Source organism: Microtus oregoni, unplaced genomic scaffold, assembly GCF_018167655.1.
Source record: "Microtus oregoni isolate MIOR12 unplaced genomic scaffold, Mior012 000012F_ref0000307, whole genome shotgun sequence".
NCBI lineage: Eukaryota > Metazoa > Chordata > Mammalia > Rodentia > Cricetidae > Microtus > Microtus oregoni.
The window spans coordinates 40,037,135-40,109,223 of record NW_024543071.1 but is presented as its reverse complement, the minus strand read 5'-3'; the positions used below and the strand labels follow the sequence as shown (position 1 = coordinate 40,109,223).

Sequence of the window (72,089 nt, the reverse complement as noted above, 5' to 3'; positions counted from 1 at the left end):
ATCAAGAAGATTGAAAATGGAAATTAATATCTGTCAGTTTATTAGGCTTTAATAGACATAAACTGTGCTTGAAAAAAAATAATAAGAGGAGAGTTATGTTGTGTGTTGAGGGTCCTGGGTTTGTGGGCAACTTCTTAAGGAAATATCTTTCCCTACCTTGTATTCTTCCCTTAACTAAACATATTCCAAAAACAAATTCATTTACAGTACCAATTCATATAAAAAAGACTTAGCTGTCTTTTAACAGTGTGTTTGTGATATAATCACTGTCTTTTTCCATGTGGCTGAACCTTTCACAGAGACATCCTGACAAGCATATGGACTCTAATCCTCTGAGGGCAAGTGGCTATGAGACTTGGAGAGCTTATATTCTTGCAGAAAAGTTCCTGCAGCCCTCAGTGGGACTTATTACCAAAGGGAAGTTGGATTGTAATGTTTTCAAACCTAGGAGAAATGTGTGCTCAGGCAATGTGGGGACAACGTCTTCTCTTTCTCAGTGACTCGGCATTCAATTAGTCCCCAGAACCTAGCAACAGTCCAAGGAACAGGAATGAGATAAAATTTTTTCCACTAGCTTGCTTGACAGAGGCCTTTAAATAGATTATATGCCAATATGAACTATTAGTATCTTTTCTACATAATAATATATGGTCAAAGTATATTTTCTTGATAAGAGATATACTACCTTCACACAGAGAGCTTATGTTCTACAGTGTTTTAACTTAAAGAACTTTAGGAGAGTGTCACGTAACTCCGTAAGACTAAAGAGAAGAAAAGGCAACTTCTAATGTCTCCCTTGGAACTTTCAGCACAGGGATGCATCTGCACCACCAGTTCAGAAACACTGACTTTTTTTTTTTTTTTTGGCAGAGAAGAGTCCGAGTTAAATGCTCACACTTGATTTCAACAGAAGGATACTCCAGCTTCAGATGCACTCAAATGTGGACCTTTTGATCCTTTGATGGTATAAATACATACTAGGCACTTGGGAGCTAATTAACCTAAAATCTGGTTCTGCTGTTCAGCAGGCAGGGCTTGGGTTCAGCTTTGCTGTAGAATAAAGCAAGGTGATATCTCAATTATCAGATCACTCAGGAATATTGCTTTGAGTGCACACCCAGCTCTTGCTTAATGACTTGAACTCTTCTCTGGAAAACCCACCAGTACATAAAACACTGTTAATTAAAAAATAATGTCTTATTAGCTTTCACAGAACAATATGTGAGAAATTGATGCCCAAATCATAGACAGAGACCAATAAGCCAACGTCAGAAGATTAGATTTCGAAAGCGAATAAATGAAGTTCCTACTTAAAGTGCAAAATAGTAGCTCACAAAAAACAGCGGACTCTCCAGGAGCTGGTGGTTGGTGTGAAGTGGGAGAGAGGGGAGAATCATTCTTTGACAAGATGAAGTACTCTCTTTAATGGTTTACCCATGAAATTTTCAATCTATGTGCTGCTGCTGATCAGTCCATGCCCAACCTGCTCCCAAAATACCTCTAGAGGGCTTGAAATAGGATTCAGTAGATGAAGTACTTGCCATGCAAGTGTGAGGCCATGAGTTTGAATTCCTAGAACCTACATAAAGTCATAGGTGCTCATACACATATCTGTAGTAGTAGCTCTCCTATTGGGAAATAGGGGTCAGAGATAAGAGAGGAGAATCCTTGGGAAATTAGTGAGACAACTACCCAGTTGTATGATGTGTAAAAACAAGAAACCCTGTCTCAAACATGGTGGAATGCAAAGACCAACACTCAAGGTTGTCCTCTGACCTACAAAATCTTGTCCACATTCACACACACACACACACACATGCACGCACATCATATTAATCCTCATATTTCCATTTAGAGATGGTGGTAGAACCCAAAAGGATTCTGAAATTTTAGAACTTTGGGCAGTATTCAGTAGTTAATAAGTGCTTATGAATAATTTAGAACTACATATTTACTATATAGAATGCTATTTATTCTCTATTTTATATAGAATTCTATATGTTATTATATTATATATTTTATATGTTTTCTTAGCCTCTGTGATAGTTAATCTTGGTTGTCAACTTGGATGGATCTGGAATCAACTAAAACTAAAGCCTTTGGGCATCCCTGTGAAGGCCTTTCTTGATCACAATATCTAAATAGGGAAGACTCAACCTAAATGGAAGCAACATTTCTGGTGGCATCCCAGATGAAAGGTCAAGGAAGAAGGAAATGTTAGTATTTGCTTGCTTGCCTATACTCTTGAGAAGATCAACTCCTGCTGCTGAAACATTTCCTCACCAATAAAACCCAGCTCCTTCAGGATGCTATTGTAGACCGAAGGCACACACCTCTCCAGGAAGCTCCCCTACCTTCAGTGCCAGACTGGTACTGCTGAGATTTGTAGGCTAAACAAATATTTCATCCTTAGCCTTTCCAGTGTGAGAGATCCACCGCTGGACGACCTGAACCATTTCATGTAAATCTCTTTTTAATATAGATTACAAGGATTGCATGAAACAATCATCCACACATGGATGCTCTGAATCTAGTCATTATAAGGTATACTGCATTCAGGTGAGAGGCAGCATGCCAATCACTTATATTTTATGAGCGAGCACACGGTTTTATGAATAAAGAGAGAAAAGAAAAGACCGTAACAACCGTGTATGTGATTTCAAAGTTGTCCAATAAAATCACGACTTGGGTACCTGAAGGGAGGAGAGATGCTATACAGACATGGTATAGAGCACAGGCTGGTGAAGTCTGGATCCCTGGATCCCTGCAAGGACTGATAGAGTTAAGCAAGTGGTGCTTTGTTTATTGTGTCCTATTCTTGAGCATTTGCATTTCAAAAGCCAGAAAAATCAAATTTGCCTTTAAAAGAAGCATTCAAGATCACTAGTTTTGATGACAGTGCCTCTTTTCATAGGCAGTCTCAGCCAAAACAATTCTGCCTGAGAAGCTGAGAACTTTACAAATGCTCCAGGCTCCACCAATTGTCTCTGTGCTCTGTGTTGGTGACATCCATTTCTCAGAAGCAAGCAGAGTATTCTATGCACAACCACTTGAACTCTAGTTCTCCAACTGGCAGAACCTGTCTGGCCTGTCTGCCTGCCTGTTAGGACAATATTCACCCCCCCCCCCTTTTTTTGCAGCTTCCTATTCTAACAGACTATCTTCAGTTCTGAAGCTTAGTGTGTAGAATTTCCTTGTGTTTTTGTAAAACAAACAAGCAAGCAAGCAAACAAACAAAAAACCAGTTATTATTCTTCATGGCTTTGCTTGAATTCTTCAGCTTCATCAAAAATTATTGTGTAGTTTAGAGCTAAAGCAACAGAAAAACACTTGTGTCTGTCTTCGTTTTTTTTTTTTTTCCCAATCAACTTACTCAGACATTGATGGAAAGCATTCATAAACTGGGATTTTTTTTCCCCCTTCATGGAAGAAAAGATTTTAGTGTGCCAGAAACTTTCCTTTAGCATATTATCGTTTGAGTTTTCCATCATCATTCCTGGTTCATCTTCACTTTCTTTTTCTATTTCAATCATACAACTGAAGTGATTTTGTGGGATTATTTCTGTGTTAAATATAGCACCCCCTTTTTTCTAAATTCATTGCAATTGAGCATGTCATTTATCCTCCTGCCCATTTTTCTTATATTAAAAGGTCTCCTGCTGGAATTTAATTTCAAGTTAAATCTTTACCCCACCCTCAGGCTGTGAGACTGAATTAAATAAATCCCCCTAAAAGTAATAAACCACTCTTAGCTGTGGTCTTGTGATATCAGTTGTCATCCTGTCAGCAAATCTGAGTGTTAAATTCACTGCCTCTGCTAGCAAGGAAGGAATCAGAACACCCAAAGCCCAGGATATCAGAAGGGTGCAGCCTTTTCTGCAAGGAAATATCTTTGAAGATGATTTTTATGATGATCCCCCTTTATATTTTGTATTGATAGTAAAACACCCAGACTCAGCAATAGCTCTTAGAATGTATTTAGTCACACTGCAAACCTGGGTGATCTAGGAAGAGGAGGTAAAATTACTTCCTTTTGGAAATGAAGCACAGAACAGGAGCATTCTGGTGGAGACTGATGGAGTTCAGGTGAGTCAGAATGGTCCACATCCACACCCAAAAGGCAGACGATTTGAGAAAAAGAAAGAGCAATGGATATTATATCATGAATTTATTATAAAATAATTGCAAGGAAATTGATTCACTAAACCAGAGCCAATATAGCCAATGCCTCACACGTGAAAAATAAAACAAATGACCACTTTATAAAGAAGTTACCATCTTCTTGCAATTCTTTGTTCATGATGCAGGGACACTGGGAAAGCATCCCAGGCTGGATTCATGGGTGTGGGAAATAAGAGATGACAATTGATTTCGAATCTATTGGCTTGTCATTTGTTGGACCAATTTAAAAATACTCGTCTATTCTTAAAACACCAAGCTTGTCAAAAAAGGAAAGATCTTTTAAGCAAACAAACAAAAGAATGGGCAAACGAATCAGTACACATTGGTTTCTCCATGTTAAAGTCTGAGGAATTAAGATTGTGTAAACATCCCCAAATCTATGCTGTCAGTGATTTGGTGTTTTTAAAGAGCAGAATACATCCTCAGCTTCACATCGACTTGAGAGGTAGACAATCGAGATATTGCCTTCTGTGGTGATGTAGTTGCAGGAATTCCCAGAGGTGGGGAGTTGAACAGTTCTCTGAACAGGATTTCAGTGGGAAATTCTGGCATATAGAAGACGATAGGCATCTTCCAGTAAAAATTATAGTCACAAGTCTCTGTTTCCTGTGGACATCCTTATCCATTCGAACATCGGGCATATGTGTAGCACTAAAGGTTTCTTGATTCCTCAGTCCCTTCCTCCCACCATTGGAAACACTTTTATTATTTCCCAGTTTGGAAATGCAAAGAGTTCAGGGAGAACATGTCTTCAACTAGCAGGAAATAGATCTCCCAGCTAGTTTGAAGTAAACATTGGCAGTAGAATTATGACACGTGCCTTATAATGTGTGCAAGCCTGATACAAGTTCGTGTGTCCTTTATCCCCATCAAGAGATCAGCTGCAAAACTGAAATGTAGAGAAAACAATTTTGAGATTCTTATCGCAAATCTCCAGGGCATCATTTGTAGCCCTCTATAGGGTGGTGTTTTAAAATAGTGGCAAACTTTTTTATGTTGGCAGTGACATTATTTGTATAGAAAGTAGACCATTTTGTTTTTTAAACCTGGGCCTTATTTTTAAATTTTTGCAATTCATGTTTAATAGATTTTTTTATAAAACTGAATTTAGTATATATTCTTGCTTGAATTTTATTGACTTATTTAAAAAATTATCACTAAAAATGACTTACTAAAAGCTGGGGTTGGGGGTTGAAGTCTAGACCTCAGCCCAGCTTTTCTCCTCTCAGCTTCAGTTTACTTATCTATACAAGGGAGACCCAATTGTTTTCCTCATGGGGCTGCAGGGAAGATGGACCAAAAGCATTGTGATGTCAGCCAGCCAGCCTAAAGCCCTTTCTTTCAGCTGAATCTGCTGTGGGTTTTATCCATGTGGTAACCTTATGGGGTTTCCCTAAAACTCCGGTAGAAAAGATCTAAAAACTAAGTGAATAAGATGTTTGATTTTGGGAACAAAAATGACAGTTTGGATAAGAGGTGACATTGTTAAAATATTGGAGTTTGCTTGTTAAAAAGTGACCTTCGGATCATGAACCTGGAGTTGTGTCTTGATGAATGATTGCAGGGTCAGACAAAGTCACAATTCAGTCTTCAGTCTGCTGGCCTCTGTTTCGTGTTTGCTCAGCAGTGATCTGCTGTTTGCTTGCTAAACCCCAGAATTCCTGTCTCGCCTTAGGGGACTAAGAATGAGTAAAACTATAGTGAAACTGATTGCTAGACAGTAGAGAAGTTGAATAAGCAACTTCGAACAAAAGACAGTAGCATTGCTTAGATATTGTATCAAAGGCACTGTGGAAGTACCAAGCCAGCAAGGCCCATGTAGTGCTCAGGGCATTGTCCAGGCTGAAATCTTGTCCCACAAGTGACTTTTGCGGTTGTCATTTCCATCTTTATATTTGGTTTCTAGTTTGTTTAATATGTAATTTTTCTCTATTGGGGAAAACAGTCTCTCTAAAACAGTTTCCAAAAGTTTGCTTATGGATGGATTGCTCCCTAGTGCAGCAGATCAAGAGGACTCTAATTTTAACGGATCTAATGTTTTATGACTTGGTGAGGTGCAGGTACTGGAAGCTCCAGGAGGTGGATACTAGTCGGAGGAAGTAGATCACTGGGTATGTACCTCTGAATGGTGTATTTGTCTCTTGCCCTACAAGAGGCTACATGGGGTGATGAGTTTCGCTTCATGAACTGCTCTTTTCTGTGGAGTCCTGCTCATCACAGGGCAAGTAATAGTGAATCAAGATGTTAGAGACTGTGGAACTGTGCTTCAAAGATAGATCTTTAAGTTGTTTGGTCACAGTGACAGGAAACTGACCAGCATGGGACATGGAGAAATGAAGGGATATAATGCTCATATGAGATATTTGGTAATTTCACAATGATAGCACTTCAACTGCTTCATAGAAAGCTGCTCATAGTTTGCAGCCCAAATTCCAGAGACAAATGAAAGTACTAGTATAAGTGACTCAACCCATCTTTGCTACCGGTATTTGTTCTGAGATGTCTTCTCTTAAATATTCTCCGATGTTTTGTCCTGTGGACTTGAGGTCTCATACATTTATCTGTAAAATGAAATCTTATTAGAAAATATCAGTTGACAGACCTGGGTGTGTCCTTATATTCAGGCAAAATTATGGTGAGGTTAATGGCCATCGAGTACCAGTCCCTTTTTCTAGAGTGATACTTGCTTACTTAATAGCTTATTGAACCACACCTAAGAGTCACAATTTTGAGGCAGTGTTGTAGAGTGTCACCTTTGTAGTATGAGAGAAGATTTTTGTATGATATCCATTAAATTAGATAATAGTTTCTATATTTGGAGTTTAGACGATCAGTGTGACTTTCTTGAGGGGAATTTTTAAACATAATTTATTTATATATTCCAAGCACAGTTCTTCATTTCACCTCTACTTCTGCTTCCTCTCACCTCTTCTCCAACCCCCCTCCCCCATTCACTCCTCCTAATGGGCAAGGGCTCCAATGGGTCGTCAACAAAGTCTGGCCCATTAAGTTAGGTCAGGACCAAGCTCCTCCCCCTGCATTAAGGCTGAGCATAGTATCCTACCATATGGAATGGGCTCCAATAAGCTAGCTCATGCACCAGGGAGAGATCCTGGTTCTATCGCCAGGGTCCCTCAGATCGTCCAAGATTCACCACTGTCTCCTACTTATGGAGGGCCTAGTTCAGACCCATGGAGGCTCCACAGCTGTTGGTCCACAGTTCAAAAGTTTCTATGAGCTTGGCTCAGCTGTCTCAGTTGATTTCTTCATTATGATTGACCTCCCTTGCTCATATATTCCTTCCTCCCTCTCTTCAACTGGATTCCTGAAGCTCAGCCTGGTGCTTGATAGTAGATCTTTGTACTGATTTTATCAGTTATTGGATGAAGCATCTATAGTGATAGGTGGGATATTCACCAATCTGGTTACAGGGAAAGGCCTCTCCACTGTATCTAGGACTCTCAGCTGAGGTCATCCTTGTGGATTCTTGGGAATTTCCCTAGCACCAGGCTTCTCCCTAATCCCATAATGGCTCCCTCTATTCAGCTATCTCCTTCATTGGTTGAAGGAGCAATGAATGAAGTGGGAGGTAATTCTTAAATCAGAAAAGAAAATACTCTATCATTTTAATTTTAAAATTTATTCTTAATTATGCATGGCTGTGTGATTGTCTGTGCCATTATGATGGATTACATTTTACCTTGCGTGAGCCTCTGGGGTACGATGAGCAACTTTTATTTAAAAAACAAACAATAAAAAAATCCTTTTTTTCCTAAGGCAGTTCTTTTGTAAAGGGGCATGGGTAGGAATTTTTGACAGGTTACAATTTATTTCCTTTATTTTACTTATATTTTAAAGAAAAAAAAAACTATTAATTTTCAAAACTCGTCTGTCAGTTTTCAGGGACTCAGGCACGTCACTGGCTTCGAGGTTAAGGATGCTTTCTGAGTGGATAGGTGGGATGAGGTGCTTCTATGTGGAGCAGGAAACCAGACTGCTAATCCACCTTGCATTCTTAGTGCTGTAGCGTAGAGCCATGCTCAGGTGTTGGTGTCTAGAGGGCATCTGTCAAATGCTTGATGATTAGAATATAGAGAATTCATTCCAGTTAAATGCCAGGGAGATGTCCCGTCCCTGTTCTCCAAACGCTGATTTATGTCTTCTGCAGATCCTAAAGTTTATGCTTTTAAAATAATTTCTCCGTCTAACATTGTGGAACTTTTTCCTTAACGGTTTGACAGATCTGAGCACACATTTCAGTCACTCTAAATTAAACCATCATGGAGTGTGAGAACTGGGGAAAAAAATTTCTGGAGCGTTGTGCCCAGGGATTACAAGTTCAGATGCCTCTGAGGGTCAGAAATAATGTGAGCATGTGTCTCTGCCTAGGCTTAAGATCCTTGGCAGGAGCAGAGACAACCCTGAAGCAAGGGACCGAAAAACGTGCCAAATTCCAGGCCAATTCTGATCATAGAGAAGGAACTCGAGGGCTGCATCCCCTGCACCAGCTACAGTGTATGGAAGCTGGAGTTAATCCTCTGGTCTCCGCTGTGAGTGTGTTTAATCCTGCACTGATCACTTCTTCAGGAAGGTGAAATAGAGAATTGCTTGGTCACAGAAAACAAACAAACAAACAAAAACAAACAAACAAAAAAAAAAACACCACAGAGGAGTCTCAGTGCTTGCATTCAGTCCTCACCACATCCCCGAAGTATTTGCATTTTGTGAATTAGTATCCAAACAAATCTTCAGAGGTGTGGGGAAAGGGACTTTACATCATTTCCGTTTCTGCTTTCTTGTACATGAAAAGGGGGTAAATACACTGCAAAGAATTTCTTCATGCTCCACTCATTGGATTAGAGGTCGTGTGAAGGTTGTTTGCCTTTGATGGGCTCTGTCACTTCAGGTCATTTGCAGAACTTAGTGAGCATCAGGTCTCTGAACACTCTGGACAGTACCTCGGGTTTATTTGCCCTTAAGTTGGTTTTAGGTGTTTTTTTTTTTTTTTAATAGAATTTCTGCAAAGTGCTGAGCACAAAGCTTGTTCATGTTTTGATGATCAGAAAATGTGAGTTTTCTACCTGCTAGGCTCGAAACCTCTTCCCTCCTCCCTTTCTCCTGGATCAGGGCCTGTAACTTTGTAAAACCAGCTGGTAATAAATTGGTCCGCATTCTATCCTTCCACTCCAGCTGGGATCATCAACAGCGTTGTGAGTTTTATTTTGTAATACACTGTCAAATGCATCCTTTTGTATGAAAAAAATGAATGTAAACATTTTCTTTAAGGAGCATCCCAGGAGATTTCTACCTTCTGGTTAAATGACCATTTGTATTCTTCCAAGCACATCATCGTCATTATTACTCTTATTTTTGGTTAATGCATCTTTCTTCTTTGTCTCTTTTCTTTAGAGAAAATAAGATGTGATAGAAGGCTTCCAAATGTTATGGGGTCTTTAGTGCTTTTTGTAGGAAATCTGGGTCTCTAAAACCAGCATTGGAGATTCAGCACTATCTAGGCTGTTTAGCGACCATGTGTCCATGTTTTCAGAATGCTCCAACCCACAGTCCCATTGGATTCTTCGTGGAAAATGCTCAATCAGACTTTTGCTTCAAGAAATCACGACACTTTAGCATTTTTAAAACGTGAACAAATTTGCTCAAAAATTCTGTGCCATTTCAACACCAAAAGATAACAAACAAACAACAGCCATGGAAGAGCTAAAGACACGAGATAAGTGTAGGTAACAGCAGCAGTCAGTTCTTCTGTCAGGCTCACCAAGCAGGTTATCCTTAGACGTGGCTCTCTGGCAGCCAAAAATGCCAGCCTAGTTGCCTATGAAACTCTACTTGGAAGTTAACATGCTGTTTGTTCTGTAATTGTCATATTCCTTAATAGTTAGGAGGTCATTTTTTAAAAAGGTACAAAAAGGCCATCAATAGTGACATATTATCTAATATATCCATGCTAGTTATCAATAACAGTGACTACTGTCATCTAGAGGTAGTCTCTGGTCTCTTATTATTTTTTAATTCATGGTTTGAGAAATATATATATATATATATATATATATATATATATATATATATGCATGCACACATATCTGTAATGTTTTACCTATAGTATTGCCACTCCAACTTTTCCTATATTTTTATCATCACTTTTCTTTCTTAGCTTTACACATTTTTTTTAATACAATGACCCCACATAGTGCTACAAGTATGTAAGACCCTTTACAGGAGCAAGAACAGCCTCTCAGTGGCCATATCCCCGAAGAAAATTGACACATCTCCCACCTACAGTATTAATTGTCAAAAGCTCTTCAACTAGGGATAGGAATTTGTGAGACCCACTTCCCTGATGGGGGAGTGTCATATATCAATCTGTTGATTTTGTTGGTTAAGCAATAAAGAAACTGCTAGGCCCATTTGATAGGCCCACCCTTAGGTGGGTGGAGTAAACAGAACGGAATGCTGGGAGAAAGAAACTGAGTCATGGAGTCGCCATGATTCTCCCAGTCCAGACAGACGCAGGCTAAGATCATTCCTGGTAAGCCAGCTCTTGGGCTACATAGATTATTAGAAATGGGCTAGTCCAGGTGCGAGAGCTAGCCTAGAAGAGGCTAGATAGAAATGGGCCAAGTGGTGTTTAAAAGAATACAGTTTCCTTGTAATTATTTTGGGGCATAAGCCATGTGAGCGGCCGGGGTGCTGGGGACGCAGCCCCGCCGCTCTTATTTCAACACTTCCCATCTATGCTAAGGTTTTGGTTGGCTTGATCCTGTATAGATATTGTGTATGCAGTCACAGCTGCTATGAGTTCGTGTGTGCAATGGCCCTGCCATTTCCCCAAAATACCCTTGCACAGCAGTCCATCCCCTTCACCGGCTGTGCTGGCTAATCTTTGTCAACTTGACACAAACAATACTTGTCTGGGAAAAGGGACCTAAGCTGAGAAAATATTTCCTTCGTATTGGCTGGTAGGCTAGTGTGTATGACTTTTTTTTTTGACTAATAATTGTTTTAGATGATGTTACTTCTGGGCAAATGTGCTGGGTTGAGTAGGAATGAAATATAAGAGAGCCCTCGAAAGCAAACCAGTATGCAGTACTCCTCCAGGACGTCTGCCTCAGTTCCTGCCTCCAGGTTACTACCTTGAATTCTTGTCTCAACTTTTCTCAGGATGAATTGTAAAATGTAAAATAAAGTAAGTCATTCGTTCCTCCAATTGTTTTTGGCCTGTGTTGTATCAAAGCTATAGGAACCAACCTGGCATAAGAACCATTATGGAAAAGGGGGAGAGAATAAGATACTTCTTTTATTCACACCACCATATGTCTTCACACATCGAATCTGAATTTTTCTTGTTGTGAGAGCACAGTGACGTCTGCAATGCCTTGTTTTCCTTGCTGAACATTAATTTCTTTCACTTTTGCTCTACTTTTCAATTGCTTCAAATCACTTTTTCAAATTATGTCAATCCTCTATCATCATGTCATCATATGATTATCTTTGTCTTTCCCTAACTTCTCTGCATCTCATTTTAAATGTTTATAATTTTGACATAAGGATCTGACCCTCTCAATACCCTCAATTCTCCTCCCCCTCCTCTATATTAAGTTTTGTTATTCTCATGTGTCTACTACAGACTTCCACTTAATAAATTGGATTGGAAATCAGCAAGGGACAAATCTGCTAGCTATTACATTATGATTTATAGATGTCGTCAGAACACCTACTATCTAGATTCTCAGTTGGATTCTTCAAGAAGAAAGCCAATCATGAGGCTTTTTTGCTACTTGACTTTTAAAGCCCAACCTTTTATATTATTAGTTGTGAGCCTTTCTTTTAGTGGTTGAGTCATGTCTTCATCCCACATCTCATGTAGTGCAAATAATAAGATGGACAATTAATAAATGAGACTTCATGAAAATGAAAAACTTCTGTAAGGTAAAGGACACTTTCAGTTTGGACACAGCAGCAATTTACAGAGTAAAAAAAGATTTTTTTTTTACCAACTTCACATCTTATGGAGGACTAATATTCAAAATATACAAAGAACTCAAGAAACTAGATATTAAAAATCCCAATAATCTAACTTAAACTGGGGTACAGATCTAAACAGAATTCTCAGTAGAGGACTCCCAAATGCCTGAGAAACATTTAAATAAATGTTCAATACTCTTAACCATAAGGGAAATACAAATCAAAATGACCTTGAGATTCTATCTTAATCCCTGTCAAAATGGCTAAGATCAAAAACGCAAGTGACAACTCATACTGCACAAGACATGAACAAGGCAAACAACCTTCTTTTGCTGGTGGGAAAGTAAACTTGTATAGTCACTATGGCAATAAATAATGTGGTGCCTCAGAAAATTGGGAATCAATCTACCTCAAGACTCAGCAGATACACCACTCTTGCCATATACCCAAAAGACATTCTATCCAAACACAAGTACACTTGCTCAATTATGTTTATTGCAGCTTTACTCATCATAGTCAGAAACTGAAAATAACCTAGATGTCCCTCGATTGAATAATGGATAATGAAAATATGGTACAGATACTAAAAACAATGACATCATAAACTTTGCAGGCAAATAGTTGGAAATGAATCATCATGAGCAAAACAACACAGACTCAGAATGGCAAACATGATATTCACTCACTTTAAAGTGGGTATTAGCTGTTAAGTAACAAACAATCATGTTACGGTCCACAGACTCAGAGAAGTATCAAGGAAGGAGCTGAGAGACTCATGGATCTTCCAGGGAAGGGGAAATAGAATAGATATTGTGGGTGTACTGGGGCAGATGGAATGGGAACAGGAAGGACCAAGTGAGTGAGTGAGGGATGGAGACGGAAAGCATGACTGGAATTTGGGGGGAGTTTTATGTGGAACTTCCTGGAAACTTTGAGGGTGACCCTGGTCAGGACTCCTAATGATAGAGAATAAGGATACTGAACAGAGCATCTTCTGAAACAAGGCAAGGAATCCAGTGGCAGAACTAGGGCACCAACTCAGCCACAAAGCTTTTGACCCACAATATCTCCAGCCTACAAGATGTGCTGGGGTAATGGTTGTTCAGAGCTTGTGGGAATAGCCAGCCAATGACTGGTCTAACTTGAGGCCCACCCATGAAAGGAAACCCATGCCTGACCTTCCTAGATAGCCAGGATCCAAAAGATGAATGGTCGAGAGATCTAGGTAGAGTCAAACATGATGACAAATAGAGTCAATGAAAAGATTCCTATTGATATTCTGCTATACTCATAGATTGGCTCCTAACCCAATTGCCCTCAGAGAGACTTCTTCTGGCAATTGTTGTGAGCAGAGGCAGAGACTCACAGACAAAATTAGACAGAGCTCAGGAACACCATAAAAGAAGGAGAGGAAAGATTATAGAAGCTAGAAGGGTCAAAGACACCATGAGAACACAGCCTACAGAATCAACTGAGGGCTCATAGGGGCTCTCAGAGTGGCAACCATGGAGCCTGCAATAGTTGTAGATGGGCTTGTTTTTTTTTGGGGGGGGGACTCCATACAGTGAGAGTGGGGGTATCTCTGACCATTTTGAGTAATTTTTGTATCTCTTGTCTTCTACTGGGTTTCCCTGTCCAACCTTGATAGGAGGGTTTATGCCTTCTTTATCACATTTTGTTATGCTTTGTTCAGTTGATATCCTTGGGAGATATACTCCTTTCTGAATGGAAATGAAGGAGCAATCAATTTGGGGGAGAGTGGGAGTGCATGGGGAAACTGAGAGTATTAGAGGGAGGGGAGGTTGTGGTCAGCATGTATTGTATGAGAGAAGAACAAATGGAGAAAAAAAGACCAACTTTTTAAAGATATTCAAACACTGTCTCCCAACCCTGAAACAATTCTTACAGGACATCAGTGCTAAAATAAGCTTTTTAAAGATGTTAAAACTCTTTTTTATCAAGAACAGTGAAAAAATCTTTAAGCCCCATATCTTAGGGTTTCGATTGCTGTGAAGATACACCATGACCATGACAACTCTTATAAAGACAAACATTTAACTGATGTGGCTGTATAGAGTTCATATATATTCTCTTCATGGTGGGACATGGAGGCTAGTAATATTGTGACAGTGTAGGCTAACTTGGTGCTGGGGAATTTTACATCTTGATACAAAGGCAACAGGAAGTGAACTATCTCACTGGTAGTAGCTTGAACATAGGAGACCTCAAAATCTACCCCACAGTGACATACTTCCTCCAACAAGGCCACAACTAATCCAATAAGGCCACACCTACTCTAACAAATCTCCTAATAATACTACTCCCTTTGGGAGTCACTTGCTTTCAAACCACCACATTCTACTCCCTGGTTCCCCAAGGAACCTCACATGACTGTCTCCTATTTTTTCATACTTCTATGTTTATAGCAACAAACACAAACATGCACACAGAATAAAATAGAATGTACTTTTTATTGTTTTGTTGAAATTCTTTGCAATATGTTATTTTTTTCCTGAAAAAAGAAATTTTTTTTTATTTTACTTAAGATAATGAAACTAAATGCTATGTTTTAAAACACAGAGGGTCCAAACATGTGAAGCTGATACATACCCACTGATATAGAGTGATCCTAAATCACCAAATCCTAAATAAATCTAGAATGGAGGCTTTCTTGACTAAGGAATAACAAGAATTGTTTAGTTAACTTTGTACAATTCTATGGCTCAATCTATTCTATTTAGTGTTCAATTTTCAGTCCTGATTAGGTTTGACTACCTTGAAATTCATATTTCTAACACTGAGCGAGTCTTGATGCTTCTTCATTAGATGACTGAGTAAATTTTATTGATTGTGAGTGTTCTGCTGCCTGACAAAATAGCCTCACCTTTTTGTAAATTTCTGGCTAAAAATTAAATATCTGACAGTATATGATAGATACATACATACACACTCGTGATTTTCAGAGAGAGATAAAGAAACTGTGTGTGCATGTGTGTGTGTGTATGTGTGTGTGAGTATATGAGTGTGTGCATGTGTGTGTTCTCTTTGGTATTGGTCTTTATCATTTTGCTTCTCACTAGCTACTCAGATTCCTGTATCAATCTGTTTAATACTTTTCCCTACCTTTATTTAAACCCACAGAGATCCTTGTGACACTCTGAATAAAGGATCACAGTAGCCTGTTCCTGAATTCTGCACCTCCAAAAATCTGGGATCATAGCTATTATTTTCTTTTTCTTTTTTTTTTTGTGATATTTGGGGGAATTTTAGCTTGGTGTTGTGGCTCACGTCTTTATTTCCAGGTGGATATCTGTGGGTTTGAGAAAGTCTGGTCCACAAAATGAGTTTCAGGACAGCTATATAGAGATTAAATAAATAAGTAAAGTCAGATGTTATCGTTAAACCCCTAAGTTTTGTGGCAATTTGTTATGCCCAGTATGTAATATAACACAATTTACTTAATAACCCCTTTCATTTACTGTTTCACTATCAGAATCTGTTCAAATTTGTTGCCATAAAGTTTATTTAATTTTTGTAATGGCAACTTAGCATCACTTGATAAGGATGAACACTAATTTATTCAAATATGTGTATACATGTGTATGTGATATGTGTGTGGTTTTTCTTGTGTGTTGAGTTCCTATGCATTTGTATGTAAATGTGTGTAGAGATTAGCCACAGGTTTTGTTCCTCAGGAGCCATCTACCTTGTTTTTGGTGACAGGGTTTCCCACTAGGACTTGGGGACTTGCCAGCTCCCAGGGTCTTCCTGTCTTCTCCTCCCCAGCCCTGGGATTACAAACACATCTCACCATGTTTTGTGTTTTCACAGGGGTCCTAGGAATCTGAACTTAAGTTCTCAAGCTTGAGTGGCAAGTGATTTATCTCTCCAGCTCCTCAAGATTTCTCTGAGTAGCCATTAACTCAATAATAGACTCTAGTGGCAAAAGTAAATTAAGCTATAAATTAAATAAATACTAAATAATGCAATTAATATTTATTTTGTCTTATTTTCTGCATATCATTTGAGATGCTGATTTAGAAATTGGGAAAACCACACATGATAAAATTCTAAGTCATGTTTTCTATTTCACAAGAAACTGTAGATTAAAGTTATGATACAAATATTTTAAAATAACACAATTAATAAATAATTACATTTTTTTATTTTGTAGAAAAATAGATATTTCTAAAGAATAAAAATAAATAATATTTTATTGGATTTATTAGCTATTTAATTATTTGTCTTTTAAATTTCTTTTGGTAATATGAAATATTTATCAAATTGTTTAATTTTTGGACAGAAAATAATTTCCAAATTACACATCCTATAATCACTCATTTCATATTTTAACCCATTAAAATTTTGTGTTTACAATATTTTAAGAGTGGTTTACAATATTTTAAGAGTAGTCTCCAATTTGACAAATAATGAAAGAATTGAAGTAATACATCTTACCTGTATAAAATGTGAGTCTAACATTTGCTGAAAATTTGGATATTTCTTTCTACAGGATAACCATGTATAGTGGTTTGCAAATGAGTACGTGGTACTGTGTATCTTTTGCACATTTTAAGGCCTTGAATTTATGTAGCTATCTATCACACTTATAGATGCTGTAACCTATCTTAACATGTTGCGTGTGCCACTCCCTATTTCTTTATCAAATGACATTTAAAGGAAGCATATTTTATGACTGATGAGTTAGCTGTGGGAATAGATGTGGCAAGCTTATTTTTATTTGTTATTTTAATCCTTATGTTGAGTTAATTTTAATTTTTGTGTTGTTGTTAGGTGGAATCAATGCTGTTTTTACTTTCTGACAGTGTGCTGGCCTCTGTGTTAATGAAATGATGTTTGTAGCAAAGCTGGCAAACATAATTCTTTCCATGTAAAGTGTTTCGAAGAACATTGCACCCAGGGGAATATTTTGAGACCGTGTGAAGTGAAATCCTTGCCTGCAAGCGTTTCTACAGACTATCACTTTTCTAGTCTGAGGGCTAGAGATGTTTTTATCATTCAGTGTCCTAATGCCTTTAAAACATTTTTTTTTCACCCTCAACAGCAAAAACACATTTTAGAAATGCCTGTTACTAGAGCAAACATTTCAACCCAAAACACATTTTAACTGTTAAACTCCTTTTCTGAACCAAATGTTTTGCTTTGCAAATGGCTTTCAGATTTGCCTTAATTCAACTCCATTCTTTTTTTAACACGACTGTGAAGATTTTATAGATTAAGAGCCCCTATTTCACGGATAATCTTCACAATTTAGACTCAGTTGACAGGTACTTATGAGGCATCTTATTTTTGCTGACTTCAGTGTTGGTTCTAATGCAATGATAAATACTATTATCAATGCCTTTAAGGATCATGGCAACAGAAACAAAATTAAGTAATAAATCCAACACAATGCAGCAAGTGACAGTTATTAAGTAATAAATTAGGCAATAAATGAGTTATTTTATGTAGAAACTCTTCAATGGGCCAGACATTATCATAGTTATACCATGTACTTTAATGATGAACGTGATACAGGAGAAAGGGTCCAAATTTTTGCCTATACAACGGAGATCAGGGCAAACTTTTTGAAAATAACTTTTGAACTGGCACAAGATAATTGATATTACACAGAAGAAAACTCCATTCTAAGCACATGTACAGACTTAGAAAAAGTGCTGCAGGCTGGAGGAACTTGGATACATATTGACTGTTTAGGTGGTAGGGGATAGGGGTCAGCTAGAACAGGGTAACAAAGATCAGGTCCTGGAGGACTCGATAGCCTATTCTAGAAATGTAGAAAATCAAGAATGTATTCTGGATCTTAATATACATCTGAAGCTTAGCTGCTTACTTACAGTGACAATAAGTGTCTGAATTTACTACCTTAATAACCCTTAAAAAAGAATATCAGATTATCTTCGATGAACTGGAAAAAGAACATTCGGCCAATTATACAAGTAATATATAGGTTCTTAGCTGTGATATGACCTACTGGCATTGAAAAAGCAGTGTAGACTTCCGTGGGTGAGGCTAATAGCCTCTCCACATTCTGGTTTCTCCTACAACCTGATGCCTGGGGATGGTCTTTAATAGTATGAGAGTTGTCTTTGACAGACCAGTAGGGATCCACTAACTTGTATAAGGAATAGGTTGGTGACTCTCAAACTGTATTATGCTTCAAGTGACACAAAGTCAAAGTAGCATAGTCCAGTTATAAATGAACACAGATATAAACACCTACTGTTTGATCATATATTCATGGAAAGAAATGCAGTGTTTTGTAAACACTATTTAAAGGGCCTTACTTTCAGAAGGGATTCAATAAACTCTTTTAGTTTCTAATAGCTATAAATTGATGAGAACAAGGGCTATCTACCTGTGATGAATTCATCCTTTTCTGGTCGGTGAGTGGCCGCGGAAACTATGTAGTCACAGCAATTGAATGCCAGACTGAGACTCTTGAGTGATATTGTTTGTGGAGACTCTTAGCATCAGAGAGTCACTGATAGGTGTAGCTATTCTTCTGAAGGCCTCTGAGAAAAACATTTTATATCCCAAAATAGGAAGTACCAAAACCCTCAAATGGGGGCAATCTTGGCATGATTGAAGAAGAGAAAAATGTCAGTGGACTCAGAGGACAGAAATTGTGCTTACTTCATAGAGCGCCAGGTTAGAGTCATGTAGGAGCTCACCTATTGACGGTCCAGTACGAGAATACATGAAGTGATTAACCAAATGTTACTCAGATCTATTGTGTTTGGATGATATTGCAGATAATGAGAATACGATGGTATGGGTGGTACACTGGTAGGGAAATATTTCTGCCTCTCTGAAAGTTAAGAGCACTTGGAAGATTGTCCATACTTTTATATTCCTGGTACTTACATCTTTGGATTCAAACAACAGCAAACAGAAAATGTTTGCTAAAATTCTAGAAAGTACTGCAAATGCACAACTTCAATTTGCCAAAGGGCAAGCACAAGGTTGAACACATATGAATGAAACGAACTTCAGTACGCCTTACTGGAGTCTATTGACACTTCATAGACTTTAGTTCCCTTCAGTGCTCTCTATTTGTGCATTGGTGTTCCATCCATGTCTTGATTATGTTCTGTGTAGCTAACATTTGCGGTCCCATCTTTATGAAGGTTTTCACTTTGTCATTATTCTATAATAAAGTATAAAGCCTTTTGGTTACTATTTACACTATATTACATATTATATTATATATGATCAAGAGATGATTAAAAGTGCATGAGTGAAAGTGTGAAGAGATTACATTCCGTGATAGTTAATATTGATTTTCAGGACAAAAGTAATAGCTAACTGCAGAAAGCATGCACCGCTCTTGCAGAGTTTGGTTCCCCCATGTCAGGTGTTTCACAATTGCCTGTAACTCTAGCTCCAGGGAGTTCCTTGTTCCCCTTGGTCTTTCCACAGGATCTATTCTCACTTGCACATACCCATCCATCCCCTTAGAATACACATACATTAAAATAAAAATTATTCTTAAGAAACCTTAAGAATATTGTCAATTTGACTCTAAAGAGACAAACATCTGGGCATGTCTGTGAGAGATTTTCTATCTCAGGCTTGTTGAGGTGGAAAGAGATATTCAGTGTGGGCAGTGCCGTGCTATGGTCTGGGATTTCAAAGGGAGGTAAAAATAAGCTGAACATGACTATTTGGTGCTCCCTGCTTCCCAACTGTGAACACAATGTAACCAGTCGCTCCTGCTTATGCCACAGTGCCGCATTACTTGTAAGGATGGAGCAAATACTTGGAAATGTAGGCCAAAGAGGACTTTCCCACCTTAAGTTGCTTTAGTCAGGTATTTTATTGCAGATATGAGGCAAGTAACTAACACAGAATGTAGGCACAAAGAAGTCAAGCTATACTTGTGGTCTACCTGACCATAAAATTCGTGAGTCTACCTGACCATAAAATTCTTGAGTCTACCTGACCATAAAATTCTTGAGTCTTTTCTTTGGAACTGGTTCATGAGAGGAATATGGAAACTTTAGAACTTTGGACTAGAAAAGCTCTTGAATTCTTTAATAAAAAGCAAACTGGGCTTTTATTGTGAAATGATAGAAGACAAAGATAATGAGAGAAAGGTAGACAATGGAGGGTTTCAGAAGGGAATGAAGATTCTCTCAGGCTGGGTAGTAGTAGTGCACACCTTCAGTCCAGCATTGGGGAGGCAGAGGCAGGTGAACCTACCTCTGTGAGTTTGAGACCAACCTGGTCTACAGTGTGACTTCCAGGACAGCTAGAACAGTTACACAGGAAAACATTGTCTCAAACAAAACTAAATGAAACAAAAAACCAAAACAATAAAAAACCAAAAATTCTATATGGTACTTGGGGAGGGTCTTTTCATGTTATATTTTGACATAAACAAACAAACAAACAAATAAATAAATTTGTTTTATTCTGACCATAGCCTGAGAACTCCAGTGAAGTTGAATGGAAATAAAGTGGACTGTTCGACAGAAGAAATATGAAGACAGACAAGTACTCAGTTTGATGCTGACAAAGCAACTATAATTGTGAAGGTGTTCAGCACCACTGAAGAGAAACCTCCTAGATAGCGACATTATGAAAGATATTCCATGGGCAAAACTCTATGCACTGGAGGTTCCATCATTGGGAAGAACAAACTGCATTTGCAGGAAGAAAGCCGAAACTAAAGGGCTTCCCTCCTTCCTGGGGGCACTGGCCTAGACTAGTGCTTCCTTGGGGGTCACCACACAAAAGCTGAGTATCTATTGTCTGAGGTGCCAGGTTATATTTCAAATGGCAGCAGAGCTTAGCACCATTATTCATGTGGTACTGATTTTGCAGGCATGGAAAGTTTAAGACTGGTAGAGTCATAGAGTCCTACTCCACAGATTCAGAGAGCAGTAAGGAGAATATGTGTGGCAGGCTAGGAGTCTCTTCAAGCAGTCTAGAAACAAACAACTAGGATTACTTTAGAAAATGTAGTCTAAATATGTAGGAGTTAGGGAAGACATGCCTATGCTAAGTGCAAATCATGCTTTCACAAAAGAGCAGAGAACACTCAAAACTTTCACCCATGCTAACCCTCAAGCTCAGTGCTAGCGTGACTAAGTATTGAAAGAACACGTTGGCACAGAGCAGATAGGCAAAGGTTAAAAGGAATCTTGCCATTTAACTTCTATTTCTCTTGGCTTTCAAGCTATTCTTAGTCAAAACACAAGGTGAACCCAAGATGAGAAGAGACTTCAGGGCATATAGAGGACAGAGGATAGGCTTGAAAAGGTAGTTGGGGTGGTCACTGCATTACATAGCCTGGCTTTCTTTTTTTTTTTTAATTTATTTATTTATTAAGGATTTCTGCCTCGTCCCCACAACCGCTTCCCATTTCCCTCCCCCTCCCCCGATCAAGTCCCCCCCCCCCCCCTCATCTGCTCGAAGAGCAATCAGGGTTCCCTGACCTGTGGGAAGCCCAAGGACTGCCCACCTCTATCCAGGTCTCGTAAGGTGAGCATTCAAACTGCCTAGGCTCCCACAAAGCCAGTACGTGCAGTAGGATCAAAAACCCACTGCAATTGTTCTTGAATTCTCAGTATTCCTCATTGTCCGCTATGTTCAGCTAGTCCGGATTTATCCCATGCTTTTTCAGACCTAGGCCAGCTGGCCTTGGTGAGATCCCAATAGAACATCCCCATTGTCTTAGTGTGTGGGTGCACCCCTCGTGGTCCTGAGTTCCTTGCTCGTGCTCCGTCTCCTTCTGCTCCTGATTTGGACCTTGAGATTTCTGTCCGGTGCTCCCGTGTGGGTCTCTGTCTCTGTCTCCTTTGGGAATGCAAACTTGTGCAACCACTCTGGAAAGCAGTGTTTCGGTTTCTCAGGAAATTCGGGATCAACCTACCCCTGGATCCAGCAATACCACTCTTGGGAATATACCCAAGAGAGGCCCTATCATACAACAAAAGTATATGCTCAACTATGTTCATGGCAGCATTGTTTGTAATAGCCAGAACCTGGAAACAACCTAGATGCCCTTCAACGGAAGAATGGATGAAGAAAGTATGGAATATATACATATTAGAGTATTACTCAGCAGTAAAAAACAAGGACTTCTTGAATTTTGCATACAAATGCATGGAAATAGAAAACACTATCCTGAGTGAGGTAAGCCAGACCCAAAAAGAGGAACATGGGATGTACTCACTCATATTTGGTTTCTAGCCTGGCTTTCAATAAGGTCAGAAAGCTAGCTAGAAATACAGACTTTCCGCAAAGAAGAATCGAATGAGAGAAAGAAGCAAAAGAAAAAAAGAGGGGGTGAGGAAAATGGAAACTCTGATTTCCAGAGTGACTACATTGCTTCATTTAAAAGCCCAATAAGAAAAGTCACAAGCCAGAGGCTACATTTAATGCCAAGATAATGATGAAGATTTCTCATTTGATTAGCAGTGCCTGCCTTGGACATGAGAGGAAAGAAGAACTCTCAGAACATCTGCTCTCCCTCTCTGTATGTTCAATGAGGTGCCTAAAACACTTGAGCACATGGTGAGTATTTGTAAGGAAGGGAATAGACTTTAATTTTATTTGGATCATCATCTTTTGTACGTAAGAAAGCTGTGAGGGATCCTTTTCAAATACTCTTTTCACTTTCCTTACCACTCATTCCAGAACCCACCTTATCTGTTGGCTAGTTTGCCTGGTTTGTGAACTTGAATTCCAACTGCAGTTGCAACACTGCCATTTTGTACTATATGTTTCTAACCTAAAGTATCCATTTGTTCTTAGCACCATTTGCTCATCACTATATATCTGTGTATTAATATTTGTGACCTAGCTGTTTTAATTTTGCTGTGCCTATGCTCAAAGTTGGTCCTGATCAAAATTATGAGGCAGGGTAGGTCAACCTCTTTTACCTAGAGCTCAACTCTACAGTTCCCTCATTCTGTGTTCCCACAGTGATAGAGCCCACTCTCTATTCTGTGAATCTTTTAAGTTCCTGTATTAGTTTTCATAGAAGCATTTTAACTGCCTTTCTTATTTCCAAAGTAATAGCCCTTCTCTTAATCATAAAAAATTTCAAGTTAAACTGAACAAGCAATAAAATAAATTTCAGTATTTGACCTTTATTCCCAGAAGTGGGAGCCCCCTCTTCCTTTGCATATGTCAGTCCTGAGTTTTATCTTAGACTGTGCGATCTGTCATAATGAAGACAGATTTTATTTATTACTTTACAGCACCAAGTGTAGCAAGTATAACGAACAGAACACCAAGAAAATTACAACAAAACATTAATATAAATTCCTGATGGTAATTGGAAAGCACTGTTCATTTTGTAAATTAGAACCTATAGTTCAGTAAGAAGTGAACTTTGCTATTTTTTCTGTCCTTTTAATGTTTGTCTGAAATGAAAATCATCTAGCAGTTTCAGCATTTCAGTTTGCACAGAGAAGTCTCCAACCTATGTGGAGTTAATTTTTTTTTTTTGCAGTGAGAGAGACAGTGGTCTGATTTCACTTTTATATACGGACATCTAGTTTTATCATATCATTTGTTAAAGATTATGTCTTTCCTACAGTTGTGCTTTTGGTGTCTTTGTCAAATATCAGGCAGCTGTAAATCCAAGCATTTAATACTGGGTCTTCTTTTGATCTACAGTATTTTTCATTACTCCTTCCCAGAAAGCCCCCCTTTTTCATATTCCGTGTCAGAACATATGTGTTCAGCTATTCCCCTTTGCCCTCCTCTCACTGTCTTCTGTATTTACATCCCAGCTGCCCTTAAGAAGGATTCCTCTATCAGATAACTTGCACTGAGCTCTCCTCTTTGCCTTCCTCCCTCCTTCTTATGTGTTGACTTCCATCCTCCTCTCAGTTTTTGTGTTAGCACCACACTGCTTTTGTGACCATCTCTGTGTTACAACTTGAAGCCAGGCATGCCAATCCTTTAACATTCTTCTTTATGTTCAGTATGGCTGTGGCCATCTGGAATCTTTTAGGCTTCCATGGGAAATTTAAAATGCTTTTATAATATTTTTCTGAAAAATATCATGCAGAGTTTGATTAGAATTGTACGGAGTTTATAAACTGATTTTGGCAGAATAATAATTTTTACAATATTAATTCTACTAATCCTTGAGCAAGGCAAGTTTCTGTCTTTTAGTGATTTCCTCAACGTCTTTTCTTCTTTCTTCAGAGACACAAAGTTTTAATTATAGCTGTCTTGTATCTTTGGTTAGGCTTATTCCTAGGTGTCTTTTGGTTTTTATTTATTTACCCTTTTAGGGTTATTGTGAATGGAAGTGATTCCATAACCTTATCTTCAATATACTTGTTATTGTTATACTGAAAAGCTATGGATTTTTATAAGTTAATTTTATATCCTGCTGCTTTGCTGAAAGTACTAATTATTTTTACATCCTTTTGAGGGAAATCTTTGGGCTCTCGTGTGTAATGTCATTATCTACAGGTAGCGATAGTTCGACTTCTCATTTCTACCACTTTAACTTCCTTCTGTTTTAAAAGTATTTTGTGAGCTCCTGAAGACTTTATACAAGATGTTTTTGTATTACTCTTACCTTTTCTCAGCTCTCACTGTGTCTACTCCTTGAAATTTGTGTATTTTTCTAAAAATACTCATACAGTTCAATTTGTGCTCCCTATATATTGTTATGCACTTTCCACTGGAGCTCGATTGATTGAGCATGAGATACACTCTTAAAGATAGCTGGTCACCAATTTCCTGGCAGTTACAAATTGCCATTAGCTCCTTAGCTAGGAATGGGATGGCTGGTTCTCCTCTCCTCTCAATACTGTGAATAACCACAGTGAGTTTGTATGCACAATTGCCCTTCTGTGTCCAAAAGATACTGTGTCCTTGTCGTCATCTATTACTTCTGGTGCTGACTCTTTCCATCTCCTTTCCTTCAGTGATCTCTGACTCTGGGAGGAGGGGCTGTGATACTGATGTCTAGTTTAGGGCCAAGCATTGTTTCCTGCACATTGACCAGTTAGTTGTGAGCTCTGTTTTAACTGCCATCTGCTGTAGAGAAAAGCTGATGAGGATTGAAAAATGCATTGATTTATGAATATAATTTTAAGTTATTAAGAGTCCAAGCATATAATATATGATAAATATGTATATATATTATTATATTAATTTAACAAAATTGCAATAGTTGGTTCTCCCTTCAGGCCTAGCCACAGGTGACCTTATAAGGATGCCAGGCATGTGCTCCACCCTGTGGAGTAGGACTTCAAAATCCAACCAGGAATTGTTTGTTCACTACCATGATGTTTGTGCCGCTGTTGCACCAGTGGACATGTCTGACCAGGCCAGTCATTACTGTAGCTTGCAGCTTACAGTTCACAGGTAGGAAGATCGACAATTCCTTTCCTTCTATAGTAGAATTCACAGCATATTCCTTTACCATCAAAGCTAGCCAATAAGGATAAATCTTCCGGGTCAGTACCAGCTTGACATATGCATCATTTATGACTTAACTATGTGGAATCTTCAGTAATTGGGTCTTATCATCATGTTCTGAAAAGTAACCAATAGAATTTGCAATAACCTAATATTTGAGGGGTATATGGGTTATCGCTGGCCAATAACTGCAAATGAGGTGATCCTTTACTGACACTGGAGTTTTTGTTGATTAGCCTATGTTGTCTGGCAGGGACGTTATCACTTCATTATAGAGTGAGTCTATTTTAACTCTTTTTATATATGGGTTTATATTAAGAAGCTTCTACAGTAGTAGGGGTGCCATATGAGTTCTGAAAGGTCTTTAGTGTTAGATATTTCTTTCTGTATTTCCTTCTCTATCTACTCTCTCAATCCACACCCCAATTTAACTCTCCATGTTCCATTCTCATCCTTTATGCCTTCTATCATGGCTTTCAATTTCCCCAAACTTGAAGCCTTCATATGGCCCATTCCTAATTTCCTGACCTCTATCATTAATTCAGATGAAATAAACAATATCTGAAGATTCAAAGCTAACATCCACAAATGAGCAAAACCACACCCCAGCTACTTTTCTGACTTTGGGTTATCTCACTCAGAAGGATTGTTTTCAGCTTAAAAAAGGACCTAGAGAATTTACTACAGCTGATAAACTAATTCAGCTAAGTATCAAGCTACAAAATCCTCACAGAAAAATAAGTACCTTTACTATATACAAATAAAAAGCATGTCAAGAAAAAAGTCAGAGAAACAATATTGTTCTCAATGGTCTCAAAATATTTTGCAATGTATCTCATCATTTTCTGGATAAAGTTCATTTATGTCTGTACATATTGTTTTTGATGCATACTTGTATTCAATTTGCAATTATTTTGAATTTTTTGCATTTATATTTATCAGGACATCAGGAGTATTCTCTCTCTCTCTCTCCTTTACTTGGCTTTGGTGTTGAGGCAACACTGGCTATAGAGGAAGGGTTTGGAAGTCTATTTCTAGTTTTTGGAATAATTTGAAATATATTCGTTGTAGTCTAAGAAAGTCAGATAGAACCTGCTGTGGAACCACCTGGAAATAGGCTGAATTCTGTCAAGAAACTTTCCGATTGTTTGAGTCTCCTTATTTATTAATTTTTTCAATTGTTGTCCTTATTATGATTTAATTATGGTGATTTGAATGTTTGTAGAAATTCTCCAGTGTTTTTCAAGTTCCCCAGTTTAATACAGACTAGGTTTTATAAATATCCCCTTATAATTTTATGAGTTTCTTTGCAGCCTGTTGTAATGGTTGTCTCTTCTTTTTAAATCTTATAGTTTGGCTCTTTTCTTTCTTTTAATTTGCTAAACATCTTTCAATCTTGTTTAATATTCAAAGAATCTACTCTTATATTCTTGGTATTATTTTACTTGAGTTTTCATTAATTTATGGCCTGGTTTATATTGGTTTTGTTCTACTAGGTTTGGTTTGGCTTGTTCATGTTCTTACAAACTCTTGAGCTGTATCATTAGTGCTTATTCTTATTGCTTAATGTTGACATGTAGCGATATAGACAGATTCTTTTAAAAATACTTCTTTTCTTTTTTGAGATATAGTTATATCATTTCCTCCTTCCCTTTCATCACTTCAAATCTTCCCATGTATGCCACCTTGATCTCTTACAAATTCATGGCCTCATTTTCATTATTTATCGTTACATACATATATGTATATACATATACATATATATTCCTAAATACATAAATACAATCTGCTCAGTCCCTATAATGCTACTTGTGTGTATGTATTCAGACATACTGTTTGGTATAGAATGACCAGCTGGTGTGTTCTAGGGAAGATTATTTCTCCATTCTCAGAATTCCTTAGTCTCTTATAGTTCTTTGTGTAGAGTTGAGACCTTGAAAGCTTTCTGCTGCTCATATTAACATGTCGCTTATTTCTGTCCCTTTTCAGCTCATGCTTAGGGAGTCATGTTGGTGAGACTTTATGAATGTAGCTTTTGTCATTACTAGGAGACATACTCTCACAGGAGACTCTCTGGTCTTTTGGTTCTTAGAACCTTTCTGCACACTTTTTGGCTATGTGCCTTGGGCCTTCAGTGCTGGAAAGGGATTCATTTTAATCTGTGGTCAGAGGTACATTTTCAAAATATAGGGATGAGAAATGACTTTATAAAGAGGACCAAATTTTTTCAGGAATTAGTCCAGCAAAAATGGAACTTTTTAAAACTACAAAGTTTCTGTACAGCAAAGGAAGCAATCAGTCTAGTGAAACAGAAGCCTCTAGAGTGGGAGACAGTCTTTTTCAGCTATATATCCCATAGAATATTAATATCCATACTACACAAAAAACTTTAAAAAATAAAAAAAAGTCCAATAAAACATTGACTATAGATTTGAATAAAGATCTCCTAAAAGAAGAAATAAGAATGATTAGGAAATATCTAAAAATAAGTTTAAGATATTTACCAATAAGAGAAATGTAAATTAAAACTACCTTGAAATTAATCTTATCCCAATCAAAATGGCTAAAGTTAAAGCAAACAAGGCACAAAAACACTTATAAAGGTATGGGGACAAAGGAGGAGTGGGGTGTGAAGAGGGTTTGAAATGATACAAATATAGTGCACTCAAGCATGTACTCCTCAAAGAAAAACATACAAAATAAAATGAAAATCATAAAAGTTACTTTCCAAGCTGTATTTGAATGTCACAATGGTATTTGTGGCTAAGCACAAACACAGTAACTGGAGGGACATGCCGTGAATGACGTGATATTCAGGCTGTTGTCTGTGTCTCAAGTGTGTTTTCTTTCCCTCTTAAGCCTACAAAAACGCCCTTTGTTTCTATTCAGTCTTGAAATTTTGCTGTACGAAGCACCGGGGAAACTTAACTATTTGAAGGGGGCCAATGCATCATTATCTGCTTCGTTCAGTCAAGTGTTTACTAAGGCAGAACACAAGAAACAAAAGTGATTGATACTAATCTTAACCAATATTACTATCTGCACTTTTCTGATGCCTGTGGATGTGAACACTGTAAGCATTCTGAGGAGAAAAAGGACAGATTTGAAATATGCTCTAAATGAACAGAAGCAAAATAACCAATCTATAATGGTCTATATTCAAAATGGTCCTATGAGGGAGAGTTGGCGCTATAAATGCTTATTTGTACTGTTATTTTGTTTCATTTTTCTGTGTAAAACAATAGTTTACAAGTTGGTTGATGCAACATAATGCTATGGGACATGGTCTGTTTCCAGTCAATTATATTTAAAATAAATACTGATTGGCCAGTAGCCAGGCAGGTAGTATAGGTGGAGCAACCAGGCAGGAAGTAGAGGCAGGGCAATGAGAACAGCAGAATTCTGGGAAAAGGACGGAGTCGTGATCCAGACACAGAGCAAGCAAGATGTGACTGCCTTGTCAAAAAAGGTACCAAGCAACGTGGCTAACATAGACAAGAATAGTGGGCTAATATGAGCTATAAGAGTTAATAAGAAGCCTGAGCTAATGGGCCAATAAGTATATAACTAATGTAGACGTCTGGGTGATTTCTTTGGTTCTTAAGGATTGCAGGAATCGGGCAAGACAAAAACCTCAGTCAACAATATAAATTACTTACCCATGATTCCCAGTGACACAATAGTGGAATTTAGTGTTTTCTGAAGGAATATGGTAATTTGTTCATCAAATTTTGCTTCTTCCCCACAAGGTAGCTTTGTCACTGGAGTATGGTTATTCATTGTAGATGAATTTTCCATGCATCTTTTATACATAAGTAGGACTGTATTTCTGTGACTCATCACAGAGCATGAATAGAAATGGTTCTGTTACTTCAGGGCTAGGGTGCTATACTTTCTGAGATACTTTGTTGGATGTTGGGCATAAAGACCAAGAAAATGACTTACCACTATAGTCATTTATACTGAACTTTGAAGGATAACTGAATTCTTGACTTAAAATATTTAAAATCTGGAGGCTGTGACAGTGACTAGCTATTTCTCAAAAAGTGCTTATTTTTTGTTCCCTTTCTCTAGATCTTCCCTTATATTCCATCAATTTAAGATCCTTTCAACATCCAGGCCTATTCATAATTTTATTGCTAAACTTCATTCTTATTCTTGTCTCTAATTTTAATTTGTGACATTTAAATTATGATTTCTTAATATTTATAAATTTAGTAGCCTATTAACTATATAGATATCTTGAATTTCATCTGTGTTTTGGAACATCAAAATAGGATGAATCCCAGAAAGACATTTTTCTTTCACATGCAAACCCTAGATTTCATTTACTCTATTTAAAATTATTTTCTTAATCCTTCAAGAATTTTTTAAGAGGGTAAATCTTTTATTGTTGCAGTTTTTTACTGCAGTTTCCCCTTATGATTGACAGTCTTAAAAACAAAAAACAAAAAGCTTTCTCCCAGTGCTGCAGAAATGGCCCAGTTGGTAAGGTGTTTTCTCCTTAAGTGTGAGACTCCAAGGTCTATCCCTAGTGCTTACATTAAGAGGTGAGTCCTACAGAGAAAGGAGGGTCCTTGGAACCCACTGTCCAGTCAGCCTAGTTTTTGGGGGTGTTGAGTTCCTGCTTTAATGAATGGGGCAGAACACACATTACCATTTCAACAGAGAAGAATGGTTCATTGCTATATTCCATCTACTCTCAGATTCAGTCTCCATTCTAGCCAACTTTCTGCTCCTATTTTTTAATCCATCATGTCCCATTGGTATTATCTATTTAATGTTAAGTATGTGGACAACTATTAGTGACTAGAGTTTGTTAGACATACCAGCATCCATATCCTTAAAATAACTTTACTCTCACTTTCCTGGTCATCTATCAATTACCAACGGCATCTTGTCTATGGGGCAGATTTCAGGTCCATTTCCCTTCTCAAGACTGGGATTTTGTCTGTCCTGAGCCTGAATAGGCCTTGCACATACGGTCACAGCTGCAGTGAGTCCATCTCTGTTCCCTGCCTATTGTGACGAGATAACACTGCTTCACTGTGGCAATTTACTACCTTCGGCTCTTATAATCTTTCTAGCTCCTCTTTACAAAGGAATCCTGAGCCTTGAGAAGAGAGGGTGATGGGTTGATGTTGCAGTTAGGGCTGAATATTCCAAAATCACTACTCTCTGTGTCCCTGTGCCAATCCCTATCTGCTATAAAAGAAATTCTTCCAATAAGCTTTGAGAGATATTCTAATCTATGGTATTACAAGGAATTTATAGGTACTGGATTAATATGTCCAATTAGAAGAGCAACAGTAGCATATTTGAATTCATAGAAGTTTGTATAAGTCAGAAAGTGTAAAAGCAATCACGATAGGAGGGGAAATATCTTACAGGAGGGTGAAAATGCAGAGTGTTGGAATATACATAATAAGGAATAAGAAAGGGAGATTATGTGGGGCAATGAAAAAAGCATTGGAGGTGAAGGCAGTGGGCACTAGAAAAGGCAGTGATGGATGGGATAAAATGAAAACATAATATAATGACACATATATGTGAAGATACAACCAGTTGCTCTTTATGGTAACACAAAATTAATAAATATTGAAAGATAGGGTAAAACAGGGTTATCACAATGTTGACAGTACACATTAAGGCTTTCTTTGGAGGACCGTTTGGAGGGATCATGAAGCTAGTATTTTGGTACATAATTTGCTTTGTGGACTCTTAGGATGTCGGGCAGCCTGCTGTTCAAATAAGAAGCATAATTATTTCTGTCTCTTCTTAGATATTTTCTGTATTAAGAAAGAAACAATATATATAAAACCATCTGAATGAAAACAAAAAAAACCCAAAACATCCAAAACAGAAGGTTTTGTTTGGATGCCAAAGAGACTAAAATATCAGAGCAAATTACTCCAAATTGGTATCTATCAAGCACAGATCCACTAAATTGTTGCTTGACGCACTTTATGTTATATTTTTCAAACATGCTTTTCTTCATAATGGTAAAATGAGGGTCATTTGGTCTTTGTCCAATTTGAAATATGTGTGTGCAAACACAAATGTCCATTAGTGGGTACATTGCAGGAGAAGTGCAGAAGAAAACTTTATTTTAAAGGCTCTGTGCTTCTGTGCTGCCATGGATAAAAATGCTCTCTTCTGGTCTACTGGGGCCACTGCCATAGTATCTTAAAACTTAAGTGAAGTGCCAAGTTATTTAAAGTTAAAATGCTTTAAATATTTAATTTCATGTGAAGAGTCTGAACTACCATCTATCAACTGTCAATTGCAAACAGAAGTGATCTGAATATAATATCAATCTGGGGAATAATTGTGATTAGATGATGACTATCACTTTAAGATGTAACAGAATGAATGTTAAGATACAGTGTGTGAGAGGAAGAGGGACCTGTGTTCTCAGTTGAGGTAGACCTGCCTTGAGTTCCTGACAGTTGCTAGTGGGATGGCTATGAGAAAGTTATGTAAGCTTCCGAAACAGTTTTCTCACTCGTAAGTGGTAGATTTAGGAGCAATTATTGAAAATAAATCCTGGCATATTTTGAATGCTCAGGCTCAACTGTAATTAGTTCACATATGCAAATCTTGTCATGTGAGAATTAGTTTTCATTTCATTAACTAGAAAATGTTTCTTTATAGTTTAAAGTCATGAAGAATGGGTGTGTTAAGAAGAGTTCTGTATTAATCAGTTCTCGTCACAATAATGCACTGTAACAAGCCTCTCTATGGTTGGTTGCTGCAATTGGTCTCATATATATATGAGACCAAATCATTAGCAGTGCAAGGGAAGGGAGAAGAGACTCATCAATGCAGTTTGCTTAGGTTGAAGTGGAGGATAACTAGAGGTTAAAGGAAAGTTTAGAAAGGACCATCCCAACAGGACCAGAATGTACGGTCAGAGCTCGGAAAGGACTATATGAAATGAGTCAGCCAGCAAGGGCAGCAGAATTTTTGTAGAGAAGTTGTTGAAGACATGGCCAGCAGCATCAATTAGAGTGGGACTCAACAGACACTGGCAATGCTTTTCTGAATCGAAAGTGTCTTTCCTGCAGACCCTCCTTGATTCTCAACTGCCCTATGATGACCAGGCATTTCCAGTCACGCAATTTTAGAAACTGTTTCTGTTAAGTGTTTTAATTGAACATTCATGTTAGGATTATGGGAATACCAGCTTGCTGCGGTAAAACTGAAAACTCAGCAGAGAGTTGGCCATTTAGAGAGGCAATGGAAGAGCTATAATAAAACATGAGGACAAAAGCAGCACCAATGACATTTGGTTAGCTGTGATGCTTCCCAGACTATCCTGGGAAACTCCTAGGACCATGATTCCTTGGTGCAAACCTCATGAAAAATCTCCTTATAGTGATATCGCCTGCTATGAAACTCAACCAACTCTCTTCCTAAGTACATTGCAGACTTCAGCATTTGAAGATGAATATGGGAACACACACTTGCATTTCTAAAATGTGGAAAATGCTAAAGCAGGAGGATAAGACATTCGAGGCCAGCATAAACCACATTGTGAGCTACAGACCAGCCTGGATTCCAAGTGAGATACTTTCTCAAAAACTAGCAGCCAGAGGAATAGCAGGGAAGTATTTGTATTTTATGGTAAAGCAATAATAAAATGACAGTTATGATAACAGTTCATATTTACAGAATACTTGCTGTGTAGGTAAGAGTCATGTGAACATACTCTGTGGGTAGCAAATCATTTAATACTCTAAATAAGCTGAAGATCTCACTATTATTATTAAACCCTAATTACAGATAGATGTAAATTAATGCACAAAGTAAGTCAATCTAATCTAAAAATCTCTGTGCTTCGCAAACACACTGGAAAGTCTGCTGAGGGTGACAAAGCTGGTGGGAAAGTGGTTACCATGGACAAGAAGAAGGAAGGCATGAACTGAATGGCATGGGTAGAATAGAGCAGGAGATTGCTTCTGAGCATGGTCAGGAGATGAGAGTCCAGCAGGAGTAAGGAGGTGGCGAGGCAGGGAAGAGTCAGAATTTTCTTCAGGTTTTGGACTGGAGTAAATAGGTGCTGGTCATTCCCTGAGGTACCAAGCATGAAGTTGTGGACCAGAAGTTTCTAGGGTGATGGTGTTTGTGATCATACTGCTAGATTTGACACAGCGCCCTGAATCTCATCTACTTGCTTTACTTCTTTCTGGTCCTCTGTCCATCAGTTTCACACCTCAGTATCAAGTTACACACCAATTACAAACTTATACCAATTGTTTTATATTTGTCTGACTGTCTTTCTATATATCTACTCAGCCAGCCAGCCATCTATCCATCCATCTTTCCATCTATCCGTCACTTTTAAGATATGTTGTCTCTTTCTATGGACAATAGAAAAACAGGAAATAGTATATACAGGCAATGTAAGGGTTGATACTGCTGTCCTCTCTCTCTGAATTATTTCGGTCGTCTTGTAACTGTTCTCTAACCTTTTCCTATGAGACTAAAAACTGTGTCAGAGTGCAGGGAAAGTGGCGAAGGGTTGGATACTGATTGTTCCTCTATATTTTTTCGAGAAGTATTTTTTTCTATACTCTGCTCCCTCTGCTGTTTCTTGACATAGCCAATGTCATTTAGCTCAGCATTTAGTGCTGTGTGACACTGCTCTTGTACACTGTAAAGATCTGTTTAATAAAATGTTGATTGGCCAGTAGCCAGGCAGGAAAGCATAGTGGGGAGACCAGACTAAGAGAATTCTGGGAAGAGGGAAGGTAGACAGTCAGGTCACCAGCCAGACATAGAGGAAGCAAGATGAGCATGCTGCACTGAAAAATGGTACCAAGCCATGTGGCCAAACATAGACAAGCATTTTTGGGTTAATTTTAGTTGTAAGAGTTAGTTAATAATAAGCCTAAGCTACTAGACCAAACAGTTTATAATTAATATAAGCCTCTGAATATTTCTTTGGGACTGAACAGCTGTGGGACTGGGCAGGACAGGAACTTCCATCTAGAAATGGTGTCCAAATATTTGGCAAGAATTTCCACATGAAGCCAGAGAAAGCTTTTAAAAAAAGATTCTAGACAGACAAGAACAGAGGCAAGTGCAGCTTCTTGGTAACCATCTGCACTCTGGTAGGCTCTGTTTGCTACTGCCAAGCAGAGGTGCAGCTCCTTTAAGAAATGCTTCCTGGTATTGTGATTTGTAGGCTGATTTTCTTTGCTTTATGTTTAAAAAACACGCATGAGTGAGTACATGTGATAATTTTCTTTCTGGGTCTGCATTACTTCACTCAATATGATGTTTTCTAGCTCCATCCATTTGCCTGCAAATTTCAAGATATCATTTTTTTTTTTTGGTGTTGTTGTGTGGTACTCCACTGTGTATGTACTGCATTTTCCTTATCCATTCTTTGGTCGAGGGGCATTTAAATTGTTTCCCGTTTCTGGCTATGATGAACAATGCTGCTATAAACATAGATAGCAGTGAAGGCCCTAAGAGACAAATACATGGATCTCTTTCTACATGGGAAGTAGAAAAGGATAGGATCTCCTGAGTAAATTAGGAGCATGGGGACTATGGGAGAGGGTTGAAGGGGAGGGGAACAAAAAGGAGGGAAACAGAGAGAAAGGGAGGGGAGCAGAGAAAAATGTATAGCTCAAGAAAATCAATAAAAATAATACATAAAAAGAAAGGCTTTCTGGTTCAATATTAGCAGTAAAAACTTCCTGGTGGCTCTTTTAAGAGACCTTGCCACCAAACACTTAAATGGTGTTCAAGAGCAGCTAGCGGCTTGTTTTTTGGTGGTGGATTGGACCTAGAAACTCTGCAGAATTGTGGCAATAAACATACCCCCTCCTGTACCTCTGTCACGAAGCTTGATTCTCAGAAAACTAAGAAATGGGACAAAACCAGCTACCAAAGCTTCAGCTTTAATCCTAGCCTCGCTGCTTACAGATTAAAGACTCTTGTAAGAAAAAGATAGATATATACAGTAAAGGCAGATTCAGATGGAAAAAAAACAAAAATAAAAACAAAAAATTCACTGAAAGCTTACAGTATGTTTAAAAATATACATAGGCTTGGGAGAGAAAAGAAAAAGGACAGAGAAAGTCCTTGAGAAAAGAAATAGAGTAGCTGGGAGTGGTGACACACGCCTTTAATCACAGCACTTGGGAGGCAGAGGCAACTAGATCTCTGTGAGTTCAAGCCAGCCTGGTTTACAGAGTGAGATCCAGGACAGCCAAAGATACAAAGAGAAATCTTGTCTCAAAACTACAAAAATTAAAAATAAAAATGAAAGAAATAGAATAAAAAAGCCACATAAAGATGGAAAATACACAAAGAGTCTGGATACTGTGTTATTGTGTTGTCTTTGAATTGTTTGACTGCTGAGGAAGACGCAACAGCTGCTAAAAGACATTTGATTATAAATGCTGCTGGATTATTTCAACCTATTTATTATTAAAATGCCTTGACATCAAAATTGAAGTCAAAAGATATATTATTTTGGAGAAGAGGTTTTTTGCTTTTGTTTCCACAGGTAATAAGAGGTTGTGGATTTATTCTAGGTTAAGAAAAATAAGGTTTGATTAAGGAAGCCCCCCTAAAAAGTCTCCAGTGTGAATGGATGGCCTAGATGATCCAATGTCTCAGAGCACTTCTGCTGTAGTTTCCTTTGAGTTCCACATCCAGGACAGCTTCAAGACTGCTTGCTGAGATGGTTCAGACTCACAGAATTCCTAGTTAGGACTTGCCCATAATCCTAAATTTTCTTTAGGTCCCCATAAGATTATCAGTGTTCCCCAATCAGCAGGAATTAGCCAGAAAACTACATCCACATTCCCCAAAAATGAATTATGGATGTTTGTCTTTGTTTAGAGTGTTGGTTACAAGTTGTTATGGATAATGAACAAGAAAAAAGGTAAAGAAAAAAATTAGATTCAGAGTTCTTATTTTGAAAAGGAAAAGGGCGAAATGCTATAGGAAACTGTTCTTGTATACTTCAAAGATTTGTTACCCTTATTAGTTTAATGAAATGCTTATTGGCCAGTAGCCAGGCAGGAAGTATAGGCATGGTGACCAGACTAAGAGAATTCTGGGAAGAGAAAAGGCAGAGTCAGTCACAAGCTAGATGCAGAGGAAACAAGATTAGAATGCTGTAATGAGAAAAGGTACTGAGCCATGTGGCTGAACATAGATAAGAATTAATTTCATTAGGTTTATTTAAGTTGTAAGACCTAGTTAGTAATAAGCCTGAGCTAATAGGCCAAACAGTTTATAATTAATTTAAGCCTCTGTGTGTTTCTTTGGGACTAAACAGCTGCAGGACTGGGCAGGACAGAAACTTTCATCTAGATTATTTCTGGGTCAATTTTGAAATAGTAAATCAGTATGGTGATGCCATGTGATGGAAGAGCTTTTCTATAGTAGACACAAAAAATATAAGGGACTATGGTCACTTTTTTCTCTTTTTTCCTCCTTGTATTTCATACAGGCTTTACATTCTGAGGATGGCATCACCCACATTCAAGGGTAGCATTTCCCTCATTAGTACATCCTGTCTGGGAATTTCCTCATAGATACCCCGATATCTACCTCACTGTTCTTTTGGGTGATTATCAATGCATGCAGGTGGGTAATGAAGAGTAACCACTAGACCATCTTAATAAAGACAAAAAGTGTCTTTTTGTGCTTTTATTTTATACTTAAGTAATGATTTATGATATAAGACAATTTTTCTTTGCTTATTTGTCATTTTTCTTTTTTGAAGAAGTGCCAATTCAAGTCAATTGATAATTTTATTATGATTATTTTGTTGTTGAGCTATAGGTATTCTTCATATATCTTAGTTACTAGATACTTACTGGATATGTTATTTATAGATCTTTTCTGCCACTATTTTTTTATTCTGCTGATTATATAATGGTTTCTTCTTAAAAAGATCTTGATATATTATTAATTCAGTCAGAATCAAGAGTTGAAAATGAAGCATCATAAATGTAATTAGAATAGTAGAATGACCTTGAATTAGAAACGACTCTTATTCTAAATCAGACTTTGCTTTGAGACTAACACAATGGATAATTTTGTTGCGACCATCAGATAAGCAAAATAACACTTTTACTAAAATGAGTTTTTATTTTAAGAACAAAGGATTATTTTTTAGTTTTTGTCAGTTATTACCAATACTAGTAAAATGTAGTGTCCATCAAGAGTTGCAGTTGGTATCCTAATTGAAACTCACTGAGGTTGTTATGCCAATCATCACACACTTGAACGGACTCTGGATTAAAAACTCCTGTAGTCTCTGTTGCTGCAGACCTTGAGGAAGTACAGTAATGTTGTAGGCAACAATCTTATTTTGGCTTTAGGTACTAAAGAAAAGAAAGGAGGATTCTTTTCAACTTTAAATAGCCTGTTTAGTTTTGCTTGGTGTTGCCTTTAATTGCCTATCTCAGAGTGTAAATTTTAATTGGTTGCTTCATGCTTTCTTCACCCAAGCATCTATAAATCTCCAGTATATATTAACTCAACACAGAGCTTTTAAAAAAGATTTATGTGCATTTCAGACTTACAAGCTAGAGAACAACTCCCGAGTTAGGCAGAATTCACTGCGAGAATCCCATTCAGCCTTTTTATAAAACTCACTCACCTCTAAGCATAATTTTGACCCGTTAACATGTGAAATGCAATGAATTAAGTTAATATGCACATTATGGGTTGCACACACACAAGATAAAAATAACACCAGAACTAAAGTTCCAGCCCAATTCTATGTTTTCATACAACAGAGTACCTACTTCCTTGTTTATTGAGTGGATGACTATAGGAAAATAAGACCGATTCATGTGGCTTCAAATTAAATACTACCAGGTATGGACCCTATTCTGATTAAGTTGCATTTAATTTTGTTTTGTAGTCTCAATCTCTGAATAAATAATATATTTAAAGATACATAAATTATACCTTTACCCTGAAAAGGTGCAAAGAAATTATGAGAAGCAGAGTTTTTTGAAAAAAAGGATATGGAATCCAAGAAACCCAGATTCTCCAGCTTTGCTTTTGAAAGTAATTATCTTTGTGACTGTGTGCAGGTCATTTGTACTTTCAAGCTGTTGTTCCCCTAATTAATCTCAGCTCATATGACTTTAACATTAAGTTTCTACATGTCTACATAATTATACCCAAAAAGCAGGGCAGGGAAAATATTTTTCCGTTTGTCTACATCCACCCAACACGTGCTTCCTTGGATTATCTTACATCAGTTACCATAAGCTTGACCAAACTCACACCACTTAAAGTAGTAATATAAAAACAGGATTTCCTTTTTAATTATTTACATGTCACATACAGAGGAAATATGATGACTCCGTCCTGAATGCAGATGGGCAGAGTGAGAACAGTTATAATTTCTGAGACATAGCTTTATTACTCAGTCAGGGAACAAAAAAAAGCCATTTGTACCAAAGTACAAAACATGTAGGTATAAAAAAGAAGATATGATTTTCATTTCAGTCTGATACATATATAAATTTAATCGTTACAAACTAGGTCTTAAAAATTCGGTCTTTGTTATAATATCATTTAATATCTGCATCATATCCAGATGGAAGTTGCCAAAAGGAGGAAGGATTAATAACCACTGGTGGTATAGATGGGGAAGTTTTTGGGAAGATTGTTTATAATGTGCTAGACTAAAGCAAAGCCATTTAGATTTTTGAGGCCTAAACAGACAAAAAGATGGAAGTTTTAAAATTCAATTTATATTTCATTGGTAACCGATTTACTCAATATGAGTAAAACCTTTTGAACAATTTGAAGAGACTAATAATAGCTGGGGTTGCCTGTAGGGTGGACTGTTTTCTAAAATGGGAGTTGTTTAAGCAGAGGTCAGAACAGTAGACAAATTCAAACAGCTTTTCAGGCACTAACCCAATAAGCAAAGTGGGTCAGTTGAGGCAAATGAGCAGTATGCAGTCCACTGAAGCTAAAGTTTCTGAAGTTTTGAAAGAATCAAGAAATCACGATTTTCATGTTTGCCTCTTATGGATCTGTGTTGGCCCAATTTCTTTTAAAAAATACTACTATTAATTTTTGGAGAATTTCAGACATTGTATTTTTGTCACATTCATCCCTATAACCCTGATCTTCTGCCAGATCCAGTATACCAACCCAACTTTGTGTCCTCGTTTTTTTATTTTTAACAAACAATTAATTTCTTAGAGTCTAAAAACCCTTTTGAGCAGCCTCCCCCATGTGGATGGAGATTCAGCTTCTTACTTCTGTGGGTCGAAGAAAAGGATGTGGACGTAACTGTCTTTGCCACCGCTGCTGTAGCTCTTGCCATCACGTCCAAAGTGGCCCTTGACTCTTCCAAACTCCTCTTCGAAAGCCAAATGGAAGAATCTGGCTTCAAACTTTCCAATCCTGGTGGAGGTTATGGTTATGTCCATGGCTTCCTGACCACCTCCCAGCACCACATGGTCATAGATGATAGAGAAGGCAGCTGAGTTGAAAGAGCATTATGTTTGGAAAATCTTCTATCTTTAAGACTTGTGGAGTCAAGGAACTTAGCTGTGCTGTCCTTTGATGAGATGACAAAGATGGTCATGGCTAGAGAAAACTGGTTGTCACTGATGTGCCAGGAGTGATCCTGAGCATTCACTAACACCTCCCCAGACTTGGCACTATACTGGTTGAGTCTTCCACTGTCATGGCCTGTGATGTGGTCCCCAAACAGCATTGTTGATCTTGGTGCCATTGTAGGGGATCTTCATGTAGGGCTCATTGCTGTCAATTTTGCTTGGATCCTGTAAATCAAAGCCAGATCATCTGCTTGTCTGTGGAGAGCATGATGATGTTGCGTCCAAAGTTAAAGCCATGGGTGTGGATGGCTAAGTTGGTTTTCAGTGGATTCAGCTGCTTCTCTGTTTCACAATCCCAGAGACAACAGCTGTTGTCAGTTGAACCAGTAAGGAAATGCTTGGTGTCTCAGTCACTATCTACACACCACACAACTCCAGTATAGCCCATGTAGGTGTCCAGCCTCTTGCCATTCACTGAGTACCACACATTGATGATAGGCTCTTAGGCCATGGGAAAGAGAAAGTCTCCTTCATAGTTGTACTGCATGATGAACCATTCATGGCACCGCAGCAGGATGGTCTACATACCAGTGGTGATGTGAGGAGAGAGGCAATATGAATCATATTCTCATTTTTTATAAGCTATCAAGTCTAGTAGTACTGCCTATACATTCATAGGTATATGACTATTCACTAGAGTCTACTAGAGTCTGTTAGACCAACCAGGGTTACCACTCCTAAATCAAGAAAACCATCAATGACCTAGAAGCTATAGATTACTAATAGTTCCTCAGCTAGAGGTTAAATTTAGCAGGCATTAAGACCAATAACTGACAAATTGGTTCACATGAAACTAAAAAGTGTCTGTCTGGCAAAGGACACAGTCATTGGTATGAAGCTGCCTACAGAATTGGAAAAAAAATCTTTGCCAGGTACCCAACTAACAGAATGGTATCAACTAGAATGTACAAAGAACTAAAAAAAATAAAACCTTATCAAATATCAAGAAAAAACAAACAAAACAAAAATAACCAAATGAGAAAATAGGACATAAAAATAAACAGAGCCTTTTCAAAAGACAAAATACAAACAGTTAAGAGATACATTTTCAAAAAATGCTCGACATTCTTAGCAATCAGAAAAAATATGATGTGGGAGTGTCATATATCAATCTGTTGATTTCATTGGCTAAGTAATAAACAAACTGCTTGGGCTCATAGCTTAGAACATAGGTTGGTGGAGTAAACAGAACAGAATGCTGGGAGAAAGAAGCTGAGCAAGAGAGACGCCATGCCCCATTCCCGGGCAGACACACGCGATGAAGCTCCGACCCAGGATGGACGTAGGCTAGAATCTTCCCGGTAAGCGCACCTAGCTGTGCTACATAAAATATTAGAAATGGGCTAGTTCAGGTGCGAGAGTTAGCCTAGAAGAGGCTAGATAGAAATGGGCCAAGCAGTGTTTAAAAGAATACAGTGTCCGTGTAATTATTTCAGGTAAAGCTAGCCGTGGGGGCGGCCGGGTGCCAGGGACGCAGCCCACCGCTCCTATTTTAACAAAAGTACAAATTAAAACATTCTAAAAATTCATCTTAATAACTGAGAATGTCTAATAAAAAATCAAGCAAACAAACAGAAAACAAATGAGAACAAGCGCTGGAGAAGATATGAGGTCAGGAAAAGGAATTATTTACCATGGAGGAGAATAGAAATTGGAACAGTGACTATCGAAGTCAGTGTGCAGAATCCTCAAAAAGCTAGAAATAAAACATCACACAACTAGCTATTTGACTTTAGGGTATAAACTCAATTGCATCTTGAAGAACCTCAATGGATTGGAGCAGAGATTAATCCGTCTGATGTGATCTCTGTACCCTTTTTATAAAGCTCACCCATATTCTCACCTGTAGTCCTCACAAAACTAGGTGGTGTGGTGGCATAGTCTATAATGTCAAGTGACTGAACTACAGAAATGAATGATATTCATGATTAACTTGTGACATAAAGCTTCATTGAATTTAAAGTATGCATAACTACGTAGGATCAGGAGTTATTTCAATAAAAATCTGTATGAGAAGAGACACATGTCTTGAACATTTTCAGTGAGAATACTTTCATAGTCAACCACATAAGGACAAAAAGGAAGGGAGGTGGCTTCATGTAGATTCTGCAGAGCTGCATAGTACTTCAGAGAGTGTGGTCATCACATGCCAGGTTTAGGATTATTAGGGCTCAAGATTAAGTACCAGTTATAGGGTCTTTCATTGTTCATAATTTCTTTTTTTTAAATATTTATTTATTTATTATGTATAGAATATTCTTTCTGTGTGTAATGCCTGAAGGCCAGAAGAGGGCACCAGACGTCATTACAGATGGTTGTGAGCCACCATGTGGTTGCTGGGAATTGAACTCAGGACCTTTGGAAGAGCAGGCAATACTCTTAACCACTGAGCCATCTCTCCAGCCCTGTTCATAATTTCTTATAATGTAACTACAACTGTGCTATCTTCATTTGCATTAGGAATTTGACCCATTTCTCCAGAGATCTACAGAGTTTCCTATCTCACTCTATCTTTCTGTACTGCAAACAAAGTTCTTCCTTTGACTCGTGCCTTGAGTCAGGTGACTGTTGCTCCTCTTGGCCCTAAGTCAGTACAAACCAATTCCATCGGGCTCTATGCCATCAAAGGCAGGGGGTAAGGACTAGCTGAGCCATTACCCACTTTTAGACAGTTTTTGCCTCCCAGTCATGTAGATTGCTTTTGTCACAGGACAAAGCCCTGTAAACAGGGCCAGATGTGTTCATCAAACCTTAGAAGAAATAGAAAGGGGCCATACTGTAGAGCAGCTTATAGCTTAATTCTGAATTTCAGACCAATTCTGTGTTTGCTTTTCTCAGTGTTGCAGCGGCAGTTTACAAGATGAAGATTTCTTCACACAGCCTATTATTTCCCCTCTCTTCCACATCTTGTCTGCCCTAAACTTCATGTTCAGTTTTTATTTCTTGATGAAGCTCAACTGCTCATCACCTTTCATTTTTTTTATTTTTTTATTTATTAATGGGTTTTTATTCAAACATTGTCAGCAAATCAATAACATTAAAAATCTTAATCCAAAATATTGTCTATGTATTGATTTTAATATTGTGGTATTTGTATATCTGCTAGCACTCCAGCATTTTATTCTTGTCTTCCATAGTTGTCATCACCTTTCATTAAACCCTTAACTCCACCTTGTTTATCTGGCCTCTTGTTAGAGTACACGATCTTATAGTTCTGTCCTAGGCCTTTTAACACATACAATGCTGTGGAAATCTGGTAGACATCCTGTTTCTTTTGGAAGCTATCGCTTTCAAGCAAAATGATAAACTGAGTCACAGAAGTTTTGTTACAATAGGTCTTTGGAATTAATCTGATCTTGTTTTGCTTTTCCCCTTGTTTAGTCTCTGCAGTCTAGGGAAGGGAGTCGTTTAGAGTCAGCTGGCTCATGATTTCCAAGGTACAAATGCAATTTAAGTGCTCTTTGTTTGCTTGCTTCTTCATCTCTATCGTGGGATACATCGTTTAACATGTGGAATTGTCAAAAAGGGAGATGTGTTTTTAAAAAGTAACTACCACAGCCAGATTTAAACCGGTTCAAATTTCAAAGTATATTTCCTAAATTTGAAAGAAATTTTCCAATTAGGGCTACTGTAATAGCTAATCAGGGCTTTGTAGAGAAATATATGGGCATATGCACACACACATACATATTTAAAGGGTAGCCTGAAAGGCTGGAGACAGACTCACAGTTCAAGTCATAAGGAATCCCACCATTTTCTATTATGGCCTTCAACTGGAAACCATCCAAAATGTAGACAGATAATCTGTTCAATTCATTTATTCCTGGCTTGCTAATTTAAATATCAATACGTATGAAGAGATTTTCATAGAAATACCTGGAATACAGAAATCGGAATGCTGTGGTCTCATCAAGTTGCTATATATACACACACATAAATAAGATGGTAAGGCTGATTTTAATTTCCACAGATGATAAGGAAAAAAGAGACATACATTTTTATGTTTTACAGTTATCATTTATAAAAAGATAGCTAACATAGTAGGTGTCATTTTCCACATAATAATTTCTAAACCTCACCATAATTGCTCAAACACAGTCTTACTTAGGATCTTGCCCTGTGGTATAAGTGAGGTATTTTAAGAATTATTGTTTTATAAGAAATGTAGGCTGGTTTTGTAAGAATGAGTCTAATAAAAACTCCCCATAAAATTAGTAACAGCCATTTTCATCTGTGTCATTAAGTGGTCACTGGATTTTATTGGTGTGTGTCTAATTCCTAAGCTCTTCTTATGAATTGGAGCAAATTTATAAATACTCACTTTTTTGAGGCATGACTAAATCAACTTTTTAGATATCTTTGAATTGGGAACCACGCCATCTTCTGCATCCAATCTGTCAGCAAAGCCTGTCATTTTTGTCTTCAGCATCGCTTTAAAATTGCACTCTGTCTCCTCCCTCTGCCAGAGCTTTAGCTTAATCTTTCATTGTTTCTTGTCTGAACCTTGGGATAGTTTCCAAATTTACCCCAGTTTCTGCTGGGTCACTTCGTACAGCCACCGGACAGCCTTTTATTGTCCCAGGATCAGAATGCTACTTCATTTTGGACACTGTCTCTAGTGTGTCAATGTGTAATAATACAAAGCTCCAACACTGCTCCTCTGCCTGCAATTTGACCTTCGGATACACCAAATCACCTAGACTATTTAGAAAATGCTATTATTTAAAACATTTCTGCCTTTGTACATTAATGTACATTTCCTGTCTCTGTGTATTGCTCTGTAAATCCTTTTCTTAGGGTGAGCTATTATTCTCATGACTCTGGAAAAATTCTAGTCACTTTTAAGACAGACTTTGAAGGCATCTCCCTTCTCAGACACTTCCTGATACACAGACAAGAAGCATGAAGGCGCACTTTAATCTTTCCCCAGAGCAACTTAAACATTTGAGTTACGTGTCCTTGGGTCTTAAATCTTGAACTTAGGATGAAAAGTTGAAATCGCAAATAGCTATCATCATCCATACAAATTCCTTACAATTCTCAATCAGTAGAGCATGCAGGACCATATTCAAGCCACAGCAGCGATTGACAGCCAGTGTTCAGTGAGTTCTACAGAGCACTCCCCCACCCCCAGATATTGGGGCAGTTTGTGCTTTCATTAATCAGCAAAACAGTTGGTTTACTATTAACTTATGAATTATAAATTTATGGCTTATAATCTCTCTCTCTCTCTCTCTCTCTCTCTCTCTCTCTCTCTCTCTCACACACACACACACACACACACAAGGAATGATCATGTCTTCAGAACTAGACAGGTATTCAGTGCTCAACCCTAAGCAGTGTGCGCATGAGCAGCTGAGACAGACCATGAGAACTTCTGCTGGCTATCGTCTTTGCAAAAAGTTTCCCCTCACTCTCCCTAGCTTGTGTATCGTGTATAACTCGTATATGAATTCAACTATGTGATCACCTTAACCCTAACTGTAATATTTGGAACCCTTTCAATGCCCCCAACACACACACACACACACACACACACACACACACACACACACACACACTAGCTGTGGCGCATTCATATTTCACAATTGGGGCTCTCACACTGCGGCGGTCTATGTTTACATCCGGAGTCACTGCCCCTAGAGTGGAAAGTTCCATGACTGACCTCTGCTTTCCACCTCATTTTCCCCTCTTTGTACACACCTGGTTATTGCCAGACATTGTGTAAAGGGCATCGAAAGCACAGGGCAAAGCACTGAGCTTCTCTTTGTGAGAACTTTCCAAGTGGGAAAGAGCAACATTAACATGTCTAGTAACTTATGTCGAGGTTTTATGCAGGATTGAAACTAATCTATTTGGTAGGCTTGTGAAAAATAATATAGGACAGCTAAAATACAACATAAATGCTAAATAATAAAGTGACAAGCACAATATGTCAGGGGATACATAGCAATGCAACTATGTCTGTTAAACATTTACTGTATTTTGTCTCTAAAATGGACAACAACAACAACCCACCAAATGGTGGCATCTGTGCTTATTTCCTCCCTGGTCCTCGATATTTGGAATCCTTTCAATGTTCAATGCCCAAAAATGCAATAAATATTTTTACTTTGGTGATTCTTTATTTATCACTGGATTTGGTACTGGCCAGAATTGAGGGGCTACTCACATCATGTGACCTTCCTCCTACCATTTGACTTGTTTACATGTGGAAACTGATAAAAAAAAAAGATCAGATGAATCCTGGAAGGAGGGTAAATGAGTAAGCTATAAGCAAACTCCTTTATACAAATGATTTTGTGTGTTGTCCCAGGTGGGGTAGGAGGTCGGGACAGTGGGTGTGGATGAAATCTCATCTCTTGGAGCACCACGTGGCACTACTGTCTTCTCTCCTGACTACAGAATACCTGTCCAGAAATCCAAATTTTGCAAGAAAGGCTAGACAAGAACTGTGGAATTCTACAAATTATGAGAAGGAGTGGCCAGACAATGTAGCAGTCATGATGTCACCTAATGGGTATATCCTAGGAAAGATGGTACTCATGTGATTTGGTGTTGCTAACCTCATGCTTGTGAGGTTAGAGTGTTAAAATTTTATTAGCTAGTTGACATGTCAAAATCCTAAAGGCAAAGACAGAAAACAATCAGGCAAGTCAAATGAAGTGACTTACTATTATAATACCTACTCAGTATCCTTTGGAAGGAACCTGTAACATCAAGAATGCGTCTCATCTTCTGCAGCTGTTAGCTTCTGTGAGACATCCAAGAGGGTAAATTCTCAAATCCCCCTTTCTAATTTGTTATTAGTGGGTTTAGAAGACCATATGGAATCTACAGGAGAGAATGTGTACCTAAGCTGTACATCTGACATTTTTCTTCACTTACAGTTTCAATTTATGGTATCTTGTAGAAATTTAAGTGCTTTTATAAAGTCTCTAAATACATTCTAAGAAGGGGCAGAAACATTGCAACCTCTATAATCATCGGATATCCATGTTAGGAACAGTTTGTTAGCTACCATAAGCCAAGAGAACTTTTCCTGCCCCCAAGAATTTTCCAACAATGTATGAGGCTTTTGAGGAAATGTGCCATAAAAAGACTCTTTTTAAACTACTAGTAAGAGTTGAGATACCTAAGCGTAAACTCCAGGGACAAAAGAATACCTGATTCCACAATTAACTTTGTAGTCCTACTTCAGGCTCTGCATGGCCTCAGGCGAGGTAGATAAACCTCTCTAAGCATCAATTTTTCATTAGTAAAAGACAGATTTATCTCGGGACAGTCAAATGCTCAGCTACAAAGTTGAAAAGCATGCGATATCTCTGGCTATTGTTATATATTTGGTCACTGCTAGCAAAACTAATAGAAGGAAAGATCAATGTAGAGAACATACGAGAAGAAAAAGGAATTTCAGTTGAAATTTGGCACAGTTTCTACAGCAATGTGTCACAGTACTGAGGCTGCAGGTGTAGTAAGAGCCGTTTTCATTTTAAGCTTCTATTTTGAGCAGCTCCAGACAATATTTGGCATTGTGTTCTTAGTATCAGAAGGTAATTTTTTTTAAATTACAAACATACATCTCTGTGGGGTTCAAGGCTAAAAAAGAAGGAAAGTGAAAAAAGTGAAAATTGGGAACATTTTTACAGACTATTTTTTTCCCCAGTAAATTCAAGAGAAATCAAGAAAAAAAAACCTAATATTTTCACCAATACCTTTGTTCACATATTTCATTTTCAGTTTGTTAACTTTAAATAAAGTTACATATAATGTATGGGGCAGTGTTCATGACTGTCTGGAAATAGTGGAAAGATTATCTTAGGACAGATAAGGAAGAAATGAGAAGCTGAGGCGGGCAGCTATGTTGATAAGTAGATTGCTCTGGGATTGTATGGGAAGCCATTGGGCAGACGGTGGGACAGAGTAGCCTCTGGGGTCGAGTTAGTTGTAGGCCCTCAGATTATTTGGGATCTGCTCCATATGGTTTCCTTGTCTAAAATAGACACAGCAATATCAGCCTTGTCGAGGAAGTAAGAAGCACACACTGTGTAGTTGGTGACCGACCACACCCACAGGAATGGTGCCATAGAGAGTAGCTGATGCACCAGTAGCGGTTATTTCAGAATCATCTCTTTTTATTTCTATGAGGCACTTGGGAAAGGAACAGAGCTGCATGTATCTTTGGGGCTCTGTTGAGGTGTCAGATGACTTTGCAGAAAGTGTTTCCATTATCCTTAAACTGGTGTGTGAAACCAATCTTCTTCTAGTAATGTTTCAATGTCAGAAATTTTCCTCCATCCACAATCTCTTTCTCTACTTGGCCAGCAGCATCTTTATCAAAGTATCCTCCTTCCTCATTTTCAGAGGAACGGAATCATGTTGAATGAAACTGTTATAATGAACAGCATAAAACCATGCATTTTACTTTTCTTCATGGCAAATTTTTTTTGGCATGCTGCAGTGGAAGCCCAGAAAGCTGTCCTGCACTCGGTTGCTATTGTTTCTAGAATTTCTTGCTTTGGGTGGCTACTGAAGCAAGCCAGCACTTATTGACCTACCCCATATTACCTATCCTGCCATCATGTTACACTTCAAGCATTGAAGCTCAATTTCAACTTCATCTATATAATAAGCCAAATTTTCTCATATCTTTAAGACATGAATTTAATGTTTGTGGGACCCCCAACTCATAGGTGACATGCCCTCAATATCAACTAAGCGAGGCTCTGCTGTCATCTTCATTTTGGCTTTTTGTGCTTTAGGAATTTGCCAGAAATTGACTTCATGTGCAGTGTTTTTACCTGGGAATGCTTAGATTTTCTTCATGCTGGTTTGGTTCAAAGGGTTTGATGTGCACAGCCCATCACTCTTACTTCCTTAATTCTGCTATGAAACCTAAGTCTGCTACCAGGTCACTTCCAGGCTCCTAGCAATGGTACTTATCTCCTTCCAACATCCAGAGAAAGGAGGGCCCTGCCTCACATGCAGGACTAGGATGCTCTTTTCTTTGTTGACTTCCCATCCTTACTAACTGCAAGAGAAAATTGAGACAATCTATAAGGCAACTGCTGCTCCCAGGAGCGCAGGAGCTTGCTTATCTCTGTCTATTCCCCAAGTGGAGAAATGTGTTTTCAAAGAAAAAAAATCCCCTGATTCATATTTGAGTTCCTTCTACTTCACTGGATTACCACTGTGATGTGACTTAAAATAGGGCACCTTGTAAATATTTAGGCTGGAACTTCCCACATGATATCCACTATTAATAATTACCTCACAATTTTTGGTTAAATGTCAACTTGTAAAATAAAACCCAGAGATTTAAGGCAATATTTTCCCAAATCTAGTCCAGGGTTTCTTGGACTGATTATTGAAAACAACACTTTTTGTGAGTAATCACAGCCACTCAGGATTAGGATCTGCATCACTATATCTGGCCTGTGGAATCTGTGTTACTAATAAAGGTGCCAATTACTATCCTCAACAAATCCACAAAGCATTGCTTTTATATCATTAGACAGATCAAGTCTGATTTTTGTCTTCAGGACCAAAATACCTAAAATAGAAGGCTCAGTGGCAAAGTCTGGTTCCTCAAGTCAAATAGGTATTGGAAACTTTTCAGAATAGGGCATGATTTTGATATTAGGAGTAAGGAGACAAAAACAGACAAAATATGGGGTCTGAGATAAATTTCCTCCCTTTTTGATTTTGCCTGCAGATAATCCCTAGGAGACTGTAGAGCTGGTGAAGAAAGTGTGGAATTTAAACCGAAAGTAACTTCCACGTTAGAACCATATTCCCAAATGAAATAACTCTGTTATTATTTTTAATTCCCCTTGCCCAAATACCCTAAGGCATTAAGCTGCTTGATATAGTAGTCTAGATACAAGTATACTTTCAGAACCAAAGCAGCTTTTTTCTATTTGATTCTCACATCACAGTAAAAAAAATGTGTTGGATAGGTTGAATGCCTGGGTTCAAAGTTTCAGAAATTGCACCTAAATTGCACCTGTGAAATATGTCCTCACACATACCCACAAGTAATTTTACTTGCAAGTTATTGTTTTGCAGGTGTAATTACTTAGCTGCATCTGGATATATATTTTGGAGGACAATTAAGTGTTTACTTTAGAAAATTAGACCACTAATTTTATGTTCATTTATATAAGTCTAAGAATTTGAACTTCCAGAACTTTTTTTATTTTTGGTGGGGAAAGAAGAAAGGTCAATATGCATTGCATCTGTTCTAAGTAGTGGCAGAGATGCACACTCTTTTATCCACCCATGTGTTACTTTATCAGGTGTAGTTGAGCATTTTCTGTGGATCACATGAGGTGCTGCATGGTAGAGTCATGATGATAAACCAAAGTCATTCAGGCATGGATACTAAGATAGTGTCCCACTGGGTTTAGAGAGAGTAGTGATTTGTGTCTTTCTTGACAATGGCAAATTGAACAATTTTCATTATTTTAAAATACTCTACAATCAGTTCTCTCCCACTGTTATATCAAGTTGGCAATTGACAGTTGTCATTTATCCTTCTACTCAGTTGATGGAGTGGATGATAAAATGGGAAATTGGGGCTGGTGAGGTGTCTCAGTCTATAAAGTCTTACAAATATGAGGACCTGGGCTCAATTCCAAAACTTATGTTACAAAAAAACCCATTCCTATATGAAGAGAGATAATCGAAGTCAGAGGATAATAAATGGAAAAGGACAAAAAGTTGGTAGGGATATTCTCTTCTGAAGATTCCATGGGTAGTTAGAGAGAAGGAGTGAAGGTTTAATATGATCAAGATAAATTGTGTACATGTATGAAATTTTTGAATAAATAAAATTAGTAAATGAAGGCTCACTTGTCTTAAAAATACAAGCAAACAAAAGGCCAGATATAGTGGTGAGCCCTTGTCATCCAAGCACTGTGCTAGGGAGAGAGAGATAGGAGATCCTTTGACCTTGTGAGCCAGCTAGCCTAGACTTCACGGCAAGCTCCAATCCTACAAGAGATCCTAGCTGAAAAAAAAAAAAAAAAAAAAAAAAAAAAAGAAGCACACCTCAGGTGTGTGACCTGAGGGTATTTTCTGACCTCCACATGTTTATATGTACTGTGTACTCCCATAGGTGTGCAGTTGCAGACTGTTATACTGTTGCAAATACATGTGTGCATACACACACACACACACACACACAAACACACACATACACACCAGCTTAATTTTTGTGGACATTTCATTTTTATCTCTTCTAGTTCACAAAATCAGTGTGGGCAATGGCATGTTTTTGGTGTGATTGCTTATCTTCACCAGTCAGACAGTAGGTGATTAATGGAGGGGTGAGTTGCTGGAAATGAAAGGCTAAAGGCAACCTGTGGTGAATGCCCTCGCTCTGGCAAGATCTGGGGGCGTGTGAGCTTTCATACTTCTATCTGGTTCTAAAAGTATGTTAACAAGATTGTTGTGATACCAACTTCAAAAATAAAGAAAAATTTTGTGTGCTTATACATTGCTTCATCAATAAGGACATACTGACTCAAAGGCATTCATCTGTCTAGTGTTCGATAAAGTCTGTATGAAACACTGTAAAATAAATGTATTCAATTTTTCTTTCAGACCAGTGAAAATAACAAAAAAACATTCTGTGTTGAAAGAGTCTGGAAGATATTGTTGGCTCCGTTACCCTACTTTACAAATGAATGAATGAGACGTTAAAACCTTACAGAGCAGTGGATCTCAACCTTCCTAATGCTGTGATCTTTTAGTAGAGTTCCTTCTTTATGCTATGATGACTGCCCCCCAACAAAATTATTTTGTTGTTTGTTGCGGGAGGTCCTTCCGCTCCTCCAGCCTATAGCTGCTGAGATACCAGCCCATTGGGGCGTGGTCTCTCTCCCTTTAAAAAAGCGGCTACTTCCCTTCTCGTTCTCTTTCTTCCTGCTCCGTTTCCGGCGACTAGACTCCTTCCTGATTGCGCAGAGGGCTGTTGTCTGGGAAGATTATCTGTAAGTTTTTTCCCCTTTAAATAAATACCACCCTAGTAATCATAATTCTAAACTGGTGTGGCATTGTTTGTGACTTATGCCTTCAGTTGTTACTTCATAACTGTAATTTGTGAGTTGAATAAATCACAGTGTCAATTTTTGATATGCAGGAAAATCTGATATGTGACCACAGCGGGGTTGATAACAACTGCCATACAGGCTAAGAGAAGGGAAAGAAATAAATTTATCAGGCACTCTTTTATTCCTCCACAATGAAGACGTATAAAGGAAGCATTGAATACCACACTGTCTTTGCAGATCCTTTGGTGATCCTTTATATATGGAACTCTTCTAGGTAAGTCTGAGAAACAACAAGTTATAAATCATTGGAGAAATGATAAAAGACGTAGATGTGCTTTCTGTGTCATCCTTTTCCTGTAGGACACAAAAAAGCTCAACATCCATCAAATGCCATTAAGTACAAGAAAGTCTGTTGCAGTAATGGAAAAGAACAGGGAGAGAGATCTCTAGGAATTTCATGTTGTTTATACCCTGGTTTGTTTTCTTCCAATCAGAGTCTGAACAGGAAACAGATGTCAAGCATAAATTAGGAATATTCCAAGAAAACTTATTTACATTGGAACCAATTATGGAAGAGTAGGCTTGATAAAGAAACTTTGAGAAATAGTACACTAAGACTGTGTACCCAAGAAGCTACTGCCACCATGAGGGATGAGAGGAGAGTGGGTGCTGGAACCCAGAAAAAAGAACCTTCTTTGTAGAGCTGCCTGAAGAAGACTGTGTGTGACCTTGAAAGAGATGCCTTCAAACTAATATAGGAAACCCAAGAGGAACACTCAACCTAAGTCATTCATTTTCCACCTCTCATTTTTTATTTGGATCCCTAGTGCCAATTTTAACTAGAGTTGGAAAGTCTATTGATGTCCTCCATCAAAGAAGGCTGAGGCAGGCAATATATGGGCAAGATTCAAGTTGTTGCTGGATGATCTGAGATTCATGTCCAAAAGAAAGAGCATGTCAGTGTAGTAAGAGATTGCTTTTTTTGTTTCCCAGCTGCCTGGCAGTTCAGAGCCAAAATAATCACACAGAAGCTATATTAATTAAATCACTGCTTGGCCCATTAGCTCTAACTCTTACATCTCAGTTTAACCCATATCTATTAATGTGTGTATTGACACGAGTCTGTGGCTTACTGGGTAAAATTATGGCAGCATCTGTCTCCAGTGGGGTTACATGGCTTCTCCTTGATTCTGCATTCTTCCTCCCAGCATTCAGTTTTGTTTTTCCCGCCTAGCTCTGTTCTACCCTATCAGTCCAAACTAGTTTCTTTAGTAGCCAATGGTATTCATAACAAACAGAGGGGAATCCCATATTACCTCCCCTTTTCTGTTTAAATAAAAAGGAAGGTTTTAACTTTAACATAGTAAAATTACACATGCACATAGAAAAACAGGTATTAAGCAAGATTACAGTTGCAATATTTATATCTTCTTTAACTTATATCACAACTAAGGAAAACTATAACTATATCTATTCTTCAACTCCTTCAAAGACTCCAGAAGGATATATTACCTAAGTAAACAGGAAGTACATTGTAAGTAACTTCCAAAACTCTAGAATTGACAGAGGCATTTCACTGTCTCGACAGTCACGCAAAGTTCTTCTGTACCATTGGGGCACCCATCTTCATCCTACCGGCTCATAGTATTTCCATGAAGCAGGAAATTTCAGAGACAGTTCCATATATATTGGCAGTTTGTCAGTCACATTTTTCTGTGCCCTGCAGAATGTCTGGTAGGCTCTTTCATAAAACAGGAACCCCAAGGATCATCTCACCTTTAGGTAAGTTCAGCAGTCATTTCTCTGTTTGGATCCTGCATGTCCATGTCATACAGTATAGCATCAAGCAGTATAGGTAAGAGCAGTTTCTTACCCAAATGGCTAGCAAACTCCATAAGGAGTCTCTTTGATGTCCATCATCCTCTTGAAGTAGACTGGTTCTGTCAGGAGCATATGTGTCTCACTGTAACAAAAAGTCCCAAGTTCTTAAAACATTTTAAATGCCATGTTCTATAGTCTTTGAAAGGTTCGAAGAATGCCTATCCATTTGAAATACACCTCTGTTCATCTAGAAAATCTAACTAACATGACTATAAGCTTGACTATTATAGATGATTATCTATTAACATATTTTTCTTAATTATACATTACATTTTTTAATGAGCTGCACAAACACAATACCTTAATCAAGAGTAGAAATATACATATAACAAAATTGACTTTAAGTTTGTATCAATAAACCAATATCCATACCAATGGAAATCTCTATAGCATATCCCACTTTAAATGTAAACCAATGTTTATAAACAGTATTTGGGAATTTGGGCATAGTTCTCTCCAAACTTCTTCCTGCTATCTATTGGGAGAAGTAATTTTTCAAGGGGTGGTCAAGGAAACCTTTCAGGGGCGTCTTGGTCCACCAAACCACATTAGTCTGGAAAGATTCCACAGGTTTTCATCCTCTGTGAAAACCAAAGAAGAACCTCTTTTTCAAAGTAACATATCCTTACTCAAATTTTGAAGATAAGATACCTTTAAAGTATATTTTTTTGTTGCTTATCTTCTTACCAGTCAAAAAATTAAAAGAAAACACAACATAAAAATATACATAATCCAAACTCTATGTGTTTTTTCCATTTTTATGTGGCTTACTTTTTTACTCTATTTCTTTTTAATATTTATTTTACTATCTTTACTCATGTAATCTATGGCTGTCTGTACTCTACCTCTTTAAAGACTGTTTTATGGTTTTTTGAAAACCATTTACTTCCTTTTTTGAGTCTCTATACTCTTTATCTTCTCTCTCCTAAGCCTATGCACATTTTTAAAACACACTGTGTCTCATTTAGAGGTCTTTTATGTCTGAATCTGTCCTTATTGCATATCTGTAATCCATTTATGGCCAAGATAACTTCTTAAAATGCTAAGCACTTCTTAAAAACCTATGCAACATCATTGCTAGGGGAAATACGGCTCTGACTGCCTGCTCCACCCAGTCCAATATGGCAGCGGCGGAGGTCTGTTCACTGCCTTTGAGACTGCTGGGTAGGAGCCATCCTCACTATCTCAACTCTGATAACCAGTTGCCCCATGCTGCCACAAAGTAACATGCAGTATGCTTCCCACAAACCCAATTTAAATGCTTGGCCTCCTCAAAGAGCCAGAGTTCACACTGGCAGCCCAGCCCAGAAAACTGCCAGTTCAAAACCACACAGCTTTTTTCTGCTACTGCTCTATCAGGAAAACCTTTCTTAAAGGAACCATGGCATTAAGCCACAATTAACTGTGTTATTTCCCCCTAGAATTTTTTCCCAAACTCTCTCAGGTTTTAAGTGGATTTTAGTCAACCATGTTGGCACACCATTTTGTTGTATGGTGATGTGGGATTCCCCTCTGTATGCTGTGAATACAGTCGGTTAATAATGAAACTGGCTTGGCCTGATAGGGTAGAACAGAACTAGGCAGGGAAAACTAAACTGAATGCTGGGAGGAAGAAGGTGGAGTCAGGGAGAAGCCATTTAGCTTTGATAAAGACAGACCTTAGAACTTTATCCAGTAAGCCACAGCCTTGTGGCAATACACAGATTAATAGAAATGGGTTAAATTAAGATGTAAGAGTTAGCCAATAAGAAGCTAGAGCTAATGGGCCAAGCAGTGAATTAATTAATACAATTTCTTTGTGATTATTTTGGCTCTGAGCTGCTGGGTGGCTGGGAAACAAACTAGTGACCTCTTACTACATGTCAAGGCTGGAAAGATGGCATAGTAGTTGAAAGCACTTGGTAATCTTACAGAGGATCAGAGTTTGGTCCCCAGAACCCAGTCAAATGATTCACAGATACCTGTAACTTTAGCTCCAGGGGATCCAGCACTTCCACCCTTCACAGGCACTTGTAGTCATGTGCACATAAGCACATGCAGTTATATACCTACACATATTTAAAAATAATAATAACGTATGTCTGGTATTATAAGATGGTTAAGTTAAACTACAATAAAAGAAAAATAAAAATCACTGGTGCCACTGAATCCAAATGATTAACACAATCAGAAGACATGGGCATTTATTTTTCTTTAATGTAGTACAGTAATTGTTTATTTCTAATATAATAGTCCATCCCTAATTGGGTAGTCTAAGACAGCTCTTCTCTGTTAGCACATTCACTGACAGATAGGTTTTATGTCTGTTTTACTTGTAAAGCACCATAACATTTAACTTTTAGCCTGTAGGAAGGTCAAACTAAATGTGTAGGAAAAACAGTTTCTTTTAAAGACCTTCATTGAAACATTGCACATATTGTTTCTGCATTAACATCTCTCTTCTCTTGTTCTTTGAGTCTTGTCCCTGTAACTGCAGGTAATTAACTTTCTCTTGTCTACCTGGTGGGTCAGGAAGATTGTTTTTTGCCTTCAAAAACCAGTCTCTGTTATTTGCTTCTCTATTAACCACTTAAGCAGTGGATCTAAAGTTTCAAATTCTCTCATTGTATCTGAACTGAGAAGGAATGTAACACCAGAAGATACAGTCTCTCAAACTCTGAGTGACTCTTAGTAGAGGCAAATGTAGTCTGTACACTTCATTCTTCCACGAGTAACCTGAACAATAGAAGAAAACCAAGAACAGAAGAATGGAGGAAGCCTAGGATCTTTATCTTTCATCTTTCATTCCTTGCAGATTTTTTATACTCTTCTCTCACACACTAACTACATTCCCATCACAGTTTTTCCTTTCTCAACTCCTCCCAGCCCCACCCTCCTCACAGATCCACTCCTCCTCTGTTTCCATTAGAAAAGGGTAGGCCTCCCAGGGATGTCAATCCAACAGAGCATAAGTTACATTAAGGTACAAACCCTCATATCAAGGCTGGACAAGATAACCCAGTAGGAGGAAAAAGGTCCCAAAGCAGGTGAAGAGTAGGAGACAGCCCCAGCTCCCTCTGTTGGGAGTCCCATAGGAACACCAACTGGACAACCATAACATATATTCAGAGGATCAAGCTCAGCCTGTAAGGCTCTGTGGTTTTCACTTAACTCTCTGTATCCCCTATGAGCCTAGCTTAGCTGATTCTGTAAGCTCTGTTCTCCTGGTGCCCTTGACCCCTCTGGCTCCTAGAATTCTTCTTCCCCCTCTTCTGCCACGTGCCCCAAGTTTCAAAGGGTTTCTTTGTACCTTGACTGAAAATCTGTGCAATAAACAGATTCAATTTAACAATTGCATGCTGGGGAAAGAACATTTTAAATCTTGCTTGTTTTACTTTCCTTCATTCTCATTTGTGGTCAAGTAAATTTACACCTCTAAAAAGTGTTTTCAGCTGTGTCTTTAACTAGTCTTTGTGCTCCAGGGCACATGCAGATAGGATGCATCTATCTATATCTGTTGCTGGTCAGTCCTGTCTCATCACTGAACTATAGGAAGTATTTCCTCTGAATGGGACACTTGAAAACAAACAAACAAAAATTAAAAAAAAATGACTGCGAGTCCGGTTTTATCCCATGCTTTTTCAGACCCAGTCCAGCTGGCCTCGGTGAGTTTCCTATAGAACATCCCCATTGTCTCAGTGTGTGGGCGCACCCCTCGAGGTCCTGAGTTCCTTGCTCGTGCTCTCTCTCCTTCTGCTCCTGATTTGGACCTTGGAGTTTCAGTCCGGTGCTCCAATGTGGGACTCTGTCTCTGTCTCCTTTCATTGCCTGATGAATGTTAATATCCAGGAGAATGACTATATTTTTTGGGGGTTCACCTTCTTATTTGGCTTCTTTAGGATCACGAATTATAGGCTCAATGTCCTTTATTTTTTATTTATTTATTTATTTATTTATTTATTTTTTTTTTTTTTGGTTTTTCGAGACAGAGTTTCTCTGTGGTTTTGGAGCCTCTCCTGGAACTAGCTCTTGTAGATCAGGCTGGTCTCGAACTCACAGAGATCCGCCTGCCTCTGCCTCCCGAGTGCTGGGATTAAAGGCGTGCGCCACCACCGCCCGGCTTCAATGTCCTTTATTAATGGCTAGAAACCAGTTTATGATTGAGTACATCCCATGTTTCGGACTCGCTGAACGTAGCGGACAATGAGGACTGCTGAGAAGTCAAGAACAATGGCACTGGTTTTTGATCCTCCTGCACGTACTGGCTTTGTGGGAGCCTAGGCTCTTTGGCTGTTCACCTTACTAGACCTGGAAGGAGGTGAGTGGTCCTTGGACTCCCCACAGGGCAGGGAAACCTGACTGCTCTTCAGGCTGATGAGAGAGGGGGAGTTGATTGGGGGAAGGGGAGGGAAATAGGACGTGGTGGCAGGGAGGAGACAGAAACTTTTAATAAATAAATGAATGAATGAATGAATGAATGAATAAATGACTGGATGCTTGGACAAGTAGGTAAGATTTTGTAAAATAATGTCAGAAAGAAGAACAAGAAAGGCTCTCAAACAAAATCGTATGCATAGTATAGTGCCCTAAACAGCTGAATAAAAATCGAGTTAGGATTTTAGAATCTAACATGATAAAGCAAGCATTGACATGATACTTCTGTGTTTTGTTTGTTTGTTTTTCTTCCTTTTTTTTTTCTTTGTTTTTTGAGACATTTCTCCAGAGCCTGTCCTGGAACTTGCTCTGTAGAGCAGGTTGGCCTTGAACTCACAGAGATCTGCTTGGCTCTGTGTCCTTAATGCCTAAGGGAGGAAGCAAAAAATAATTTTATTCTTTCCAAATTCCAGTTCATGAAGATAAGCATGATTTTCATCTGGAGTTCTATCACAGTTAGGAATATCAGCTGAGGTATATAATGGATTTGATGCTCTAGGTTTTCTGTGATGGGGCTTGAGTACCTGGAAGATGTTTCAGTGTGAAAAGGCATTTGGCATGCAAACCTGGCAGGGTTTGATGTCCAGAATTCATGTAGAGGTGAGAAGACACACGTCACAAAGTGATTATGCACGCCATGGCATTTGTACCTGTTTCCATGCACATGTGTGTGGATTCACATACACCATGCAGCCCCTCCACATGAACAACACAACTAAAACAACTTTAAAAAAAATAGTTCACGTGTTTCCCCATAGCTCGTTTTCTATTTTAGGACATTGCTTTTCCCCTTCAGTTTGTCACTTCCTAATAGTTAGGAATCTGGTCATAGTCTGAGTACCAAAGAAAGCAAGCAAGGAAGGAAAGGGCAATGTCATGGAGAGGAGGATTCTCACCATCACCATTGTCATGGCTGAAGGCATCCCTTGGAACTTACACATGGTATTGTCACATGACATGAACTAGAACCCGATGACCATTAATATAAGCAATTCCATTCTAATAATGGAAACATATGTAATTTGTGGCTGGAGATCAGACAAAGGGAAGAAAGGGGTTTTGAAAAGCTGATGGAGAAGAAATAGCAGGGTTTCATCAGTTCTTAAAATGAGGAAGAATTATAAGGATATAATGAATAATATACAAGCTAGTGTAGTTAGTCTCTTCCATGACATATTCTTTCTAGCTCTGCACTTAGTCCTCTCCTCAGGTGAGGACCTCTCAGCTACCACAAAAGCCAATTCCTCCTCATGGGCCTGGGACTACATACGCAGGAATCTTATCTTCTAGCACAGAGGACACAGAGTTTGATTGAAGTGTTTTGAAAATCTGTCCCAAAACCTTTCTTAGAATTTCAAGGCTTATACATGGCACGGAATTCTAGATTATAAACCCCAGGAACACCTGCATGCAACTCCTTGATTTTCCCTGTTTGTACATAAATTTCTAAAATTTCTAAAATAATCAAGTTATGGGGAAAGTTGTCTGACTATAGGGGAAACTAACAAATCTAACATAGATATATACCTGCTTTCTCTGCTTGCATATGATTGTGCCAGGTAACCAAGATTCTACTCAGAAAATTGCTCAAATTGCCTTCAGTGCCCTCACAAATGGATAATAAAGGTCCCCCATGTGTATGCCATATTCTATTGTGGAAATAATTATACGTGAAGAATTTTAGGGCAGGTGGAAGCACATGCTTGCCTGGACAAGAGTAAAACTATCCATAAAGTACATACAAAGTGGCAAGCTTTCAGTAGTGCTATTTCCCAGTGTAATCCTCTAAGATTAACTGTTAGCTAATAGGCACCAAAATAACTAAGTGTGGTAATTCATTGTGTGGGGTTGTTATTTATATACCAATTAAAAGCAATATAATGGCTTCCAAAAATACCAACTTAGTTTTATAATAATTTCCCTGTATGGCATTGGCAACAATCAGCAAGTTGAATTGGTGATGTAGGCCACTACTAGCATAGAATAATAAAATTATACCATCTTTAAATAACTGAATCTTTTTCCATTTTCCCCTCAAAATGGAGGAGAGCTACTCCTCATTGTTGGCTTATTTAACTCTGTCAACACCAATGACTCACACTGTGTTTTTGAAATGTTAAATAATTTAGAAGATTTATGGATTTAAGTGCTAAGTTTGGGGGGATAGGGAGGTCAGAGCCTAAACAATCTAAAGGAAGACTCAAAGCATGAAAAAATAAGCAAAAAAATGATGTAACTTTCTATTTGGCACAGACCCACTTCTGAGATTAAGGTCATAGTAATGGAGGGAGGAAGATCCATCTCGTCTTTACTCCTGAGGTTATTGCATAAGACAAAACAAGGTAAAGAGACAAGAAACTTCCTCAGTCTAGCTCTTTCTAAGGCTCCCACTACAGTCTATCAGCAGGTGGCGGTCATTTGTACTCTTTGCTTTGTTTGCTTGTGGGCCATAGGGTAACTTAGACCAGACCGTTAGACTTTGCTAATTAGATATAAGTGTAAATTGAAAATCTGGTTCTCGAGATTTTTAAAGTGTACTATTTTTACTTATTTACTTTATCCTATGTTTTCATATTGTTAAATTTGTCTACTGAAGCTAAAACTCCCGTTTTAGCCATGTTGTAACTTCAGATCCCTTCTCCCTCACCCATGCACACACTCCGCTCATGGCACTAACACAGACATGTACATGCACTCATTCATACTTGGACAGCTTACACAAGACACCACCACCTGCCTTCATATTCACTTAAATTTCCTTTTCATATGTGGCAGCAGTGACACCTAAATGAACAGTTCTAAAGGGCACACGAACATGAAATACTTTACTCTGGGAGGCATGCGTTCAAGATAATATCACAGGTGGGAGAGGACGATGGAGAGACACACGAGCATAGTCTTGGGAGTTCTAATGTCCTTTTAAATTATCCATGAATGAGGAGTATGGGAAACACAGTTGTTCCTTAGTTTAATACATGTTCTCAGTTAACCAGACTCTGGCCCATTTCATTTAAGAGAATGTGGTGTCCTGTGGTAGATTTACCTAATTTTACATACTTTTTATCTCATGATATCTTAGATATGAGTCCATGTTCAACCCAACCTACCCAGATAAAGATCCCCATCAATCTTCAACCAGATAGTTCCTTTTATTTTTTAAATTATAAAACATAATTTTAAAATTAAATATATTTTGATGGTACTTCTCTACTTCTTGAAGCCCTTTCAGATCCTTTGCATTGCTTACCCACCCAACTTTAAGTTCTTTTTTGAAAGCAAAAACAAACCAATATAAGAAAAAAACCCCACAAGACAATGAAAACAAAATAAAACACTATCACCCTCTAAAACAAAAAAAATTACAAAAATCCATATAACCAAATCAAAGTACACACACACACACACACACACACAATGGGGGAGTCCATTATATATTGGTCAGTTACTCCTTAATAGGAAGCCTGCCCTGAAGTGGTTGATATACCCAGTATCACTTCACTTCAGAAAACTGATTTTTTTTTTCTCTCTCTCAGCAGATATAACTGGCTGTTCAGTTGCTTTACATCCAATATCCACTTATTGGTGAGTACACATTGTGATTGTCTTTCTGAGTCTGGGTTACCTCACTCAGGATGTTTTTTTCTAGTTCTACCCACTAACATTTATCCTAGTGGCTAGCTTTTCATTCAGTTAGTCATTGATTTTTTTTAAATATATAACAAGATAAAATACAAAAAGACAAAATAAAAGCTATCCCATTGAAGCAGAACAGGGCAAACCAACAGAAGAAAAAGAGCCCATAAGAAGGCACGAGAGACAGAGACTCACATCTGCATGCACTTAGGAAGTACTGCACTACTGGAAGCCATCCTATAAGCCCAGAGAACCTGGTGCAGACCTGTGCAGGCCCTGTGCATGCTGCTTCAGACTCTGTGAGTTCACATGAGCTTTGTGCATATTGATTTAAAGGGCCTCGTTTTCTGATGTCCTCCATCCTCTCTGTCTCTTACTCTCTTTAGGTCTCCTCTTCTGCTTAAGTATATTGCTACATATTGCTAGCTATCTCTAATATTTTAAACTAATCCATTTCTATTATTCTGTGCATCACCATGAGCTTGTAACCAAACCAGCAAAGTTTCAGCTGGTGGCTCACATCTTTCTCCTTGGGCAGCGACATATCTTCTCACTAACTCTGCCTACTCTCTCCTCTGCTGTCGGCTTGGAACTCCTACCTTGCCCTATTCTGCTAAGCCATTGGCCAAAACAGATTTATTCATTAACCAATAGAAACACAACATAGGCAGAAGGACTTCCCACATCATTTCTCTTTTTCTGTTTAAATAAAAAGAAATGTTCAACTTTAACATAATAAAATTACGTATAACAAGACAGATACCAAGCAAGAATTACACTTACATTTATATCTACTTTATATTTTATCATAACTAAGAAAAACTATAGTATAACTATCTATTCTTCAACTCCATCAAAGACTCCAGAAGGATATAATATTACCTAAGTAAACAGGAATTACATTGTAAGCAATATCCAAAACTCATTTTTCTGTGGGTCTGCATGTCCAGTTTACACATAATAACATCAAGCAGTCAGGCAAGAGCAGTATCTTACCTAAATGTCTAACAAACTCCACGAAGAGCTTCTTCTATGCCCATCATCCTCTTGAAGTAATTGGTGTTGCCAGGAGCAGATGTGTCTCATGTCATAAAAAGTCCTAAATTATTAAAATATTTTAAATGCCATATTCTGAAGGTCTCTGAAAGATTTAAAGAATACCTATCTAACTAAAATATATCCCTTTATATCTAGAAGATCTAACTAACATAACTACAAGCTTGACTATTACAGATTACTATCTGCTAACCTATATTTCTTAATCATACATTACACTTTTAAATGAGCTGCACAAACACAATATCTTAATCAACAGCAGAAACATACATATAATAAATTTGTATCAATGAACCTAGATCCTTACCAATGCAAATCTCTATACAATATCCCCATTTAAATGTAAGCAAACATTTATAAACAATATTTTGTAATATGGGTGTAGTTCTCTCCAAACTGCTTCTTGATTTTTGTTAGGAGAAGTAATTTTTGGGGGTGTTCACAGCAACCTTTCAAGGGGGTCTTGGTCCATCAAACTATAGTAGTCTGGAAGCAATTAACAGGTTCTCATCCTGTGTGGAAACAAAATAAAAACTTCTTTTCCAAAGCAACATATCATTAGATCCAAATTTTGAAATCAAGATACCTTTAAAATATATATGTTGGTTTAGCTTAGCAGCCCACACAATAAAATGCCTCTCTATACTTAGTTCCTTCACAGTCAAAAATTTAAAGAAAACAAATATATATATATATATATATATATATATATATATATATATATATATATATATATTCTAGACTTTCTATGGATTTTCCATCTTTACTTGGCTTATTTTTTTTATTCATTTTATCTATGACTGTCTGTACTCTGTCTCTTTAAAGACTACCTTTTTTTAAAAAAAATACTTCCTTTAATAGCTGTCTATATATTTTTTTCTTTTCTCTCCCAAGGCTACACACATTTATCCTGACCCATTTAGAGGTCTTTTTAATCTGAATTAGTCTTTATTGTAATTATTTTCTGACTAGAAGCTCCTTTTTTATGATAAGCAGACCTGTCTAGGACCAACTTGGCCCTGCCTGTTTGTTCTACCCAGTCCTACATGGCGGAGGCATGTTCACTGTCTCTGACACTGCCAGGTGGGAGCTGTCCTCACCACCTCAACTCTGGGAAGCACTATGCAGCATATAAACCCCTTTTATCTGAGTAAAGCTAAATCTGTCATGCAGCACACTGTGCAGCTTGGAAATATCTCTGTGTATGGTGGCAAGAATCTGCCATGCTCTCCTGCCTGTGCACTCCTAGCAGATTCCATCATGCCTGCCCAGGCAGGGAGCGCTGAGCCACGGGCATGGTCTCAGCTACTTTCTCCTAACCCAGAGTGGGCACAAAAGCATCTGGACCCAATGTGGGTGGAGGGTATCAGCCCCAAATGTTTCAGACCATGTTTTGTGCCAAATTGTTGGAGGAGGAGACTTGGCCAAAAGCTTAAACATATTGCTAGATATCTCTTATATCCTAAATTAATCCATTTCTATTATTCTGTGGTCTACCAGCAAAGTTTCAGCTGACAGCTTGTGTCTTTTTCCTCTGGTGGCTACATGGCTTCTCACAAACTCTGCCTCCTCTCTCCTCCTCTATGTTTGGAACTCCCATCTTGCCCTTTACTGCTAAGCCACTGGCTTAAACATATTTATTCATTAACCAACAGAAGCAATACATAGATAGAAGGACTTACCACACGATTTTGTATGTGTGATTATTTGTATGCATGCATGACGGAATGTGTGTGTGATATATGTGCATATATATATATGTATCTGCATGTGGAAACCTGAAATTGATGTAAATCTTCCAAATTCATTTACTATACCTTCTACATTTACAATGAAGATGTCTTTTTTCCTTATCTTGAAAGATCTACCTATATATTATTCATAATTTTCTGAATGAGTATTTATTTTGTGTATACATTTTCAATCATATGGCAAAGCAATTTTAGTCTTGAAACAATTTTAAAGTGGCTTAAAATGACTTGCTTATAATATAAGATTGACACGTTGAACTGTTGTTAAAATTAGAGAAATATATTTTCTTCTCTGCCTTTCTTTTTTTAAAAAATTTATTTATTTATTAAAGATTTCTGTCTCTTCCCCGCCACCGCCTCCCATTTCCCTCCCCCTCCCCCATTCAAGTCCCCCTCCCTCCTCAGCCCGAAGAGCAATCAGGGTTCCCTGCCCTGTGGAAAGTCCAAGGAACCCCCACCTCCATCCAGTTCTAGTAAGGTGAGCATCCAAACTGCCTAGGCTCCTACAAAGCCAGTACATGCAGTAGGATCAGAAACCCATTGCCATTGTTCTTGAGTTCTCAGTAGTCCTTCTCTGCCTTTCTACTGTAAATAATTTTAGTAATATTCTTAGGGCATGGATGTTCACAAAATACTAATCAAAATCAGTGAAGAATCACTACAAGATTATAACAAAACTAAGTTTGCTTTCTCTTGTAAAGAAATAGCTGTATAATCATGGAGACAGAAATTCTCTAATCTCTAGTTTAAAGTGGCAGCTATGGAACCTTGTTGAAAAACAATTCTTTCTGCCTTGCACAGGTAAGGACAGAAAGAACTTCTCATAAAAAGTTCAGTTTAACCAAACCTTCGAAAGTAAGTGGTGTGAAGCAAATTTTGTTTCAGGGAAATTTTTATGCATTGCTCACAATATTTAAAATATATCCCCAAAGAAAACAAGTAAGTAAACTTATGACCTAGGACCCAGGTCTCAGGTAAGATTAGAGTGTAGCGAAGCAGCTTTGGTACTTGAGTTTGTTTTGCTCTTGAAAATGCAAACTGAAGTTTTTGCTTGTCAGCGCTATACAGTGTGACCCAGGATGAGGGGCTGAGAAGCCCCTCTCCCTTTCTAATGCTGAAGAGATAGACACTGGCACCCAGGGTGAGAGACAGAAGGCCTCCTTGATTTAGGAACATCAATTGGCTCATATTAGCAGTAAAGATAAAATGATACGCTGCCTCCAAACTTTTGCATGTTAGTTTTTGCAGAAGCAAAGGTAATTTGTCTCTGTGGAAAGATGCCTTAGATGATTTTAGTTTATTTCTGTAAGTGACTGTTAAGGAAAGTTATCTGAAAAAGATGTAAGAAAATCTGATTTGGGAGCACAAATTCACATAAATAGCATCCACAAAACAACCATTTAAAATAAACCCACAGAAATAGTAGACTCAGACAATATGAATTTTGACAGTGTTTAATTAACAGTGTTTAATAACAGTTAAAGCAAGATAAGACCCAAATTTAGCAGACTCCCATATGAATTATTAGATAGAAAAATTTAACGGCCCATATTGCAAACTCTGTGGATGAATCTAACAACAAATCCAACACAGCTAAAGAGAAGAATCAATAATCTGAAAGGCAGGACAGAGGGAAATGGTCGAACTGAAGCAGTGAGATCACAATGATGAAAAACGTAAAATGTAACTGCCTACAAAGGAAGGTGACACATGAGTTACCCAGAATCCAAGTAAGAGAGGACTGGAAAAGAGCTGCCACACACATTTGTTGTAGAATTAATGAACAAGAATTTTGTGAAAAGCAGGCATAAAAATCAAGAATTGTGATATGGAAAAATCCACTATTAAGCTAAAAATTCCAAGAAGAGCAAAAAGATTTGAGAACCAGCATGAAAGGAAGACTGCTTCAAAGGAGCAAAGCTTAGACGGCATCTGGCTGCACAGAAAGAACAGAAGCCAGAAGTCAGCTTTTTAATGCTTGGAATGAACTCAAGGCAATTTGGCTAAAAAAATATTGTGCATTCTGTAAAGATATGTTTCGTGTGTGAAGCTTAACTAAAGACATCTTAAAGCATTTTGTTTGTGGAATAGACCTGAACTATTATTCACTGTCTTCTAACTAAGGAAATGTTGAAGATTAAATATTTTAGACAAAAGGAAGAGCTAATACAGGAGGAGAGCTAAGCAGGTAGAAACAAAGAGCAAAGTGTATTGTATGTTGATTGGTGGATAGTTGTGACTATTATCTGTATAAATGGCATTAATTTATTATACTCTATTATGTTTTATATATACTCAAATACTTAAAAATAGTAACATTTCATTTGTAAAACAATTAATGTAGAAAATATTGAATATATTGTTCAGGTAGAGTCAAGTGACTAGCTAGTAGACTGAATAATTTACCACAAACAGTAAATGGATTATATGCTCCAATTAAGAGACAGGAATGTTTTAAAATGTTCTCTTATGTGCAACTTTAAAAACATATTATCTAGTGAGCCAGTTATGGTGACATATACCTTTAATCTTATAATTCAGGATGCAGAGACATGTGGATTTCTGTGAGTTCCAGTCCAGCCTGGCCTACATAGAGAGTTCCAGGACAGTGTTACATAGTATATATACAATACATGTAACACAAAAATTCATAGATTTTTTTTGAGAGAATGAGGTTTGGAAAAACATGATTCCTAATTTACTTCAACAGACAAATCAGAGATGTGGGTAGAGTTTTAGCCTTGTTCAAATGCTACAGTTGATATAAGAATGATGGCAAGGGCGAAAGAATCTCTTTTTGTGCACCATTGTCTTTTTTGTATGCAGAGTACAGCATTGGAGAAAAATGAAAGCAGTTAGATATTGAGAACTGTTGTTCTAGTGAAATGTTTAGCAGGTAAGAACACTTGCGGCCAATCCCAAGGACTTGAGTTCGGTTCCTGAGACCCTATGACGAAAGGAGAGAAACCATCCCTCTAAGATGTTCTCTGACTCTGGCCTCCACATGTGTGCTGAGTCATTTGCCATATCCTCTCTTCACACATACAAAAAAGTAATAACAAAGAAAAAATAAATGCTTCTAACATATTTATGGTTGAGACACGAAAGAACAGACTTCCTAATATAGTTTGAGTTACTGTGTCTCAGCTGAAAGAAATATAACAAAATCTTTAGGGCCAGTCAATCAAGGACAGGCTTCAGTGAGACTGGGGTCTTTTATGGTGTCTGTATTCTAGAAAGACATGTAGAATCACTAACGCACTCATGATATTGAGCAAAAAGAGTATAGGAAGCTCTGCCTGAGGAAAGTCTTGAGTGGGATCAGGGCCTCATAACCATGGGAAATTGGCAAAGCCTTTCTTCATACTGGCTAGCTTTGACATTGGCAAAATCTGAAAGTTTACACCTATTGATCAGTGTGTACAAAAGTCAACAACACAGCTTCCTCCTCCTGGATGCTTATAGCTTAAGACTGCTGCCTACTGAGACCTCCTACCAAGACCAGCCAATCCATTTCCCTGTGCTGTGCATGATAAACACTCTAAAGTTCCAGGTTGCAGTGGTAGTAGGTGCCACTCTACAAGAGGCAGCAAAGCAATTATCTGTGAGCAAATTGAGGACCAACTTAAGCTTGAGCCTGTACTCACAGGTAAAGTTTCCACACATGTGCGTTTGTTTCTGTAGTGTGGCTAAGACTGCAAAGTCAGCAGGAAAAAAAATCATGCTGGAGACTAGGAGTTTTATTGCCGATGACATTTTAAGCAAGGAATCTTTTTTTTTTTTCAAATGTAAAGCGTATGTTTAATGTATACAGGGGCACAGCATGTTAGGATTTGACTTTTTTTTCCATGTAGCATCCCTCCATGGAAAAATACTTCTTTTTTTTTGTCTTTTCTTTCTTTCTTTTTTTTTTATTGAAGAGCAGAAGGGGGGAGAACATGAGCAAGGAAGTCAGGACCATGAGGGGTGCACCCACCCACTGAGACAGTGGGGCTGATCTATTGGGAGCTCACCAAGGCCAGCTGGACTGTGACTGAAAAAGCATGGGATAAAACCGGACTCTTTGAACATGGCTTACAATGAGGGCTGATGTGAAGCCAAAGACAATGGCACTGGGTTTTGAGCCTACTTCATGTTCTGGTTTTGTGGGAGCCTAGCCAGTATGGAAGTTCATCTTCCTAGACCTGGATGAAGTGGGGAAGACCTTAAGCAAGGAATCTTTCATGGTGTTAAATAAAACATTCAGGTGAGGAGCGGGGGCTAATTTCTGTCATAAGGGCTGGTGAGTATTAATGAGGGTAGGAAAAAAGGCAAACCCAAAAATAAAGGAGAATAACAAGACATTGAATAAAGTGAGGAACTTGTAGTTCTTGGTTAAATTTTAGTTAAGTGCTAGTTAAAGGTATTCCCAGTAGAAACGTATCAGAAAATATTTCATTTCAGTGTGTAGGAAGTTGAAAATTGTGTCTTCCTTCAGAGGTGTCACCCACAGTGACAAAGTTTTCCAACTGTTCAGGTCCTAAAATTACTTGGGAGAGAGCATCGCACTAAAAATTCCAAAGGCAGCTGCTTAACTCCCTGCATCTTGTCGACCTCAAACCTATAAAAACAATGGTGAGGAAGAGGTGCTCATGTCTAGTCTGGAGTCAAATTGTTGGCATGCGAGTTTTCAAAACTGTTTTTGGAGAAAAGATTCTGTTATCAATCACCTCCACTTCTGACATCAAGAATTTATCTGTGAAAGGAACAGAGGCTGAATATTTAATCAAGTTAAACCCTGATGTCATAAGTGACTTGAGAAAAAGCCTCTGCCTTTATTCTGATGCCACTCAACTTCCTAGCACATCTGATGGACACTTTACATTAGTAAAAATTTAATTTAATACCAATTGGCACTTCACATGTGTAAAATACAAAAATGGAAAGTATGTGTTTTCAGGGTTCAGGGTTAATCAAACTTTAATATTATCCCTCTTTATTCTTTAATTGTAGACTCACGACATAAAATTCTTTCTGCTCATGAGTTGTTTCACATCATCGGTCATTTATGCTTCTAGAGTTTTTACTCCTATGAGAGAGTATGTCTGACTCATGAATGGCTAGCACTTTTGCTTGTACTTTCAACAAATATAAATAGGTGACTCAGCCTCTTTGCAAAGCACAGTGCAATCAAATCCTGTCTTTATGTCATCTCTTACCTCAGCATCCTTTGTGGAAGAGTTAGAAGGAGGAGGCTAGCATTTATCCTGTCAATCCTGAGTAACTGTTTGCTCAAAGAGAAACACAAACATAGCAGCACAAAAGGCTCACTTGGACTAGTCTGTTCTTCTTGGACTTTTCTGAGGATACAGCAGATGACCACATTACTCTGGATGGATAGGGGTGGAGGTAGGGTTTGGAAGTTATAGCAGTGATCCCAGAAATTTAACTGTAAAGGAAGATTCTAGCCCCTAACAAACAGGAAGCAACATTTGAAATTAAGCTGTGAGTCAAACATGACTCAGGGAGTGATAAGGACAGCTCACTGTTAAGGAAATAAAAGGTATTATTCTGAGATTTGCAGTCGTACTGAATATCTCATCAATCACAGAACCCAAGTAGTCATGTTACATTAATCATCAGTTTCATCACCATCATTCTACCATCACAAGTGCTATTAATCCACAAAGCAGTTTTGCATTAATGGCATCTTTGCCTTCCACAGATATTCAGAAGGGTGCTGCTATGGTTCATTTTATAGATGAGAAAATCAAGGCACATAGCCATTAAAAACATACTTTACTTAAAGTCCTCTAGCTAATTTATGTCAGACAGGAAGCCCTTCACCACTAGACTTAGGTTTCTATTCACAAAAATATTAAATAAAAATTAACATCTTAATTTATATCGTATACAAAGAAAGTGAAAAATAATGCAGATGATACAGTAGAGAAGGCTGTAGGAGTAGAACAAAGGAACACCTTCATAGTAGGCTTCTTGTTCCTGATGGAAATCTTTTGGAAGCAGGTATTTTTAGCAATATATCCATTTGTCTCAAACACATAGAGGAAGGCATCAGTAATGATGGAAGCTTCCCGAACCACAGACTGGTAATGTGAGTTCAAAAGATCAGTAGCCCAAATCAAAAAATAAGTATTTTTTAGAAGAATTTTTAAAAGCTAATATTCTATAAAGCAGTTTTGAGTGAAGAACTTAAGTCTTTATCAGAATCTTCCACCTCAGACGAGAAGCTCTTCGGGGAAAAGGGTCATTTTAATTTAGCTTAGTCATATCTATGATCAAGCACTTGCTAATCAATTTGGTTTGAGCACTAAGGGCATACTCATTTGTAAAATAATTTAAAATGAAATTTGAAATACCTACTCCAGAGGACTGATTCTACCCATTCTGTGGACCAAGAAAATTACTTGCTTCCTCATATAAATCAAGTTTTGGCCTGGGCAATTTCAAATTCAAATTTTAGCTCTGAAGTTAAACAAGACCTAAAAAATGAATCTACTACTATTTCTGTAACTCTGACTTCATTTCAGTTAGCTCTAACAGGAGAAGAGAAGAGTATAGGAGAAATCATGGTGAAAACACTTGATGAATAATAATACATCATTTACTCTGTGTTCTATTTTTTGATTATAACTCAAAGAACACCTTCATTCATTTCTTCAGACCCCAGGCTAGCTGCCCATCTTACCAGTGTCCAGAGTGCTATCACTGCAAAGGTTTTACTTCTAGTGTCTGTTCTAGATAAGGCTGAGTAAATGTTGCCAAAACTCTGAAAAAGACTTTCCTGAAGGAAGTACATCCCCTCGCTCAACAAACTTTGTCCTCAGGGTTAGGGTCATCATTTAGGGGTTGATTATAATTAGTATAGGATTGGGGGATGGGGGAAATTTTATAGGCTCAGAGATCTTTAAAAAAAAGGGAAAATTGGATGGGATAATAGAATAGTATGAGCTAACTCACCCTAATAACAATAGTGAGTAATAGAGTAAATACTTGTGAGTTATTATTTATAGGCAATTACATTGTTATTGATTCTTATATATTGATACAAAGTTAAATTAGACTGAATATTATATGCATAT

At 38.0% G+C, this 72,089-nt stretch overlaps 1 pseudogene; it reads right to left on the bottom strand.

The window, feature by feature from the left end:
* Nucleotides 1-39,848: 39,848 nt before the first annotated feature.
* LOC121454715 lies at nucleotides 39,849-40,743 on the bottom strand (annotated as a pseudogene).
* Nucleotides 40,744-72,089: the final 31,346 nt, after the last annotated feature.